Source organism: Rana temporaria, chromosome 10 (genome assembly GCF_905171775.1).
Source record: "Rana temporaria chromosome 10, aRanTem1.1, whole genome shotgun sequence".
Lineage (NCBI taxonomy): Eukaryota > Metazoa > Chordata > Amphibia > Anura > Ranidae > Rana > Rana temporaria.
Window position 1 is genome coordinate 108548996 of NC_053498.1, and position 72089 is coordinate 108621084.

At 45.2% G+C, this 72089-nt stretch overlaps 2 long non-coding RNA genes across 2 annotated transcripts; both read left to right on the forward strand.

Annotated features, from left to right (window-relative positions):
* Nucleotides 1-18344: 18344 nt before the first annotated feature.
* LOC120916090 lies at nucleotides 18345-38416 on the forward strand. Its single transcript, XR_005743953.1, has 3 exons — nucleotides 18345-18458; nucleotides 35157-35213; nucleotides 38313-38416. It is a non-coding gene; the product is annotated as an uncharacterized LOC120916090 (long non-coding RNA).
* Nucleotides 38417-38450: 34 nt separating this feature from the next.
* LOC120915441 lies at nucleotides 38451-56426 on the forward strand. Its single transcript, XR_005743879.1, has 3 exons — nucleotides 38451-38474; nucleotides 44971-45035; nucleotides 56152-56426. It is a non-coding gene; the product is annotated as an uncharacterized LOC120915441 (long non-coding RNA).
* Nucleotides 56427-72089: the final 15663 nt, after the last annotated feature.

Genomic DNA, 72089 nt, shown 5'->3' on the forward strand with positions numbered 1-72089 from the left:
TGGTGCTTCTTCTCATTCGGTCTCGGCATATCTGGATTCCGGAGCCGCTGGCAATTTCATAGACTGGGAAATCGCATCGTCCATGAGACTTACCCTTTTGCCCCTCACCACACCATTGGTGGTCTCGGCGATTGATGGCACTGTTCTCCCGGGGGGTCCTATTCGCTTCCAGACGGTCCCTGTTAAGATGTCAGTAGGCACACTTCACCAGGAGTGGATATCCTTCCTTGTTCTACCTAAGACCTCAGCTCCTATCGTTTTGGGTCTTCCTTGGTTAAGACTCCATTCTCCTCACATTGACTGGACTGCCGGGCAGATCCTGGCTTGGGGTCCCTCCTGTTCCACGTCTTGCCTACCCAAGGTTGCCCCAAAAGAGAAACTTCCTGTTGCCACCATTCCAGAATCTTTTGCTCGTCCCATCACATGTAGTGATGTCCGGAATGTGTCCTGCAATAGTCAGGCTGATGCACTTTTTAGCCAATGTAGCACTCTGGATGAGGAGCCCGTCTGTGAACCTGAGCCGATCATTCACTCCAGTTTACCGTTGACTGTCCCTAAAACGCACAGCCAGGCTAACTTGTCTGCGAGTTCTGCAGTCACTACGCCTTGTGATGCGATTCGGGTAATCGCTACACCTGAATATGCTATTCAATCGGCCTCTGCATCAGCTATGCCAGGTCAGCCCATGCCCAGTGAGCCTCCTACCTTTTCTTGTTCAGGCCCTCCTGCAACCTGTCTAAGGGGCTCAATCCATCCTTTGGATAGATTGCCATCGTCGGCCAAATGGGGTTTTCTACCTTGTTTTCAGGGCTCTCTGCATTCTGCTGGTTTCCCTGCTATCCAGCTTGACTCCTGTGCCCTGTCACCTTCTAACCAACCTGACTTCAGGGTTCCTCTGACCTCTGCCCAGTCTGATGGTCCTGTGCTTAATCCCCAGTTCATCTTTAAGGGTCTGCTTGATCCTCCTCGGATTCCTGTTGACCCTCTCATGCCCTTACTTATTCCTAAAAGGCCTTTGGTCCTCAATAAATCCTCTCCTCCTGTCCCTACTTCGGTTCTGGTCAATGAGGATACTCAAGTTCTGGATTCTCGTCTCCGCAGAGGCGTTCTTCAGTACCTTGTGCTTTGGAGAGGATTTGGTCCTGAGGAGGCGTCTTGGATTTCTGCATCTGAGATCTTTGCGCCCCATTTGTCGAAGAGGTTTCTTCTGGGATTCCCCTTTAGCCCTGGCTCCAGGCTGGGGAGGGGGAGGGGCCTTAAGAGGGAGGGTACTGTCATGAATATGCATCAAGCCTGTCTGCCTACCTGATCTCCATGTGTTCATTAGAGGCAGATCCTGCTCTGGTTCCCCTTTTTATCACTTCCTCTTCCTGTATGGCTCCACCCTAGTCCATCCCAGGAAGCCTATATTAACCGTTGCTCTACAGGTCTGCAGTGCTGTTCAACAGTGTTCCATGCTTAGTTCCTGTCTGCAGTGTATTGCTAGTTCCTGTTTGCAGAGTGCTACGATCATCTTCCGTGTACCGTTTTGGCTTGTCCCCGACTTCCCTGTCTGCCTGTGCCCCTGACTATTTGCATGTTCCACGGTTATCCTTGTCTGCCTGTTGCCCTGACCTCGGCCTGTCCATCACCACTGTTTGGTCTGCTGGCTGCTTCCCCCTTCTCCCTGCGGAGTGTGACTTGAGGAATCTCGGGGATGCGACCTGGACCCAGTAGCGGCCAAGACCATCCTTACCATCAAAGGCTCTGGTGAATACAATACTGGGTCTTAGACTCCGCGCCCTGGGTGATCTTAGGTTCACGCTTCGTCTCCGCTAGCAGCAGTCGGCCATAGGATTCACCACCCTGTGGTGCATCCCTGACCCCTACGGGGTGCACTTGTCACCTGGCCACGGGTGACCTGACAGGCGGGACTTTGTATTAAAGAGACCGCCATGTAAACAGGAGATTCTCCTGTATGTAATCTGCTGGTGCTCATCCTGTCCCCTCCGAGGCTGCAGATGGGCATTGATCAGGCTGCACTGATGTTAATGGCGAGGATGCATTCAGAGGCTGCATTCATGGCACATGTGAGGCTCAAAGTGAAGTGCATGTTATACGCAGATAAATACGGTACATACAAATAAATACGGTACATACAAATAACACACCCGAGCTCTACCTTAGTCCTGATCAACGCTCTGGGATTAGTTGGGGTCAAAAAAGATATCTATCGCCACAAAGGCAAGAGAATTCTTGTTGGACAGTCTATTAGTGCTCAGATGAACACACTTAGACTGAAATTTAATGGTTCAAAGAATATCAGGCAAAATGGTCGGCCCTCACGCACGTTCACTTCATCAAATCTGGCCCTGCCATAAACTTTGAAAAAGTTTGAACACCCCTGCCATACTCATTCACGTAGGGTGGAGGGCCGGGATCTGGTGGCCCCCTTATTAAAGGGGGCTCCCAGATTCCGATAAGCCCCCCGCCCGCAGACCCCGACAACCAACGGCCAGGGTTGTTGGGAAAAGGCCATTGTCCCCATCAACATGGGGACAAGGTGCTTTGGGGTGGGGGGCGCAGTGCCCCCCCTGCCCCAAAGCACCCACCCCCCATTTTGAGGGCATGTGGCTTGGTACGGTCCAGGATGGGGGGGGGCGCTCGCCCGTCCCCACCCCCATTCCTGACCGGCCGGGTGGCATGCTCGGATAAGGGTCTGGTACGAATTTTGGGGGAACCCCCACGCTGTTTTTTCGCCGTAGGTGTTCCCCCTAAAATCCATACCAGACCAAAGGGTGCATAGGTGCGAATCCAGCCTTATAGATTAGTATTGTTAATGCTGGAATACCAACACCATCAGAACATGATATGAAATAAGCAGAGGTGGTAGTACAGCATGATGGGAGGCCAGATTTCTGCAAAAATTCTGCATCAGATTTGAGACAAATGGGACAAATCATCTTAGCAGAGCCATCTTGCTTCACCCAAGACACAGCAGCTGGAGATACACAGTTCTCTGCACACCATCTTACCTGTTGCGTGGCGGCTGGTGCTGCCTGTGATACTAGACTGTCCCCTGGGGTTCCCTTTGCTGCCTAGGTGGGGGTGCAACTCACCACATTATTGCCTGGAACCGCACCTCTTCTATACTCCCTCATGTCCCACACTCTCATATAATCTAGCTGCCCCATCTTGCAGCATGTAGCCCCACAATGGTACTGTAATGAGTTTTTGAACTGTTTCACTCAAAACAAGATGTACTGAAAGTCATATTCTCTACCAAGGGGGGACGCATGCGAGGTGCGATGTGGATCACCATCTTTTAATCAAGTGCTTGATCTAGCGAGGGTTTAACCTATACTGTGAGGTCTATTCACTCTATACAGTTTTAATTTGCATATATCTCCTTACAGTTTACACTAGTGCATGCCGTCCGGAAAGAAGGCGTATTTGCGCCGTGCTCAACAGCACTCTTTGGTCACATATCCATTGCGCAACAAAGAGTTGAAGATGTTGGCTCAAAAGGGCTCTAGTCCATCCCCCACAAAATCCCCTACAATCCCCACTGGCCCTCTACACGTGCCGCCCTCCGTACAAAATGGAGAGACCCCTCCCCAGATTACAAAAGAGGACCTGGACCTCAGCTTAACCAAGATGTATGAGAAACTGGTTAACAAAATACAGTGTGAACTCCAAAAAACAACAACCACACTCACACATGAAATAGCATCCCTAGGGGGTCGTACAGATGTTCTAGAAACCAAACACGATGAGCTATCTCTTGCTCATAACGATCTCAGAAAAGACTTTGAACTTTTAGCTGAAAACTACTCGTATCTACAATCACAAGTAGAAGATTTGGACAACCGGAATCGCAGGAACAACCTAAGGATTCGCGGTATTCCTGAGACGGTTTCCGATCTGATGCCGGCGGTCTCTAAACTGTTTCATAACCTCCTTCCTGAATTGCCTCCATCCGCATTCGCATGCGACAGAATTCATAGAGCCTTGCGTCCAAAACCACCTCCAGACAAACCCTCACGCGACATCATCCTATGCATGAAAGATTTCACCACAAAAGAAAGCATTCTGAGAGCCTCTAGAAATTTGCATAGTATTGAACTGGAAGGCACAAAAATTCAAATTTTCCCGGACATCTCTCAAGCTACCCTGGAGAGGAGGCGAAAATTGAAGGAGATTACTTCTGTATTACAATCAGCTCATATTCGATACCGGTGGGGCTTCCCGTTTAAATTAACAGTACCGCACAATGGCACCACATATACAGTCTTCAATGTTTCTGAAGGTAAAGATCTCCTTGTAAAACTGGGCCTATTGGATCCAAGTGTAGTCGCAAGGCCTCCTTCCACACCTCACCCTTCACCTATCTGGGCCACCCCTGCTACTCGTAGGGATCAAAGAAGGTGGCGTCAACCATTCAGAAATTTGGACGCTTGAAGTTTAAGACTACCCCTCCCTTTTTTTTTTTTTTTTTTTTTTTTTTTTTCTCTCTGCTACTCTACCTACATTATACGCCCAGAAAAGTTGTCAGGTTAACTAAAAATGTAGTAATTTTTTTTTTTTTATTATTATTATTTACTGTTTTTTTGTCTTTAAATTTAACATTATCATTTTTGGTATCTATGCTAATTTTTTTTTCTCAATGTGTTACGGCATGCACTCAATTTCTTGTCTATAGAACCCTCGCTGAGGCTGCTCTGCTCCGCCTCTGCTAGTTTGCTCCCCCTACTCACAATGGACTCCAAACGCATGGTACAGTCTGTGGATAATTTTCTGCTGCTGTTCCTGCTATCTATTGTCTTAATGGAGGATGCTCCATCTGTGAGTAATGGACAGATATGTCCATATCGATGTTATCTTTGGTCAGGTTATGCTTCTCATCCTGACCCCCAAAATATCTTTAAGTTTTCTCATAGTCATATTAAAACTTTAGATTTCTACAATATTTGGAAAAGGTCAAACAAAGATCCTCTTCATCACTTGATATGTGCTGTTATTGCAGCCCTACTGAGGAAAACATTGTTAGGTTTTAAAAGGTTAGCATTTCTAATGTTCTCTTGTTCAGATATAATTATATTCTTAGTTCACGAGGTTGGAAAAGATATTCACATAGAGTATATGCTTGAGTTTATGACATCCCTTATGCTAGTATTCATTGCATTCTATCTTATGAGTCCAATGTTCTTTTTATATAAAAATAATGGGGATCAAGGTAATTTCTCATAATGTCCAAGGCTTTAATTCGCCTAATAAACGCAAAAAGGCATTCCGTCACTATAAACGGTTGGGAGCCGATATTATTTTATTGCAAGAAACCCACTTTGCCACTAATAAACTCCCACAATATTTTGATAGGTCTTATAATCAACATTATTGTACAGACTTTAGTTCCAAGGCTCGTGGTACTGCCATCTTTATAAGGCGTTCACTGGTCATGGAAATTCTAAACATATACAAAGACCCTGATAGCAGATTCCTGATCCTGAAAGGCATCATCAATGGTCGTCAAATAACTATTGCTTCAGTTTATGCCCCTAGCGAGACACAATCTGCTTTTTTTACAACATTTTTTGATATCCTAGACAGATATCACTCCCCCCACCTCATTGTGGGAGGTGACTTTAATGCAGCTGCAAACTCGGTCCTGGATAGGAGCAGAGTGGTCCCCACATCAAAGGCTTTTCCAAAATCTCTCACCCGCTCTTTACACAATCATCAATTAATTGATACATGGAGGGCCCATAACGTTGGTATAAAGGCCTATACTTTTTATTCACACCCACATGACAGCTATGCAAGATTAGATTACATTTTTGTTACCCCGATTCTTTTAGCTAATTCACATAATGCAGACATCCACATATGCCCCTGGTCTGATCACCACATTGTCGCGTTCACTACGTCTCACATAGGTCTGTCTCCTACCCCATATAAATGGAGAATAAATGATTCCCTGTTAACAGACCCCAGTATAACCTTAAAACTGTCTTCACAATTAGAAGATTATTTCACACATAATGAATCTCCCGACACTTCTCTTTCCACTCTGTGGACAGCACATAAGGCAGTCATGAGAGGTCACCTTATTAATACTGCATCAGCTAAAAATAAATCGAAATTAATAGATATCAATAATTTAACTAGGGAATTGGACGGATTATATTATAAACATTTCCAATCCCCATCAACGGATATATATAATCTAATCCAAAGTAAAAGGCGTTCTCTTGATACGCTTTTGGCATCAGACACTGAGAGGACCTTGAGATGGTCCAAAGCAAAATTCCTATTATATAGTAACACTGCATCCACAATGTTTGCTAGAAAGCTTAAACAGTCTACTAACCCTCCACATATATATAAACTACGTAATGCTAATGGTAACCTGGTCTCTCACCCTAAAGAGGTTATAGAGATTTTCTCTGACTTCTATAAAAACCTTTTATCCGCCCCGATTTCGCCACCGAAACAGTCTTCCCGGGATTGGCTAGATGGTCTAATGCTCCCCACCCTATCTACCCAACAAGTAGATAAGCTGAACGCTCCTTGCACCGCAGTGGAAATCTCTGATATCATTAAATCCCTAAAGACTTCAACGGCCCCAGGTCCGGACGGGTATTCTACCCTCTATTACAAAAAATTCTCCCATATCCTGGCCCCACACTTATCCAAACTATTCAATCATATTCTACAAGGTAATACATTTCCAGATGAAATGCTTCTAGCCAATATGTGTTTAATACCCAAGCCCCACAAAGATCATACCTCCCCTCAAAACTACCGCCCAATTTCAGTCATGAACAATGACCTCAAAATTTTCGGCCGTCTGCTTGCTGGTAGAATTGCTACAGTCATTACGTCGTTAATTCATCCTGACCAAACTGGGTTTATTCCGGGCAGGCAGATCACTGATAATGTAAGACTGGTCACTAATTTAATACAAGATGCAAACCTACATACTAACCCATTAGTTATACTTAGCCTTGACATCCACAAGGCCTTCGATAGTGTCAGTTGGTCATACCTCGAACATTTACTCCCCAGATATGGTCTTTGTGATGAATTCATACACGGCTTTAGAGCGTTATATCATAACCCCCAAACCAGAATTAGAATCCCAGGAGAAAATTCCGATTTTTTCGCTTTGGGTAGAGGGACTAGACAAGGATGCCCCCTTTCCCCTCTCCTTTTTGCCCTTGCGATAGAACCCCTTGCATGTGCCATACGTAGTAATGTTAATATTAGGGGATACCCGGGGGGCCCAGGTGACGTCAAGTTGAGTCTATATGCTGATGACGCGATGCTTTTCCTTTCGGACCCCTTGATTTCCCTCCCTAACCTCATCAAAACACTAAACACATTTCATAACCTCTCCGGACTTGGGGTAAATTTATCTAAATGTACTGCTATGCCAATTAATATCCCGTCTTTACTGTTGTCCTCTTTACAGCATAGTTTCTCCTTCACCTGGACTTCACATTCGTTTAAGTATCTGGGCATCCTCCTTACACCTTTGTATAACACTCTGTATCAAACTAATTACCCATCATTGTTCTCAAACATCAAAGTACTTCTGAAGGCATGGTCAGCATATCATATATCCTTCTTGGGTAGATTAACGGCTGTCAAAATGGCAATTTTGCCTAAATTACTCTTTTATTTTAGATCCCTTCCAGTACAGGTCCCTAAATACACACTAGACTCCCTACAGAGGGATATCAATAAATTTATATGGGCCAACAAAAAACCGAGGTTCGGATACTCCCTTATGCATAGATCCCATTTAAATGGAGGTCTGGGCCTTCCCAATCTATGGTATTATTACCTCGCGGCAAGGTTTACGCAACTTGCTCAATGGTTTGCTCCTTCGGGTCAAGTTGCCTGGATACAATTTGAGGAACATTCAATTAAACCTTTCCATCTTCAGGGGTTGTTGTGGTCCAGATCGATCTCCCCTAGAGTGATTTTTCGCTTAAATAAGGTGGTAGCCTACTCATTTCAGTTATGGCATCGCTATAAAGATAAATTTGACTTAATTTCGGCCACTCCCCCACTGGCTTCCTTCTTGGGCGACCCCCGATTCCCACCAGCCTTTAAAAATGATAGTCTATTCAGTAAATGGAGGGCTTGTAATCTCACTACGTTGAAATCCCTTTCCAGGAATGGCAAGTTTCGCCCATTTTCAGAACTACGTGAAGAATTTCAACTCCCAATCTCAGAATTAGCAAATTTCACTCAAATTGAGAGATTCTACAAGGATTTTTTCTCACTTACATTACATACTCCCTACTCTAATTTTGAACGTATCTGTATATCAACACCTAGAGATAGGGGCTTGATCTCCCGCATTTACCGTTCTCTGAGTGAGTTTTCTCGTCCAGAGAAGTCTAATCCAATGCTACATTGGGAGGTCGACCTGGGCTGCACATTCTCTCCACAGGAGTGGACTACTATGTTACATAACCTATTAAAATGTACTCGTTCTACCTCAGCAAGAGAATCTGCTCTAAAAATTCATACCAGATGGTATCTGACCCCTTCCAAAATAAACTCATTTTATCCCACGGTAGCCCCAACTTGCTTTAGGGGTTGCCCTGAACAGGGCACTATTTTACATACCTTCTGGAACTGCAAATTTCTAGACCCCATATGGTCACTTGCAACAGCCAAGATTGAACATATCACTGGTAGAAAAGTAACCCTTAATCCCATGGTGTGTTTATTATTCGCATCTATACCTAATATACCTATTAAACATGTTAGACTGATTCACACACTTTTTAATTCAATTCACTGGATGATTGCTTTTAATTGGCACTCTTCAAATGTCCCATGGTCCCAAGTTTTAAATAGAATGGAACAAATCAAACTCTCAGAGCTAATCCACCATACTCTCTTCGACACAATGCATGTTTTCAAAAAGAAATGGTCCCCCTGGGATATAGCAGTTCCATGAAAATGTTCTACTTATCAGTTGTCCATAATGTAGCTGGTCTGTAATGTTTTACCATTTTCATCTTTACATGTTTCATGTTTTATATATCACATGTCTAGTACAAGCATGTTCAGTTTGATTGTACCTTTTGCTTCTGTAATGACTCTGTATTAATCTCTGACCTTTTGATATAATAAAATCGTTTGTAAACAAAAAAAAATCATCTTAGCAAACATATTTGGCAAGGGGTCAGCAAGATACAATGTAATGTAATGCAGACCTTTCCATCCCTGGTGGTGAACTGTCTAGGTGCTTGATATAAAGTACGTTCAGTGCAGCACACAGAGTCTAAGCACAACAATCTTACTGGGATTAAAACTTGGCATTATCCCACACATTGTAAAAAAGGAACTTGCTCCTATTTTTAGTGTAGGCTGTACACTGTGCTATTTCTGGCCAGATGGCTGTATACTGTAAGTTGTGTCACTTTTTTGATCCCTATACTATCTGCATACATCTTAATTATGTTTAAATTGCATTGAACACTATATAACAGCTTTAGCTGATCCACTAAACTCCATACAATAATGCTGCTATACAATTCAGAGAAATACATACTTTTCAAACACTCTGGTTCATAGACACCTAGGGCCAGATTCTGAAAGGACTTACGACGGCGCAGCCCCATTTACGCCGTCGTAAGTCCTAATTCGACCCGTCGTATCTATGCGCCTGATTCTTAGAATCAGTTACGCATAGATATCCATTAGATCCGACAGGCGTAAGTCTCTTGGGGATGCAATCCACACTACCTGCAGGAATGGACTAATCAACAATGGATGGAGCCAAAACTCACGCCAATGATGCAATAACTGGTAGGGGGACAAGAGAAGAAAAAAGGCCACATCACGTGATTCCATATAAAAATTTACAAAAATGTATTAAAGCTGATAAACTCACATTTAGCAGGAAAATTTCAAGTGCTTAGGTTAAGATATGGCAGCAGTGGAGTTCTCGCGACCGGTTTTGGATGTCTGGATGTCATTGCCTTCTTCTGACTGCAGGTGTTCTGTCAGATTTTCAACCATGGTAGCTGTGGAATGCATGTGCAGCTGACGGAATGTTACTTCTGTTACCTAAATTGATGGGTCGCCAATTCTACCGGAACCTGTTGATTGACTTAGCAAATCACAGTACAGAGCCCTGTGTTTACTAACAACACAGGGCTCTGTACACAGAGCAGTGATGTGGCTGTTTTTTTTTAACAACCATGCCTCTTAGTAAAAGCAGCACACATTACATATTGTTAGGCACACAGTTAACCGTTTGCCTCTAGGTGTTAACCTCTTCCCAGCCAGTGTCATTAGTACAGTGTATAGTATTAACACTGATCACTGTATTAGTGTAACTGGTGATGTCACTGTCAGTAAGTTCCCACCCAATATCAGTTAGTGTCAGATTGGCCGTCGCACTATTAGGCTCTGTTTCGACTACTGCGAGTTGTTGTGCGACGTGACACATGTCACGTCGCATGACAAGTCAAAACCCATGTATTTCAATGGACCCCATTCTAATTGGTGCGACTCAAGTTGCATTGACTCAAAAAAAGGTTTTTACACTACTTTGTTCCAACTTCGGCGCCACATGTTCTCACTGGTCGCATGACATTGTCACAAAAATTGAATTGCAAAGTCGCACTGTAAATCACGCAACTGTAGTGTTGCAATAGTGGAAACCTAGCCTTACAGTCCCACTATAAGTCTCTGATCACCACCATTACCGGTATATAACTTTCACGCAAACCAATCAATATATACTTACTGGGATTTTTTTTTTTTTACCAAAGATATGTAGCGGAATACAATTTGGCCTAAATTTATTACGAAATTTGTTTTTTTTTTATTGGATATGTTTTATAGCAGAAAGTAAAAATTATTGTTTTATTTTCATTCTTTTTTCGTTCATATGATAAAAAAAAAAAAAAACCCAGTGGCGATCAAATACCATCAAAAGAAAGCTCTATTTGTGTGAAAAGAATAACATTTTAATTTGCATACAATGTTGCATGACAAAACAATTGCCAGTTAAAGTAGCGCAGTGCCGAATAGCAAAAAAATGCCTTGGTCATGAAGGTGGGTAAAACCTTCTAGAGCTTAGGTGGTAAAAACATTGTCATAGAAGCACACTTTTGTTTATTTTTTACTATAAAAATTAATATTTTATATAGATAATTAAACAGTTAAATACAAAAAAAAATTATACAATTGCCACTATGGTCTTCCTTTAATGTACAATTTGTTGATCTACTATACTAAACTGGCCACTTTGCTTGTGATCTGCAATGTGTTGTTAAGACTCACCAGGAATTTGCTAGCAAAATCTCTTCTTCCCGGAGCCCATCAGCCATGTCACGCTCACGCCCGGCTCACTTCTTCCAATATACCTACAGAAAGTCAATTGCTGAACTTGTGGCCCAACTGTTGTTGCCATAAACGGCCTGTTGGATTCTTTGTAGGAGTTTACAGCAAAATGAGCATTGTCAATTGACACTGCTACTTATTCTAAAACTATGTGAGGCCTTTCACAGCCACAGTGAGAGAAGGGAGACTTCTGATACCAGATATAACCCAAATGTTTCACAGCTTGTCCTTTCTAGCATGCTTACAGGGATCTGTAAAGCCATTCTCTAGCCATGCAGCTGCAGGTTTGAAATTTGAAGTGTTATGCAATCACCTTTCTTACCTTCACAGGTGTTGAAAAAGAACATTCTTGATGGGAACAACAGATGGGCTCCCACCTGCCGTGTCACTTGTTGAAGGAGAAAGAAAAAGAAGTATGCTCAGGCAAAGTGCTAAGAAAAATGCTGGATGGTGACTGGAAGGTAGGGGTTAAATCTACTAGACTTGACTTCAAATTATAATGCATTGGCTATTCTTTGTGAAAAAAAAAGGCATATCATAAGACCACAGCCGCAAATCGTTTTTAAGGGCCAGAATAACTTTTGAACTTTTTTGTTCACCTATTTAGAGCGGGAGTTCGTCCGAATTTTTTTTTTTAACATTAGATGGATGCTCATTTTGTCAAGGGAAATCGGGTGGTTTTTTTTAAATCGAAGCAGTACTTACCGTTTTAGAGAGCGATCTTCTCCGCCGCTTCCGGGGATGGTCTTCGGGACTGGGCGTTCCTATTTGATTGACAGGCTTCCGACGGTCGCATACATCGCGTCACGAGTAGCCGAAAGAAGCCGAACGTCAGTGCGGCTCTATACGGCGCCTGCGCACCGACGTTCGGCTACTTTCGGAAAATCGTGACGCGATGTATGCGACCGTCGGAAGCCTGTCGGAAGACTGTCAATCAAATAGGAACGCCCAGTCCCGCAGCCCATACCCGGAAGCGGCGGAGAAGATCGCTCTCTAAAACGGTAAGTACTGTTTAGATTTTAAAAAAACTACCCGATTCCCCTTGACAAAATGAGCATCAATCTAAGGTTAAAAATTAACTTTTCGGGTGAACCTCCACTTTAAGGGCCAGAATAACGTTTGAATTTTTTTGTTCACCTATTTAAAGGAGTTGTAAAGGTAAACGTTTTTTTACCTTAATGCATCCTATGCATTAAGGTAAAAAAACATCTGACAGCACCGCCCCCCCCCCCCCCCCGAGCCCCCGTTTTACTTACCTCACCGTTCGAAAGTCCCGGGCGCGTGCTTGTCATCCTGCTCGGTTCCCAGCCTGGCCGTTGATTGGCTAGGCTGGGCGGATTGATAGCAGCGCAGCCATTGGCTGGCGCTGCTGTCAATCACAGCGGATGACGCGGCGCGCCGGGGGGCGGGGCCGAGTGATACAGTCGGCGGCTATGGCCGCTGCTGTATCACGGGAGCGCGCTCGCAAAAGCTTTCCACCATGCGAGGGAGCTCGCATGAACGTGGAAAGCTTTTGCGAGGAGGAGCCGAGACAGCCGCCGAGGGACCCCAGAAGACACAGATCCGGGTCACTCTGTGCAAAACGATCTGCACAGTGGAGATAAGTATAACATGTATGTTATTTAAAAAAAAAAAAAATTGTACCTTTAGTGTTCCTTTAACTAATTTGAAAAAAAATGATAAGCAAACAACCCTTTTCCAAAATTCAAAGAGCCATTTTGGCTAAATGCCAGGACTTTTAAAGAAGGGTATGGAAGGATTGCCTAAAAACACCCCTACTCTCTGCACTCCAGAGACCTGAAGCACCAGCTCCACATTGATGAGACTAAAGGCCCATACACACGATCGGACTTTCCGACAACAACGGTCCGACGGACGTGTTTTATCAGACAATCTGACCGTCTGTATGCTCCATCGGACAATTGTTGTTGGAATTTCCACGCACAAATGGTCGCTGTGCATGCTCTCAAACTTTCCGACAACAAATGTGTTATGTCGGATCATCCGATCTTGTGTACACAAGTCCATCGGGGTAAAATTCAAAGTACAAACATGCATGCTCCGAACCAATGCTATACATCAGACAACAATAGCAGAAGTTGCCCAAAGGGTGGCGGTAAAGAGCTAAAAAAACACGTGGTGAATGTTGGCTTAAAATGTTCTGCCGTGTGTATGCATACCAAGTTCACGGCCAACGCCCCTTCGTACAAAAATCCATGCAAAAGTCAGATGGAAGTCCGATCGTGTGTGTGAGGCTTCATAAGGCCTCGTTTACACTTGTTTTTGGGGGGCAAGGGGCAATAAAAACATACAGCTGAGCTTAAATTTACCACTCTCCAACCGCTCCCCCTTAAACGGGGGGGGGGATACATGTTCTGCAGTCACAATGCTTTGCATTGCGGTGCAAAAATGATCTCAGCCTTCGTGTTCAGTGCAATGCTAACTGTTGCAGCATGCTAATGCAGGGTTTAAGAGCAATTTAAATGCTAGTGTAAACTAGACCCAAATGAACTGAAGCAGTACTTGTTATAGTCAGCTATTCCAGTTAAGCAAAAGTAGGTATATAATACACAATAGGTGTGGCAATCACGTAAAAAAATTTAAGAACTGCTACTGTTGATTTTTTTGTACAATCAGATTCTAAAGTGTATGGAAAACTGTAATATCACAGATTGAGAGCCTGCACCTTTGAAAACAAGTCATTACTGGTAGCTCTCATATTTCTATTCCTACAAGTTTACATCAATGGGACTGCCTGCCCGGGGATATACAGAACACCTGTGCATCCCCTTGCGGGTATAAGGCCCACCATGGACGTATGCTTTAGTTTGCCCCATGTGAATGAGGCCTTAGTCATAGTATTCTGTGTGAATTATAAACCTAATAAATATATATAAAGTTTAACACTTTGTAAACTCTTATTACTTTTTATTACCTTCCCCGTCCAGTTCAGTTTCCCATGCACTAAAACATGGTGGGCCAGATTCACAGAAGAAGTACGCCGGAGTATCTACTGATACTCTGGCGTACTTTCAAATTTGCCGCGTCGTATCTTTAGTTTGAATCCTCAAACCAAGATACGACGGCTTTTGGCTTCGATCCGACAGGCGTACGGCTTTGTGCGCCTTCGGTTCGTAGGTGTAATACTTTGGCGCCCGCTGGGTGGAGTTTGCGTCGTTTTCCGCGTCGGGTCTGCTAATTAGCTTTTTACCGCGATTCACGAAGGTACGCGCGACCGTCGCATTCTCTTACGTCGTCGGCTTTTCCCGGCGTATAGTTAAAGCTGCTATTTCTTGGCCTATCTTTAGACTTGCCATGTTAAAGTATGGCCGTCGTTCCTCGTTTTTTTTTTTTTGCGTAAGTCGTCCGTGAATAGGAAAGGACGTAACTCACGTCGACGTTCAAAAAATCACGTCATTTCGCGCAAAGCACGGTGGGAAATTTCAAAACGGAGCATGCCCAGTCGGTTCGGCGCGGGAACGCGCCTAATTTAAATGATCCACGCCCCATTTGAATTAGGCAGGCTTGCGCCGGAGAGATTTACGCTGCGCCGCCACAAATTTACAGGCAAGTGCTTTGTGAATCAAGCACTTGCCCGTAAAACTTGCGGGATAGAGTAAGGGAGGGTTTCAGTTTATTGTTTACCATCCCTGTCCCATTGCATATATTTCCCTTCACTTCCTGCCCCATAGCCAAACAGGAAGTGAGAGGAAACCTATGCAATTAAGGGAATCCATTGCCCTCCCTCCCCAGGCCCTCTAGTGTCTCCACTTGAAAGTTTCAGGGTCTTAAACAGAAAGGGGTGTGGCATTGACAGGAAGGGGTGGGTCATATTTAAATTAGGGGTGCACGAGTTTAGTCAGGCCTAGGGCAGCACAAAACCAAAATACACTACTGACCAGTCTTAGTCCGTAGGGTTCAATAATAGAGTTGGCCCACCCTTTGCAGCTATAACAGTTTCAATTCTTCTGGGAAGGATGTCCACAAGGTTTAGGAGTGTGTCTATAGAAAAGTTTGACCATTCTTCCAGAAGCGCATTTGTGAGATCAGGCACAGATGTGAACAAGAAGGCCTGGCAGTTTCAGCTCTAATTCATCCCAAAGATGTTCTATTGGGTTGAGGTCAGGACTCTCTGAAGGGCCAGGCCAGTCAAGTTCCTACACCCCAAACTTGCTTATCCGTGTCTTTATGGACCTTGCTTTGTGCAACTGGTGCACAGTCATGTTGGAACAGAAAGGGATCATCCCCAAAATGTTCCCACAAAGTTGGGTGCATGAAATTGTCCAAAATGTCTTGGCATGCTGACGCCTTATGAGTTCCTTTCACTGGAACTAAGGGGCCAAGTCCAACCAAAATTTTACAGGTTACATATTTGGAGTTACAGAGGAGGTCTAGTACTAGAATTATTGCTCTTGCTCTAACATTTGTGGCACATGTAACCTGTGTGTATCTGGCTCTGATACTAGCCAGTGCCTCACCAGCCACTGACCTCACCGCATGTCCCTGAAACCAGGGCCGTCTTTAACTGTTTGCCGACCGCGCACCGCCGTTCTACGTCGGCAAGCTGGCTCTCCTGGGCGAGAGCACGTCATTCTACGTTGGCTCTTTCAGCCGCCACTAGGGGCGGGCGCGCGCGCCCCCCGCTCGCCCCCGACTCCCGTGCGTGTGCCCGGCGGGCGCGATCGCCGCCAGGCACACGCGATCGCTCGTTACAGAGCGGGGACCGGGAGCTGTGTGTGTAAACACACAGCTCCCGGTCCTGTCGGCAGGGGAAATGCTGATCTTCTGTTCATACAATGTATGAACAGAGGATCAGTGTTTCCCCTAGTGAGGCCACCCCCCCCCCACGGTAAGAACACACCCAGGCATACTTAACCCCTTCCCCGCCCCCTAGTGTTAACCCCTTCACTGCCAGTGGCATTTTTATAGTAATCCAATGCATTTTTATAGCACTGATCGCTATAAAAATGCCAATGGTCCCAAAAATGTGTCAGAAGTGTCCGAAGTGTCCGCCATAATGTCGCAATACCGAAAAAAAATCGCTGATCGCCGCCATTACTAGTAAAAAAAAAATATTAATAAAAATGACATAAAAATACGCCTTATTTTGTAAACGCTATAACTTTTGCGCAAACCAATCATAAACGCTTATTGCGATTTTTTTTTTTTACGAAAAATAGGTAGAAGAATACGTATCGGCCTAAACTGAGGAAAAAAAATGTTTTTTTATATATTTTTGGGGGATATTTATTATGGCAAAAAGTAAAAAATATTCATTTTTTTCAAAATTGTCGCTCTATTTTTGTTTATAGCGCAAAAAAATAAAAACCGCAGAGGTGATCAAATACCACCAAAAGAAAGCTCTATTTGTGGGAAAAAAAGGACGCCAATTTTGTTTGGGAGCCACGTCGCACGACCGCGCAATTGTCTGTTAAAGCGACGCAGTCCCGAATCGCAAAAAGTACTCTGGTCTTTGGGCAGCAATATGGTCCGGGGGTGAAGTGGTTAATATGGTTTGGGCCCTGGGCAAACATTTTTTTTTGGGCCCCCCTCCAGCTTATTTTGGGCCTGGCTGGTTCACATGTATGTGTTTTGGCGGCCCTCATTTGTGCAGGCACAGCAGCCCATTGATTTGAATGGGCTGCCATGCCTTCATATATATAAAAAATAAAAGAAATAAAGAAATATATAAAAAAAGTTTTTTTTTATAAAAAAAAAGGGGGGTTGTCATCCGGGGCCCTGGGGAACTACGGGCCCCTGGGGACCTCCAGACCTCAAAAAAATAAAAATAAATTGGCCCTTTAATAAAAAATAAAATAAAAATATATTAAAACATTATATTTTTTTTATTTAAAAATAAATAAAAAAAGGGGGGCCGCCATCTGGGGCCCTGGGGGCCCCTAAAAAAATAATAATTGGCCCTTTAATAAAAAATAAAAATATATTAAAAAAATATATTTTTTTTATTTAAAAATAAATAAAAAAAAGGGGGGTTGCTATCTGGGGGCCTGGGGACCCCTTAAAAAAAATTGGCCCTTTAATAAAAAATAAAAATATATTAAAAAAATATATTTTTTTTTATTTAAAAATAAATAAAACAAGGGGGGTTGCCATCTGGGGCCCTGGGGGCCTCTAAAAAAAAACTGGCCCTTTAATAAAAAAAAATATATTAAAAAAATATATTTTTTATTTAAAAATAAAAAAAGGGGGGTTGCCATCTGGGGCCCTGGGGAGCCCTAAAAAAAATTGGCCCTTTAATAAAAAATAAAAATATATTAAAAAAATATAACTATATTTTTAAAAAATAAATAAAAAAAGGGGGGTTGCCATCTGGGGCCCTGGATATGTGTGAACCGGATCAATTGAGAGCCAGGCACAGTCTCCTGTCATGCGAATTGGATGCGGAGAAACCTGCATTCAATGCACAGTAGCCAGGGGGGGCTGGTACACACCAATTGCGGTGCAAGAATGCGCCTTTTCCCGCACTTAACAGGAACAGGTTACAGTCATGCATGGATAACCATATAATTCCTAATGGCAGCCCCACGCATTTTGTAAATGCGGGTGTTTTTGAGGCCACTAAAAAAGTACTGCAGGAGCATGCGGTTTGGCACAGCGCAGTTTTGAAAGTTGCGCCTGCCATACTTTTTACGCATTCCTGCATATTCGACAACTCCTCGAAATAATTGTGCTGCCAAAAACACGCGGACGCACCCTTTATGGTCAGGAATACAACCCTGAATAGAACGGTTTTGAAAGCAGTTTAGTGTCACTTCAGGATTGTATTACCCAAAGGTTCCAGTTCAGAATCTTTGTTTTATTATTATTATTATTATTAAATAATTGTTATTGGAATTTCCATACTAATAACACCATTTCGGAATCTTCTATCCCCGCTGAATATTATTTCCTTGTTCTGCCTTTTTCATAACAAAGATTGTATAGTTTGATTTTTTTTTTAATTATGTGATTACAAATTGCAAAATCAATGAAGCCCCTGAGTCAGGTGAGCCGCACCTCTATTGTATAATGTGTGTAGATGTGATGCTGTAGCCGGGAGTGATCGCAGAGTCCGGCCAGCACAGACATCACACTGACAGGTATGTGGGAGGTTATATTATTGGCAGCCTCCAGCTCGCATCCCTGACTGTCTGTCTGTCTGCAGCTGGCTCCAGGCTCGGGGGTGGGATGTGCTGATTTTCCACTGGGTATTTGTTAGGTCAGACGCGGCTCGCTCTCTCTCCGGGTTATTTATTACCTCTCTCCCCCGGCGGCAGAGCTGCGGCTCCGGGGCTGCTGCCAACAACCGGCCCTGACGGGGCCCACTGCAGGGGGGATGGGGAGCGACGACGGACTTCCTGGCAGAAGGGAGATCTGACCATGAAGACTTTCCAGAGGTGACCCGACTTGTTCCAGCTCCTAAGAAGGGAAAAGTTTTATATTGTGTGAAGGGATGAACTGGTCTTCTATTATTAACCACTTCAGCCCTGCAAGATTTACCCCCCTTCCTAAACAGGCCATTTTTTTGTGATACGACACTGCGTTATTTTAACCACTTAAGCCCCGGACCAATATGCTGCTAAATGCCCAAAGGCGTTTTTACAGTTCGCCACTGCGCCGCTTTAACTGGCAATTGCGCGGTCGTGCGACGTGGCTCCCAAACAAAATTGGCGTCCTTTTTTCCCCACAAATAGAGCTTTCTTTTGGTGGTATTTGATCACCTCTGCGGTTTTTATTTTTTGCGCCATAAACAAAAATAGAGCGACAATTTTGAAAAAAATTCAATATTTTTTTACTTTTTGCTGTAATAAATATCCCCCAAAAACATATATAACATTTTTTTTTCTCTCAGTTTAGGCCGATACGTATTCTTCTACCTATTTTTGGTAAAAAAAATTGCAATAAGCGTTTATCGATTGGTTTGCGCAAAACTTATAGCGTTTACAAAATAGGGCATCGTTTTTTTTTGTTTTTTTTTACTACTAATGGCGGCGATCAGCGATTTTTTTTTTTTTTTTTTTTTTTTTTTTTTTTTTTTTTTTTTAAATTATTTTTTCGTGACTGCGGTATTATGGCGGACACTTCGGACAATTTTGACACATTTTTGGGACCATTGTAATTTTCACAGCAAAAAATGCCTTTCAATTGCATTGTTTATTGTGAAAATGACAGTTGCAGTTTGGGAGTTAACCACAATGGGCGCTGTAGGAGTTGGGGTTCACCTAGTGTGTGTTTACAACTGTAGGGGGGTGTGGCTGTAGGTCTGACGTCATCGATCGAGTCTCCCTATAAAAGGGATCACTCGATCGATGCGCCGCCATAGTGAAGCACGGGGAAGCCGTGTTTACATACGGCTCTCCCCGTTCTTCAGCTCTGGGGAGCGATCGCGAGGAGGCGGCTAGAAACGAATAGCCGCGCCCTCGTCCCGGATCGCTCCCCGCGGGTATCCGACCGCCGCATGTAGCGGGGGGTGGGGGGTTCCCGATCGGACCCCCGACCCGCGGAAAGGCGGGGACGTACATGTACGCCCATATGCCTGTACGTGCCATTCTGTGGACGTACATATACATGCGGCGGTCGGCAAGTGGTTAAATGACAAAGCTGTACCCAAATAAAATAATGTCCTTTTTTTCTTCACAAATAGGGCTTTCTTTTGGTGGCATTTGATCATCTCTACAGTTGTTATATTTTTTTTGTGTAAAAAAAATAAATAAATGAAAAAAAAAAAAAGGCCAACAATTTTGAAAAAAATAAAAATATATATTTTTTACTTTCTGCTTTAAAACATACCCAATAAAAAAAAAAAAAAAAAAAAAAATCTAATTTCTTCATTAATCTAGGCCTATATGTATTCTGCTACATATTTTTGGTAAAAAAAAATCCCGATAAGCGTATATTGATTGGTTTGCACAAAAGTTATAGGGCCGGATTCACAAAGAGTTACGCCGGCATATCAGTGAATACGCCGACGTAACTCGGAATCTAATCCCGTCGTATGTTTAAGTGTATGCTCAAACGGAGATACACTTAAACCTGCCTAAGATACGAGGGCCTGCGCCGTCGTATCTTGGGGTGCAATATTTACGCTGGCCGCTAGGTGGCGCTTCCATTGAGTTTGGCGTAGAATATGCAAATGAGTAGATACGCCGATTCACGAACGTACGCTTGCCCGTCGCAGTAAAGATACACCGTTTCCGTAAGAGGTATGCCGGCGTAAAGATAAACATGCCCCCTAGGTGGCGTATCCAATGTTAAGTCTGGCCGTCGTTCCCGTGTCGCAAATTTGAAAACTTTACGTCGTTTGTGTAACTCGTCCGTGAATGGGGCTGGACGTCAATTACGTTCACGTCGAAACCAATGACGTCCTTGCAACGTCATTTGGAGCAATGCACACTGGGATATTTTACAGACGGCGCATGCGCAGTTCGTTCGGCGCGGGGACGTGATACACGCCCCCTACCCGCAGAATTTGGATTCCGCCGCGTGATTTACGCTACGCTGCCGCAACTTTACAGGAAAGTGCTTTGTGAATAAAGCACTTGCCTGAAAAACTTGCGGCGGCGTAACGTAAATGACATGCGTTACGCCAGCAGAAAGATCCGCTGATCTTTCTGAATCTGGCCCATAGCGTCTACAAACTATGGGATATTTTTATGGATTTTTTGGATTTGTAATGGCAGCGATCGGCGATTTTTAGCGGGACTGCGACATTGCAGCGATCAAATCTGACACTTTTGGGAACCAGTGACACCAATACAGTGATCAGTGGTAAAAAAAAATGCATTGTTGCTGTACTAATGACACTGACAGGGAAGGGGTTAACATCAGGGGCAATCAAAAGGTTAAATGAGCTCCTAGGGAGTGCTTTCTAACTGTGTGGGGATGCCTTGACTAGGGGAAGACAGAGATCCGTGTTCCTACTTAGCAGGAACAAAAGATCTCAATCTTCCCTTCTCACAAAACAGTGGTCTGCCTTGTTTATATAGGGAGACCGCCGTTCTGCCTCACCTGAACATCGGGTCTGCTAAACCCACTGATTGGCTTCCGGTGTGATTAGACATGCGTGCCGCAGATCCAGTGCACAGAATCATGTACAGGTGCGTGATTTTGCGCAGAAGGGCCACCCTGCCACAGAATATCTGCATGGGGCGGTCCAGAAGTGGTTAAAGCGGGGGTTCACCCTTAGAGGGCACTTTTTCCCCTTAGATTCCTGCTCGTTTTCTCTAGGGGAATCGGCTATTTGTTTTAAAATATGTGCAGTACTTACCCGTTTACGAGATGCATCCTCTCCGTCGCTTCCGGGTATGGGCTGCGGGAATGGGCGTTCCTTCTTGATTGACAGTCTTCCGAGAGGCTTCCGACGGTCGCGTCCATCGCGTCACAATTTTCCGAAAGAAGCCGAACGTCGGTGCGCAGGCGCAGTATAGAGCCGCACCGACGTTCGGCTTCTTTCGGCTACGAGTGACGCGATGGATGCGACCGTCAGAAGCCTGTCAATCAAGAAGGAACGCCCGCTCCCGAAGACCCATACCCGGAAGCGACGGAAGAAGATGCAGCTCGAAAACGGGTAAGTACTGCACATATTTTAATACAAATAGCCGATTCCCCTAGACCGAACGAGCAGGAATCTAAGGGGAGAAATTTTTTTTTTTTATAAATGGGTGAACTCCCGCTTTAATATACAATTGATGGAGATTAGGGACTTGCACACAAAATATAAAAATACAAATGTATTATTCATACATATAAAATCAGCAGCTGATCAGCCACAGGGGTATTCTATATTCAGAGACCATCCTCACATCTACAGGTAACAAGCACACATACCCCTGTGGCTGATCAGCTGCTGATTTTAGATGTATGAATAATACATTTGTATTTTGTGTGTAAGTCCCTAATCTCTGTCAATTGTACATTATTCTATAAATGGGATGTGGCACCCAGCAAGAACAGATTTCTAGAATAATTGTTCTTCCATTACTCACACCTTGGAGCTTTATTCCAATATGTTCCTTATTTTGTTTGAGGATCTACATTTAGGAAGCTAAAGGAGCTCTCTGCATTTCCAGTGAATTTATACAGTCCTCCAGGGACGGCCCATCCATTAGGGGCGCCACCCCTCATCCTCTCCCACCTCTATATGCAGTGGATAGATTTATGCATAGCATGAATCTATCCACGACCGCCCCCCTTTCGGGTCACCGGCATTGAAATTAGAGCGGCCAATTTTTTTTTAAGAACCTGATTAGAGCCATAGGCTTCAAAATAGGGTGGACTCCGGGAGCAGAGCATTGTGTCTAGGGTTGTAACCTGTCCTGGATTCACCTGGACAGTTTGGGTTTTGAATCATGTGTCTGGCTTTCAGACTGCCTGCAACCCGGACACATTATTCAGACTGGACTGCAACTTTAAGTAACTGAGTACCACAACTGCCGAGTGCATAGGCGTGCACACGGGCCAGGTGTGCCTGGGCTCACCCTAATCACCAGGGTTGCCAACTGTCTGGAGGGCAAACTGCAGTTGTCTAAGCAGAGTGGCTGTGACTCTCTCGTACACTGCCCAGAGCCAGTACAGTTCTGTCTCCCACCCCACATGGGCGGGAGAAGAAAGCGGGCTAGATCTGCTCATTCTCTTCCCGCCCCTACCCCTTTTTGTCTGTCTCTGTGAGGGCGGGAAATTTGAAGCCCAGCAGCTAGCAAATACAGTACATGGTGGATAAAAGGTGCCGATGCCTGAGCCTCCATCCTCACGTGAGTGAGCTCACCATCCACTGTCTTTGACTTAAAGCAGAGTTCCACCCATTTAAAAGTCAACAGCTACAAAAAGTGCAGCTGTTGACTTTTAATAATCAGAGACTCACCTGTCCCACGGTCCAGTGTTGCGTGCGCATGAGGCCTCGCTCCTTTCCCTCTCCTCTCTGCGGCACCGGCATTCTAACTGTGGGCACCTGGCTTCACAGCCGGGCACATGCTGCTAATGCGCAAGCCATGCTGTGATTGGCCGGGCAATCTTCTGGGACATGTGCTGTGTCCCAGAAGATTGCAGGGAGGGCGGAAAGGTGATCTTCCTTTCCGGCCCCCGAGCTGGGTACCTGTAAAAACAGGGTACCAGTTCCCCCAGCCCAAAAAAAAATTACATGCCAAATGTGACATTTTAGGGGGCCACCATTTTTGGGTGGAACTCCACTTTAAGTTTCACCCTTCCCTGCCTTCTCTCTCCTACCTGAGTGAGTTCAATAAAGCAAAGGGGACTCGGATGTAAGGGGTACTCTGCATACTCTGATGTAAGTGGGGCTTTGGGCACCCAGATTTAAGGGGGGAATGCTGGGAACTGTGATGTCAGCGGGGGAGGGGGGGGGGGGGCTTTGGTGAGCAGAAATCCCCTACATCCAAAGTTCCTCTCTACAACAGAGTCCAGAACATTTATATAGCACAGTTTCGTACCTCCTAACTTTTTAAGATGGGACGGAGGGACACCTATAAGCAAAAGTATGTAGGCCTAGGACATACACCCTGCCACGCCCCCTTAAGGGCGAATTATATAAAAAAAAAAAATGTATTCATTAAAACCCATAAGTGATTTTTTACTACTACTGTATATATAATAATATATATATGTCTCATATTTAATCCAGGAGTTTAAAAAGAAGATACTACTTCTAATTTTAGGGGATATGACTACCAAATGTTCAGAAGATAAGATAGAGAAAAAACTTTTCACTGCATATTTTGTATTCTATTCTTAACAAAGAAGCGCAGGGGTGCATTTGCAGAGTTCAGGGATGCACTATGTACAGAGTGCAGAGTTCAGGAGTGCAGAGTTCAGGGGTGCCGATGTGCAGAGTTCAAGGGTGTGCGATATACAGAGTGCAGAGTTCAGGGGTGCACAACGTTGCAGAGTTCAGGGGTGCGCGATGTACAGAGTTCAGGGGTGTATGATGTACAGTGTGCAGAGTTCAGGGGTGCACAACGCTGCAGAGTTCAGGGGTGTGCGATGTACAGAGTTCAGGGGTGCACAACGTTGCAGAGTTTAGGGGTGCGCTATGTACAGACATCAGGCGTGCGCAACATTAGGAGTGCTGAGTTCAAGGTGCATTATTTGCAGTGTTCAGGAGTGCGCTATGTACAGAAGTCAGGGTTCAACAGTGCACTACGTACACAGTGCAGAGATCAGAAGTGCGCTACGTACACAGTGCAGAGATCAGAAGTGCGCTACGTACACAGTGCAAAGATCAGGAGCACGCTTTGTACACCGTGCAGGGTTCAGGAGTGTGCTATGTACAGAGTGTAGCATTCAGGTATGCACTACATAGAGCACAGGTTTCTGCACAGATGTCAATGTAAATGGTGGCCCGAAATCGCAAAAAGTAGAATAGTACAGAAACTACTTTTTTAAATCAGTGCAGCGTCGCACCGATTAAGGTGGTGAAATTACCGGCAATTGTGCATGTCAAATCGCATGTCAAGATGCACCAGTGTGAATCAGGGCTCAGGGCTTTTGCACACAGGTGACGGAGCTCATTCAGTGTAATTGCAGCCCAGGTGCAATGTACAGCCCGTCACTGACGTGAATAGTTGTACGCTGCTGCACTCATCTTTATGATCACTGTATAGAGTAATACAGCAGCACACAACTATTCATGTCCGTGACTGGCTGTACACTGCACCTGGGCTGCAATTACACTGAATGGGCTCAGCCACCTGTGTTCAAGAGCAGGGCCGGTACAAGGCAGGGGCGGGAGGGGCGAGTGCCCAGGGCGCTACCATTTTGCACAGGAGGGGGGGCGCAGTTCTGACACACAATCGGCCGCCTGACAAGTACACTTCTGTGTGTCATAGACAGCGCGGGCAGCGGCAGTGGCACTGTACAAACTGTGCCGACTGGCTGCCGAGTGCACCTCTGCTGTCCCGGTCACGAACACAGCTGTGCTATCTGTCCTCCCCCCGTTTGCTCTTCCGGCCGGGTTACAAGCGGCCACACTGACAGGGGAGGAAAACAGCTGTGGGCTGTGTAGTGAGAGCCGACTCATCCTGCTTCTCCCTCTGTCAGGAGCTGCAGGATCGGAGTGGCTGACCTGTGACAGGGAGTGAGGCAGAGGCAGAGCGGTCGTCTGTGCTTCCCCCGTCCCGTCACCCCCCCCCCTCAGACTTCTATAGCACAGCACAGAGTGAAGTGTTCTGGCTGTATGCTACAGATCTGAGAGCGCGCCGCACACACATTCCAGAAAGGTGCAGGCAGTGTCACGGTGAAGATGAGAACTATGAGAAGGAGGGGGAGGAATTTGTGAAAAGTGGTGAGAACTCTTTAAAGGGAGGATTACAATGGTGGCTATGAACGGACATTGGGGGGTGGGGTTGGATACAGAGGGGGCTATGGAAGTGGGGGTATACAGAGGTGGCTATGGAGGAGCGGTATACAGAGGTTGCTATGGAGGAGCGGTATACAGAGGTTGCTATGGAGGGGGGGTATACAGAGGTTGCTGTGGAAGGGGGGTATACAGAGGTTGCTATGGAAGGGGGGTATACAGAGGTTGCTATGGAGGGGGGGTATACAGAGGTTGCTGTGGAAGGGGGGTATACAGAGGTTGCTATGGAAGGGGGGTATACAGAGGTTGCTATGGAAGGGGGGTATACAGAGGTTGCTATGGAAGGGGGGGTATACAGAGGTTGCCGTGGAAGGGGGGGTATACAGAGGTGGCTGTGGAAGGGGGGGTATACAGAGGTTGCTGTGGAAGGGGGGGTATACCGAGGTTGCTGTGGAAGGGGGGTATACAGAGGTTGCTATGGAGGAGGGGTATACAGAGGTTGCTGTGGAAGGGGGGGGTATACAGAGGTTGCTATGGAAGGGGGGGTATACAGAGGTTGCTATGGAAGGGGGGGTATACAGAGGTTGCTATGGAAGGGGGGGTATACAGAGGTGGCTGTGGACAGGGGGCGATACAGAGGTGGCTGTGGACATGGGGTACAGTGGTGGCTGTGGACAGGAGGGGGATACAGAGGTGGCCGTGGACATGGGGTACAGTGGTGGCTGTGGACAGGAGGGGGATACAGAGGTAGACGTGGACAGGGGGGGATACAGAGGTGGCCGTGGACATGGGGTACAGAGGTGGACAGGGGGTAAAGAGGTGGACGTGGACAGGGGGGGGATACAGAGGTGGCAGTGGACGGGGGGTACAGAGGTGGACGTGGACATGGGGTACAGAGGTGGATGTGGACATGGGGTACAGAGGTGGACAGGGGGGGATACAGAGGTGGCAGTGGACGGGGGGTACAGAGGTGGACGTGGACAGGGGGTTACACAGTGTGTGTGTACATTTTTTAGGATGTTGGGGTGAAGAGCAATATTGCATGGGGGCCCCAGGAAAATGGTTGCCCAGGGTCCAAACAAAATTAAAGACAGCCCTGGGCGGGTTGTTAGCAGGCATAAGAGTATCATTATCCTATGCCGGGCATCACTAAATGGAAATTCTGTGTGGGGGATATGTAAAGGGGCAATACTGTGTGTGTGGGGGGGGTCATGTAAAGGGCAAAATACTGTGTGTGGGATGATCATTTAATTTGTATTGTTTTAAGTATATTCTTGTTCTGAAACAACGTTGATTCTTTCTTAAAAACGGGGGGGGGGGGGGGGGCGCAGTTTGCCATATTCGCCCTGGGCACCAAATGGCCTTGTCCCAGCACTGTTCAAGAGCTCTGGTCTGATGGCCTAGATGAAGGAAGGGATGGTTGGATGGAGGGAGGGATAAATGGATGGGTGGGGGGGAGGTATAGATGGATGGAGCAAAGGATGGTTGGAGAGAGGTATGGATGGATGGAGGGAGGGATGGTTAGATGGAACAAGAGATGGATGGTTGGTTGGATGGATGGATGGAGAGAGATGGATGGATAAGGCATGGATAGAGTGATGAATAAATGGAGGGAGGAATGGTTGGACGATGGAGGGAGGGATGGTTGGATGATGGAGGAAGGGATGGTTGGATGATGGAGGGATTGTTGGGTGATGGAGGGAGGGATTGTTGGATGATGGAGGGAGGAATGGTTAGATGGAACAAGAGATGGATGGTTGGTTGGATGGATGGATGGAGAGAGATGGATGGATAAGGCATGGATAGAGTGATGAATAAATGGAGGGAGGAATGGTTGGATGATGGAGGGATGGATGAAGGAGGAAAGGATGGAGGGATGTTTGGATAGAGGGAGAGAAGGATAGAAAGATGAAAGGATGGATGGAAGGAAGGAGGAATGGAAAGGGGGATGGAGGGAGGGATAGAACACAGACATCCTGTCCTGGTGCTGTTCTTCTAACTTTCTGTATCACACACTTTGAAATGAGCCTCTGCTCTCTCATGTTTCTTTAAGCTCACTGCAGAGGCGGAGAGAAGAACCGTCTGCCTCTTGTTATCCATCCTCCATAGAAGGCTGTGTTCTCTCCACTCCTGTCGCCCTCCTATCGATCTGCCAGCACCACCTCCTGATACAGCTTAGCTTATAAGTCAAATCAGGCGGGCTGAGGAAGGGGGCAGGTACAATGCTGAAGAAGCAGCAGAAAGGCTGTATATCAATCTGCCTCTGAAATCAGGCTGCCGGGTCTACCTAAAGATTATCGGCTTATGCGGATGGAGCAGCTGTATCCCTCTAGACAACGCTGTATCCTGGCCTAGGCCAACAAGGCCCAGGCATAGGGCAGCACTTTGTAGAGGGATAGCACGGAAAGAGTCCCCGCCGGCTTGCGCTACACTGTTAGTGTAGCACCAGTCTTAAGGGGTGGACTCAGCAGAGATGCAAGTTAGTCTAGCGCCCACATAAAGTAGCCGCACTGCTTCCAGTATGCGGGCGGTTGGCATTTCGCAACTGTGGGGGGGGCGGTGCTTCTAACTTTGACTGTCCTATCATCCTGGACCACAAACCTTCCTCACTGCGCTATATGTTTTCTGTTGCACCATTGGCATGGTTATATCTTCTTAGTCCTCTCCATATACTTATCAGACATTTGTACTTAAAATAGAACTATAGTCAACACTTTTTTAAAATTTTGGATGGAGTAAGGGAAGGTTATAGCCCCGGTCAGTTTCTTTTTTTACCATCCCTCTCCCATCGGGCGCTCAGAACTAGTAACCCCACTTGAAATTTTTAGGGCGGGTCTTAAACAGCAAGGGGTGTGGCCTCGACAGGAAGGGGTGGGTCATATTTAAATAAGGGGGTGCACGAGTTTGGTCAGGCCTAGGGCAGCACAAAACTTAGGCCCCGTACACACGACCAAACATGTATGCTGAAACTGGTCCGCGGGCCAGTTTCAGCATACATGTTCGGTCGTGTGTAGGCGCGAGCGGGCCGAATTCCAGCAAACATTTGCCCGCCGGGCCTTTTCCCAGCGGGCAAATATTCCTGGACGTGTTTTAAAACCGTCCGCTGGAATCCTGCCCGCTCGGACATGTACGGTCGTCAGTACAGACCTACCGTACATGTCCGAGCGCCCGCCGTCCCTCGCATGCGTGGAAGCCTTTAAATGGCAGGCCCGCCCACGTCGCCGCGACGACGCGGACACGCCCCGCGTAGTGTTTACGCGCGGACTTCTGTACGATGGTTAGTACAACCATCGTACAGAAGCCCTCTGGCAGGCATGTACGGTGAAAACGGTCCGACGGACCGGTTTCACCGTACATGTTTGCTCGTGAGTACCCGGCCTTAAATACACTACTGCCTCCAGAGGAAAAAAAGAGTCCCAAGCCTTCTGACATCAATAGAGGATGTGCTGGTACAAAAAAAAATTGTGACATATGCATCTGAATTTTGGAGGTGCTATGAGGGTGCTTAAAGGGGTTGTAAAGGATTTTTTTTACCTTAGTGGAGTCCTTCTTCACTTACCTCATCATTCACTTTTGCTTTTAAATTTCCTTATTTCTTCTGAGAAATCCTCACTTCCTGTTTTTCTGTCTGTAACTCACCACCGTAATGCGAGACTTTCTCCCTGGTGTGGAGAAAGCCTCTTGAGGGGGAGGGGGAGAGCAGGAGTGTTAGGACGCCCACTAACACACAGCTCCTTTCTCTATCTGCAAAGTAGAGAGTGTCCTGACTTGCCTGCTCGCCCCCTCCCCCCTCAAGAGGCTTTCTCCACACCAGAAGAAATAGCTGCAGATCATAGGCGTGCGCACAAGGTGTGCCTGGGCACACCCTAATCACACTGTGCTGCTTGGCTGCAGAAGAAGGGACTGGGGAATCTCTGTCTTAAAAGTGAGATATTAGAGGGCAGTTTAGACCTCTGATATCTCACCCCCAATGGAGCTTCCAAGAAATTGTATGTGTGTGTGTGTGTGTGTAGTCCACTGCTCTACTGAGCTATATATACTGTATATACACACACACACGCGTGTGTTTGAGCTTTGGGTGCACACCCTAATGCCATGGCCTGCGCACACCTATGCTGCAGATACACAGCTACAACGTATGTAGGAAGATTTGTTTAGTCTGTGTATCATCTAATGCTGGTCACGGAACTGGGTACCACTAAAGCCCATCTCTGGACACCATCATTTTCAAAATGTAGAGATTTTAGTAAGTGTTTAACTCTGCATTGCAGTCTCATTTCTTCAAAATGTGTAAAAATATTTATTTTGCTTCCATTTTACATCTGGCACTCCACCAACGTGGATATATGTGTGATATACACCAGCACTGGTGTCTCCACACCTATCAACACTCATCCATTTACAAAATGGATGGCCACAGTGTCACCACAGGCTACGTTTTGTGAATGACCATAGGTGGGGGCGGAGATACGATACCAGCGCTCGAGTCTATCATACGTGCATCTCTGATGTTGGCAAGAAAGTACAGTAGGAGCTTACCTTACTTGACAGCAAAGGTAAACACTTACTCATAAAAAAAAAATGAAGGCGATAGTGTCTGGAGGTGCTTTAATGTGAAATGTTAGTGAATGGGTTTGGATATACAATTTCTTTCACTAAAATAACAAACATGTTACAGTGGGTATAGAACCCCCCCCCCCCCCATTTAAAATAATCACGTGCAGCAACAATGTTGCTTTGCAGCCTGAAACGAAGACAGACACCATTTTTGTTTCTTTCCAGCTGTATTTACTCAGTGCAACTTCTAACATCCAAGTGAAAGATATATAACGCCCAACATTTTTTAAAACAAGATCACTGAGTTGGAAAAAGGATCACCCCCTTGTGTCAGTATTTTGTTGAACCAGCTTTTGCTTTAATTACAGCCTTTAGTCTGTTGGGGTATATCTCTAGACTTTGCAATATTTGCTCATTCTTTGCAGAACTGCTCAGGTTAAGTTAAATTTGATAGTGCCAGTTTGTGGACTATAGACTTCAATTAATTCCACAGATTTTCAGTGGGGTTTAAGTCTGGATTGCGTGCTTTGGGTCATTGTCATGTTCTTCAAATTAACAACCTTTTGGCAGAGGGCAGCAGATTTTACTCAAGATTTCCTCTTCTCTGTGTGCAAGCATAAGAAGCCACTTCCTTTGGTGGCACACACAGGGCCGGCCCTAGGTGTTCAGGCGCCCTGTGCGAGATAATCCTGTGGCGCCCCCCCCCCCCAATGGCCCCTGTAAATTAAAGTATAGGGTGGTATTGGGACGGCTGGGGCGATATAGGGCAGGTTGGGGTAAAATAAGGCAGGTTGGGGTGATATAGGGCAGGCTGGGGTGGTATAGAGCAGGGTGTGGTGGCATAGGGCAGGTTGCGGTAGCATAGGGCAGGTTGCGGTGGCATAGGGCAGGTTGCGGTGGCATAGGGCAGGTTGCGGTGGTATAGGGCAGGCTGGGGTGGTATAGGGCAGGCTGGGGTGGTATAGGGCAGGCTGTGGTGGTAAAGGGCAGGTTGCGGTAGTATGGGGGAAGGCTGGGTTGGTATAGGGCAGGCTGAGGTGGTTTAGGGCAGGTTGCGGTGGTATAGGGCAGGTTGGGGTGATATAGGGCAGACTGATGTGGCATAGGGCAGGCTGAGGTAGCATAGTCCACCTCTGTGGCGCCTGGGTGAACTGCACCTCATCTAGGATCGGCCCTGATGTGACTCACATTCTGTGAGCTGTGTGTGCCGTACTCTGTTGCCCATGGCGCCCTGTGCAGCCGCACGGCTCGCACACCCCAAAAGCCGGCCCTGGGCACACATGCAGGCTTTCTCCAATGTTGGGCTGTGTATTTATAGACACACACAGCATGACTTGCCCCTGACCCATCCTGACATTATTTGATTGACAGCAGCAGTAGCCAAAGGCTACCATTGCTATCAGTTTGCCCTGTGAGTCCAGGGAGAAAAAGCAGCGCTGCTGCAAACGGACACAGTGATGGATAGATACAGGATTTAGGTAAGTATTTATGGAGGAAGGCGTACAGCTACTGAAAGGTTTTTACCTTTCAGTAAAAAAGTGCAAGAACAAAGGTGTAGGTATACCACCTATGTGCACAAGCTCTTATCTCACTGTAAGTGGGAAATTCTGTCACAGGTGAAAGAATTATCAGGCAGGCTTTTTTTTGGTATTTATTTATTTGAATACCCACATCTCTTTAGGAGCTTTAGCTATTTAGGGAGCTTTAGAAGAATATTGACCTAACACTGTAGGTATGGTAAGAAAAATATAAACCAAATGCTAATAGAAGCCTTATTTAACCACTTCAGCCAGGGAAGAATTTACCCCCTTCCTGACCAGAGCACTTTTTGCGATTCGGCACTGCGTTGGTTTAACTGACAGTTTGCGACGTTGCACCCAAACAAAATAGACACCCTTTTTTCCCCACAAATAGAGCTTTCTTTTGGTGGTATTTGATCACCTCTGCGGTTTTTATTTTGTGCGCTATAAACAAAAAAGACAGACAATTTTGAAAAAAGCTATATTTTTTACTTTTTGTTATAATAATAAATATCCCCAAAAAATATATAAAAAAAATAATTTCTTTCTCAGTTTAGGCCGATATGTATTTTTCTACATATTTTTGGTAAAAAAATCGCAATAAGCGTATATTGATTGTTTTGCGCAAAAGTTATAGCGTCTACAAAATAGGGGATAGATTTATGGCATTTTTTTATAATTTTTTTTTTTTTTTTACAAGCAATGGCGACAATCTGCGTTTTTTTTTTTTTTTTTTTTATTGTGACTGCGTCTTTATGGTGGACACCTCGGAAACTTTTGACTATTTTGGCACTATTGTCATTTATAAAGCGATCAGTGCTTAAAAAAATGCACTGATTACTGTGTAAATGACACAGGGGTTAAACACTAGGGGGCTATTAAGGGGTTAAAGGGGTTGTAAAGCTTTGTGTTTTTTCACTTTAATGCATCCTATGATACAGATTCAACATAGAATATCAGTGATAATCTCAGTCTCTGAAGTCCTATTCTGCAGAACATTATGCCGCGTACATCGGATTTTCCGTCGGGGAAAAAATCGGATGGTTTTTCCGAGGAAATTCCGCTCAAGCTTGGCTTGCATACACAGGGTCACACAAAAGTTCTCTGAAGCATGCAATGAATTGTTTCGAAGCATGCGTCGGAAATTTTGCGCGTCGGAATTGCTACAGACAATAGGAATTTTTTCCGTCGGAAAATTTGAGAACCAGCTCTCAATCTTTTGTTGGCGGAAATTCCGACAGCAAAAGTCCAGTGGAGCATACCCACGATCGGAATTTCCGTTCAAAAGCTCACATCGGACTTTTGCTGTTGGAATTTCCGATCGTGTGTACGGGGCATTAGCGTTTGCATTGGAGAACTGAACTGCAGCATGGCATACTGGCCTATAATACCATTTTTTCCACTTTGCCTGCAGTAGTAGCATTCTGATATGTGTGCTGCTGCTGGAAACTCTTGAGTGTGCTATTAATGTGTCCTGTAAATAATAGAGACGTGTCCTCAACTGTTTGTTTTGGTCACTTTTTAAAGCACTGTAGATGGATAGATACAAATAAGCTTTCTTAAATGAGAGAAAGTTAATTTTGTTGATAGGTTCAAGTTAAGGCAAATTGTTCCCAAGACCAGAGTATAGAAGTTGTAGAGCGGGGGGATCTAAGTTGTTGCGGGGGAAAGGTTCCGTCCGAGTTGTTGAGCGGGGGGGTGGTCCGACGATCGTGGGTGAGCGGGGGGGGGGGGGGGTTGCCGTGGATGGATGTGGTGAAGTTCTTGCCACTCACTACTGCACAGCCTGTCAGTTCTCGCATGTCAACCCCTTTGCGGGAGGATGCAGTCTGTGCGTGAAGTTCCCGCAGAATCCGGGCGGGTTGGGAGGTATGTCTCAGTGACTACCAATCATTTTTAAGCAGATTAGGCATGATGGCAATTGTAGTTCCTGAACAACTGGAGGGCCATAGTTTGAAGACCCATAATTTAAAAGATTATCCATCATCCCAACTTTAGGAAATGATATAAAATTGTTAAAGCCACTGTTAATTTTCTCTTATCCCTATTTTCACATTAGCTGAAATTATCATGCCTCCTTTCCTGTTGGAACTATTATTTCTTCTCTATTGGCCAATGTTACACACAGTTATCGATCAGCCAACAGACAAATGTTTACTATTGGCTGATGTTTACACAGAGTCCCACAGCTACTACCTAGGGATTGCTAAAAAGCTGGGACAGATAAAATGGCAAGAGAAACAACATGCTTTACTTTAGGAACAGTTTTGTGTTATTTAATAATATAGCTTAAAAAGCAACGTGTTAGGTAACGCATAACAACCAATGATTTAGAATGCCACTTTTAGCTACTAAAAACCTTTAACCTATATTGACCAATCATCTTAGGGTTTACTGCAGACATATTAGTGAACACATTTGAACAAGTAGACTCTAGATGGACTTTTTAGGCACCACAACAAACAGTCATCTAAAAATAAGTAGTTTATACAAAAAAATCTAAAAATTACAAATGGAGTGCCGTAAAAATTTTCAGCACCATATGCTAGTAAAACTACCACATAGACATCACCATAACCATTTATAGGCCAAACTGTAACAATGCAGTTTTGTATAAATAAACTACTTATTTTTAGATGACTGTGTGTTGTGGCGCCTAAAAAAATCCATCTAGAGTATACTTGTCAAATTTTTCTATAATTTAGGATGTGGCACCCTCTTACTATATCTGTATCTACAGTATCCCCCTGTGGGGATGCCCTCTTTTCATCTTGAATATTAGTGAACACAGTAATTGGTTACCCTAGATCAGGGTCCCTAAACTTTCGAAAAAGGGTCAGTTTACTATCCTTAAAACTTTAGAGGGGTTGGACTGTGGCCAGGAGGAGTAGAAAATGTCCTGGTCTCAGCAGCAGTAAATACTGCCCAATGTTTGTTATTAGAGGGAGGAATAGTGCCCCATCATTGGTGTCAGTGGCAGGAATAGTGCCCCATCATTGGTGTCAGTGGCAGGAATAGTGCCCCATTATTGGTGTCAGTGGGAGGAATAGTGCCCCATAGTCAGGGTCAGTGGCAGGAACTCTGCCCCCTGCTGCTGAAAGTGAGAAATAGTGCCCCATCCTTGTTGTCAGTGTGAGGAATAGTGCCCCATCATAGGTGTCAGTGGGAGACATAGTACCCGGTCATTGATGTCAGTGGGAGTAATAGTGCTCCATAGTCAGTGGCAGTGGCAGGAACTCTGCCCCACTGCTGCTGAAAGTGTGGGGCATAATACCCCAAGACCCGATAAAAACAATTAAAGGGCTCCATTTGATCCCAGACCACAGTTTAGAGACCACTGCCCTAGATAATAGCATTTTGTCCATTGCTGTTTGCTTTATTGAATGATCACCTCTGCTTTGTGTTCTGTGTTTTAGATCTGCTGCTGAGGGTGGAGAAGTGACAGTCCTTAGGATATGAATCAATAATAATAGGTAACAAATCAATATCTCCACATGAATTTCTGATAAAGGATTCCTTTCTGTTGCCTCCAGTATTCTGATATGACATCCATTTTTAGTTTGAAACTCTGAACTATCTGTTTATCTATTATCTATATATCTTTTTTTTAACAGAGAAATCTATATATCTTTAAATATAAAGAAACAGTCCTATTACAGAAAAAGCACACATATATACATATAGGCCCAGATTCTCAAAGGACTTACGATGGCGTAGTGCCATGTACGCCGTTGTAAGTCCGAATGAGAGCCGTCGTATCTATGCGGCTGATTCTTAGAATCAGTTACGCATAAATTCGGCTAAGATACGAGCGGCGTAAGTCTCTTATGCCGTCGTATCATAGTTGCATATTTACGCTGGCCGCTAGGTGGCGCTTCCGTAGATTTCCGCGTCAAATATGCTAATGAGCTAGATACACCGATTCACGAACGTGCGTGCGCCCGGCGTAGCAAGATACGTTGTTTACGTAAGACATACGCCGGCGTAAAGTTACCCCTCATAAAGCAGGGGTAAGTCATGTTAGGTATGGACGTCGGAAACGTACGAACAGCGTTGTTTTACTTCGTTTGCGTAAGTCGTCCGTGAATGGGGCTGGACGTAATTTACGTTCACGTCGAAAGCATTGACTATTTGGGGCGTAATTTTGAGCATGCGCACTGGGATACGTTCACGGACGGCGCATGCACCGTTCGTTAAAAACGTCAATCACGTCGGGTCACTGTACATTAACATAAAACACGCCCACACTAGCCTACTTTGAATTACGCGGGCTTACGCCGGCACAGTTACACTAAGCCGCCGTAACTTTGGCCGCAAGTTCTTTGAGAATACGGGACCTGCCTCACTAAGTTACAGCGGCGTAGTGTATCTGAGATACGCTACTCCCGCCTATAGCTAGGCGCTTTTTTGAGAATCGGGCCCATTATGTGCACTCAAACAACAATTGGGAATTAAAGAAAGTAAACATGTAAAAAAAAATGTTTTTATTGATTTATTATTTTTAGTAATGCAACTGTATCTGACAATTACACTATTAAATATATGGTACTGTAGATGACCACTATTGTCTAAAGTTGGCAGTGTTCATCTGCAGTCTACAGATTAAAATGTTTATGTGATTACTATATCAGACCTGACAAAGTGATCATATGATCCGATCATCAGTGGGGAACCCAGGTGTCACTGACAGCAGGGATTAAGAGCTGGCAGCCACGCAATGTATCTGCCAGTGGTCCTCAGAGGTGAGGACCTTTTCTTCTTGATCTTATTCCTGGAATGGGGCATCCTGCTGGGGAATATTCAAGTAGAACTAAAGCCAAAACTTTTTTTTCATTTTGGATAGAGTGTAAAGTAATTAGAAAACATGTCAGTTTTTTTTTTTTTTGGCATCTGTGACCCTGATAGGGAGATCCGCTCTCTCAATTTGTCCTGGTGACCATTATCACTAAGAATACATACCTCCCAACTTTTTGAGAAGGAAACAAGGGACACCTATTAGCAAAAGTATGCAGGCATAGGACACGTCTCCTGCCATGCCCCCTTAAATGTGAACGATGCAAAAAAATATTAGTGTAACCCACAAGTGCTTTTTTTTTAACCACTACTATTCCTTTATACTGGTTTTTGAAATTTGCAAATACAGCAATTTACAAATCGGATGAAAGGTTTAGCACTGGGAAACACTTTTTGAAAGATAAAAAGTGCATTTTATATACAACTATATAGATCAGACCAAAATGAGGGACAAATGAGGGGGGAAGAGGGACACAGGGACTTCGGTCTAAATCAGGGACAGTCCCTTCGAAATCAGGGACAGTTGAGCGCTATGAGAATAAGAATACCACATTTTGAGCAATGATCAGAACAGAAATAGAGAAGAAATCTTTCAATGGGGACACAAGTTCTAGCAGCAACCAGGGATTTTAATCACTTGGGGGAGTTCCTCTACCCATTATGGCTATGGAACATAAAGTAAAGGAACATTTCCCCATTAAGACACAGATGTAAAGCAAAAAAAATGGCAGAGGCTATAGCCAGCACTTTTTTCCAGGCAAAATTCTAACTTTTGTCTCTTGTAAACACAGAAACCCAAATTCTTAATTTACAAGTAACAGCACACCGCTCTTGGGGGAGTGCCCAGAACCCTCTTTGCCCTACAGATCCCTATGACGGCAGAGGAGGGCACAGGGATGTACACAGCTGCACTGGTCTGTCAGGCAGCAACTGCTCCCAAAGCCTGTGCCTGTAGACTGCACTCTCCTCCTAAGATAAGTTGTAACTACTCTTCAGCAGCAGTGTCTCTCTTTCATATTCTCAAGGAGAGAGATTAAGGGCTGGGAGAAGAACTCTGTACAAGGTGAGGAGGGGTAGTCGTGGAAGTTAGGTCTTTTTTGGTATGATAATATTTTGGTAGTACAGGACCTGTTTTACTTTTTCTACAGTTTGGAGTTTAGGTAGCTGGCAGGATGACACATCCTCATGGGGTGTGTTCCTGACACTCCGGGCTCACAAGATGTGGGTTAAATGTGGGTGCAAATGTGGAATGCTGACCATCATTCAGTGTCAGGCCCCGTATACACGTCCGAGAAACTCGACGAGCAAAACACATCGTTTTGCTCGTCGAGTTCCTTGTGAAGCCGCCGAGGATCTCGGCGAGCCAAGTTTCCTCATTGACTAACGAGGAAATGGAGAACATGTTCTCTATTTGGCCCAACGAGATCCTCGTCGGTTTCCTCGGCCAAAAGTGTACACACGACCGGGTTTCTCGGCAGAATACGGCTCCGATCGAGTTTCTGGCTGAATTCTGCCGAGAAACTCTGTCGTGTGTACGGGGCCTAACAGTCTAAAATGTCCATTCAATAAGTCAGTTGTCAATTGTATGATAGTAATGAGTTGCATGTTAAGCAAGTTGTTCGGAGTGGGCGAGTTGTGTAACCTTACCGCTTACGGTCATTCCCATCCCTTTTGTCAGGATTCCTGCTGTCCCTGTATTGACTTATTTATTAGAACTTTAAATCTTCCTTTTACTAGAGTCTTTGCCAGAGGACATTTAAATCTTTCTGTTCTCTCAGAACAGGATCTCCCAAAGGAACAGAGGTTTTTATCCACAGTGCGGCCCCGGCACATAGAACCGCGTGTGAAAGACACGGAGCTGGAGCTGCAGGCCATGACAATTTAATTTTAATTTTAATTTTCAGACATACAGACATACATTTCCAGAGCTGATTGTACAGGTGAGAGTGTGATTATTTTCCAGCACCATAATAACTGCACATAACCAACACAATTTCTTCATTTTGACTTTTATTGATTTCATTTTTGATCCCCAATTTTTTTTCCAGTAATTGCAAACTAAAATTGGCTTTTATAGATGATGCTGTGATATGGTCTTTTTTTTCTAGGGTACATTTTAAATCAGTAGATGTTGTTTTAGATCTAAGTTGCCTTTAGATCTATGAAGGCAATTGGCTATACAGCCATAGTCCATTTTCCCACCAGTGTTTGTAAAAAATAATTATATCATAAACAGAAACATCTAGCTCAGCTGAATGTTACTGTTTATGTTGTGTAGGCTGAAATGCGTAAGTGCTATTGCTCTGAAGATGTTAGACACTGAATAATGTTGAAATACTGTAGGATATTGTTGCTTGCTTTTATTCTGTGTGTGAAGAATCTGTCTGCATACTGTGGAGAGGTACTGCCCTGTACCAGATCATCTACTGCAGAGTTCAGCAGTTTATATTTATCTAACATTAGAGTTTGGAAAAAAGTAATGCTCCTGGACTCTGATAGGCGATTTATTTGAAACAAAATGAACAAAGGATAAAATCCAAAGCTGTATAACATCCAAAAGATGGTAGAAAGTGGACAATGGGGACAAAAAAGCTAACACGTTTCACATCATGAATAGATGCTTAGACATGGCTATGACTATGCATCTATCCATGATGTGAAACATGTTAGCTTTTTTGTCCCCTATGTCCACTTTCTACCATTGATTGCAGTGTTGCATGAACTTTTGGATGTTATACAGCTTTGGATTTTATCCTTTGTTCATTTTGTTTCAAATAAATCGCCCATCAGAGTGTGGCAGTCCAGGAGCATTTCTTTTTTCCACGGATCAGCGCAGAGTCTGCACCTGTCAGTACTTCAGGGCGGGAGCACAGCATAGGTCGCAGGGCTTGGAGCGGTACTCTTTTCCATTGTTTAACATTAGAGTTTACTGTTAAATGCAATGGAGGGGCAAGGAGAAGAACAAAAGGATGACCGAACAATAGCAATCAGGGCATGTTTTCTAACCTGCCTTTCTGATGTTCCTCCAAAGGATAGTCAGTGGGTTCACACAAAGCAGCTGGATATGATGAGTGTTATCTCATGTCTAGGGGAAGTTTGAGGCTTTCATATTATAAAGGTGACTTGTAGGTCTGAAAACGGCTGTACTGAGAAGGCACACAAGGAGGATCTTGTTTATTATGTGGCCTAGGGTTTCTTCCTCACTGGCTTTACCCATGAGCTGGCTTTGTCAACTGTAGTGACTAGGATCATTAAAGGAGTTCTCCAAGCTAAAACTTTTAACCCCCGCTGTGCCCGGGCTGTAAAACTATACAAAATAAACTTTCACTTACCTGCCTACGATCCCCCGTTGTTCCGATATCGCCGTCCCATTCTCCGGTCCACTTCCTGCGGGTCGGTGACTCACAGTGCGCTCAGCCTATCAGCGGCCGCAGCAATGTCCCGTCGCGGCCGCTGATAGGCTGAGCGCACTGTGAGTCACCGACCCGCAGGAAGTGGAACAGACCGGGACCGGAGAACGGGACGGCGATATCGGAACAACTGGGGATCGTAGGCAGGTAAGTGAAAGTTTATTTTGTATAGTTTTACAGCCCGGGCACAGCGGGGTTAAAAGTTTTAGCTTGGAGAACTCCTTTAAGTCTTTTTTCAAATAAAAGCTGTCCACGTAAAGAACAAAGCGAATACTTACCTTTCCCGATGCCCACACCACTAAACATCACACAAACTTCCAGAAGTGTCTTTACAAATACGTTGTTTGTTTGGAAGTTTTTAGTGTGGGGACAGATTAATTTTGAACCGCTTTGAACCGCATCATTCCATGTTCACATGTTTATAGTGCAAGAATGTCTCTTCCTGGTCACTCAGATGTTGAGTAATCATAGTGGTAAATGCAGCAATGTGGCTGCTAATGTTGCTTAAAAAAATGAAATGCCGTTATCCATTAATGTTAATATTTGTCTCTCATTGGGTACCCATGGACATTAGATGACAGTTGCTAAATCTAGTAATTTTTATGTCTGTGGCCAGCCCTTAAATCTGTTGGCCAGCCACTGTGTGAAGGACTATCCATCAGCCATAGTTAGGGGAGTCCTAAAAACTGTCAAAGGTTTTCTGATGAGCCACCATATATGCAATGTTGCTCTACCCCTTCTCCATTGGAAGTATTTCTGACCTGAGCATAGAAACGAATGAAAAACATAGAAGCATAGAAAGGTACTAAATAGTTTCTGTTGCAAGTGCACAATAATTTGGCTACAATGACCTGAGCATACAAATTAATAGAGTGCTCTGCTGCGAGCTTGCCCAGAATGTGGTCAGGTTGAGCATGTACAATCGACCTCCCTTTAAAGTCTTTGGCTTTTGCTGAAGTCAGTACCCAGATCATTTCAAGCCTGTGCCTTCTCTGTATATATAGTGCTTTTAAAGAGGACTTGACTTATGGATAGCCTGCCTTCAGGTCGCAGTGGAGTTTCTCAATAAAGTACAAATGGTTTTTAATAAGGAACTGAAGTAATATATCTTTGCTATATCCTTTCTAAGCATTTTCCTTTGTGCATTGGCAGCTTAATGGTGGGAACAACATTTTACCATATAGGGGGAACTGTCAAGTGTTACATTTGCGATTGGCAAGCACAGCTTACCATACAAAAAAAATATATTTTACATTCAGCATGTGGTACCTTTACATTAAAGCGGAACTTCACTCTCTCAATCAACATTAACTATTTTTAATCATTATGCTGCTAGCATTAGCAAATAGATAGGAAAGTATATCATATGTTTTACTTTTTTTTTACATTTCTTTTACTTCCTGGTTTCCAGGCCTAGGCAAATGTTTATACATCCCAAAAGTGGCCTGTCTGCATGTCTGGGCTAAGGGCTGATGGACTCCAAGAAGTATATGATACATGAATCATCTGCCCTTACTAAAGATGGCCATGGCTAGAAATGCTAGAGGCTGTTTTTTAAAGTTATTATAGCAAAATAAAGCATGGAGATATGAATGGATGGATTATTGAAAATTAAAAATGAATTAAATAGCGTTTTTGGTTTGTGGTACTCAGATGCAGTGTAGTTCAGCTTCAGGAAAATATGTTTTATCTGTCTAGTTCATTCCTCGCCCACCTTCTTTCATACCTAAAGTACTGAAGAGACTGAGAGTGCAGTCCAGTGTTTTAAAGGGTTCATCAAAGACTCTAAATTGACTGTCAGTGGTTCTGTACAGTTTAGTTAAATTATGTTTGCCATAGCATTTACACATGATGGTAGAATTGCACAGCTGACATTTTTGGTACAATTTATGGACTGAATTTGAACACTTACTCCTAATAGTAAATCTGTAGCCAAACGATTAGTGTATCTTAAAGCGGACCTTCAGGAATTTTTTTATCTTTCCATCTATTAAATCTTCTGCCCTTGTAGTTTTCATAATTTTTTTTTTTCTGCCAGTAAATACCTTATACAGCCAACTTCCTGTTTCTTGTCTGGAAAAAAGCATAACCTTATGAGATTATTCACAGCTTTCTCTCTCACTCTCATGAGAATTTGCCAGGAAAGGAGGGGAATGAGCCATTAGAGGCCCAATGAGAGATGCAGAGCTGGAGGTGTGTGTCTGTGCAAATCCAGGAAGTGAACAGGCAGCAGCTTCAACTGCCCACAGTTAAAATGGTTGCAGCCAGACTCAGTGAAGGGAGATTTCTGCAGCATATTTGGCAAGTACAGAATCACAGTACATATAAAATAATATGCAAATTGGTTGGAGGGAAGTTTCAGAATGGCAAAGATTATTATAATGATGAAGTATGTCACATAAAGTGCTTCAATCAACAAAGTGTCCAGTGCAAAATAAATAAACAAATAAATAAAGTGCTTTGTGCTAAGTTGTTCCTAATACTCATGCAGTAATTGTCCACATACTGTAAAGTTCTCTTAGTGTTTTTTAATTCACCTCTGTACCTCTACCATCACTCCAGAAAACTCACCAAATTGTCATGATTCTTCTTAACCAATGGGTCATATAGCGTTTTGTCCCCTTGGGGACAACTAGGGCCAATGTCACAGATTGATCCACACATATCCACACCAGGTATTGCAAAGTTCCACAGGAAAAGAAACACTCATATAGTATAAAACCTTTAATAAAAATCAAGCAATTAAAATCGTAAAACCTTTTTAAAAAATTAAGCAATTAAAACTACATACAGTGCCTTGAAAAAGTATTCATACCCCATGACATTTTCCACATTTTGTTATGTTACAACTAAAAATGTAAATGTATTTTATTAGGATTTTATGTGATAGGCCAACACAAAAACACAGTGGCATATAATTGTGAAATGGAAGGAAAATGATAAATGGTTTAGAATTATTAAGTAGCCGAGTGGCCCATGGTAACTATGGAGGAGCTGCAGAGATCCACAGCTCAGGTGGGAGAATCTATCCACAGGACAACTATTAGTCGTGCACTCCACAAATCTGGCCTTTATGGAAGAGTGGCAAGAATAAAGACATTGGTGAAAGAAAATCATGAGAAGTCCTGTTTGTAGTTTGCGAGAAGGCATGTGAAGGACATATCAAACATGTGGAAGAAGGTGCTCTGGTCACATGGGACCAAAATTGAACTTTTTGGCCTAAAAGCTAAACGCTATGTGTGACGGAAAACACTACACATCACCCTAAACACACCATCCCCATCGTGAAACATGGTGGTGACAGCATCATGTTGTGAGATGTTTTCTTTAGCAGGGACAGGGAAGCTGATCAGAGTTGATGGGAAGATGGAGCCAAATACAGGGCAATCTTAGAAGAAAACCTGTTAGTCTGCAAAAGACTTGAGACTGGTGCAGAGGTTCACCTTCTAGCAGGACAATGACCCTAAACATACAGCCAGAGAAACAATGGAATGGTTTAGATCAAAGCATATTCATGTGTTAGAATGGTCCAGTCAAAGTCCAGACCTAAATCCAATTAAGAATCTGTGGCAAGACTTGAAAATTGCTGCTCACAGACGCTCTCCATCCAATCTGACAGAGCTTGAGCTCTTTTGCAAGGAAGAATTGGCAAACATTATACTCTGTAGATGTGTAAAGCTGGTAGAGACATCCCCAAAAAGACTTGCAGCTGTAATTGCAGCGAAAGGCGGGTCTACAAACGCCACACTTTTCAGATATTTATTTGTGAAAACAAAAAACGAAACCATTTATCATTTTTCTTCCACTTCACAATTGTATGTGACACTTTGTGTTGGTCTATCACATAAAATCTATTTACATTTTTGATTATAACATGACAAAATGTGGAAACTTTCAAGGGGTATCAATATTTTTTTAAGGCACTGTAAATGGACTCACATTATACAGTGTATTTTGCAATGCACCAGTAGCATAAGCCTATATTCATCTGGAGGCTGACTCCACCAGCATCGATGCAAGCTCAGCTCTCTCTCCCGGAACTTGCGAGTGTACCGAATTACTTCCAGGTGTACACAGCTCCGCCCTGACACATTTTGTCAATCTGATGTCTTCAGGAGGCGCCACCTGAAGCCACCATATCAATAAATCGCTTTCTGTAGTTCCACTGACGTGTTTCATCTATATCAGGGGTGCCCAACCTTTTGAAGAGTGAGGGCCACTTAAGCAACTTGGTAACCAGTCGCGGGCCACAATGAGCAGAGCAGGCGGATGACAGGTCACGGCTACTCTATAGGTCCTTCCGATCTGCCCAGATGGAAGGATACAAATTCCCTTTTGTTTTTTGGATTGGAGGTAGGCGGGCATAAACGGACATCTGTCACTCTGTAGAGGTGAATTAAGGGTCCCATTTGGTCGGGCTAACCTTTTGAAAAGGGCCCAAGACTGCTTTCACACTGATGTGCTGCGGTTTACCCACACCGCGGGTGCAGCGTAGTGCACCTGTATCTAACCTGCGGGTTAGCTGAACTTTGCCATAGACTCCGCCTGTGGTAAAAGCCGGCGCTGTATAGGAAGCATCGGTTTATAGGGCTCTGCTCCGCAGCCGCTTTCTTCCTCTACCACCAGCTTCATTCACAACACTGATGTTGCAGTATGGCATGTCGGCAACCTGCGATCTGGGCTTGCCAACCCGCCATTCCAGAGTAGGAGGTCACGGGCCACATCAGAGGGCTCCACAGGCCACATGTGGCCCCCCGGGCCACTGGTTGGCTACCCCTGATCTATATGATGTCTTCAGGAGGCGCCTATAGATTCCATTGTAAGCCCATGTTGACAACACAGGGGGGAAAATTGGGAGACAGGGACAGAGCAGTGTTACCCTTTAACAGGAAGAGCCAAAACAAGACCAGATATTATTATTTTAAAAGATCAGCAGATTTAAAATGAGTATAAATGACTTTTGAAATAACATGAAGATCTTACATTTTATATGATCATTTTTTGATTGGGTTCACATATTTTGAAGGTCTGATGTCCTGGTACAGAACCTGAAAATCCACCAGTGCTAACCACATGCAAACTAACATACCGGTACGTTTCCTTCGCAAATTCAGTTTTGATCTGTCTTAACTTGGATCTCTCATCTTCTGGAGACTTGCTGCGTATGACTATTTGTATTATTTTAGATTATCATCGTTCCAAACCTCACCATGAATATTTCCTTAAAATCTTTATCTCCTGGATGGGGTTTTCGTTCTGGCATATAATGTATAAGCCATGTATGTATATTTTACTGTGCCTGTAATGTATTATATAATAGGACATGTTTTAATGAAAGAAGAAGAGAAGCCGATATACAAATACAAAGTCAGGAAGGGATTCATAGTGTGAATATTCTCTCCACAGCCCTCGCTTCTATTAATAGGCTATGCAGCGCACTAGCAAGAGAATGTCCGAAGGGCACACCATGTCCTGCCTCAAGAGCTCAGGAGATGCATTTCATGGCAGGAAACTCTTGAGGCATAGCAAAGAAAGCCTTGTGTGTCCAACTGTGCAGTCAGGCTTCCGCAGAACAGATGGAGCTACTGTACAGCAGGCAGGGGAAAAGTGCACTTACAATGAGTGTACAGGAAAGGCAGCTTGTGTATGTGAGTTTAGAGGCTTATAGGAACTTTAAAGGCTGAACAAAGGTGTTATCGGGGTGTCATTGTTCTTCTCAGATGTATAAAATGGAACTCTAATTATTTATTTTCTTTTTAGTTTGGATAGCGTTGGAAGGGGTTAGAATCGTTTTCAAATTTGTTTGTGTCTGTGGTCCTTTACTTTTTGTCATAGTCACTAGGGGCCAGATTCACAAAGGATTTACGACGGCGTATCTCCAGATACGCCGTCGTAAGTCCGAATGTGAGGCATCGTATCTCGGCGCCTGATTCAAATACGCCAGAATTTGTCCAAGATACGACTGACTCAAGTCTCTTACGCCGTTGTATCTTGGGTGCATATTTACGCTGGCCGATAGGGTCGCTTCCGTAGTTTTATGCATAGAATATGCAAATGAGCTACATATGCTGATTCAGAAACGTACTTGCGCCCGTCGGATTTAGCTACGCCGTTTACGTAAGGCGTCGGTCCGGCATAACTTTACCCCTCATAATGCAGGGGTAAGTCATGTTAAGGTATGGACGGTGATTTCCCCTAATTCCTCCAACATTGCGTCAACTGAGTTAGAGAATGGATCATCATACAGTTTGCTATAAAAGAGATGAAATTCCCTCAGTATACCTTTGGGGTCTGTAACCTGACAACCAGTGGAAGTCTGAATTCTATGGATTACTATTTGGAGCGTGGGTTCTGCCACCAGGTTGGCCAGTAGTTTGCCATTCTTGTCCCCTCATTCGAAAAGCTTGGCAACAAACTTCCGTGCATCAGATTGCACCGGTGAGGTGTAGTGGAGCTTCAAATCTCTTCTCGCTTGGGCTAGAGTAGAATCATTTTCAGGTGTTGGATGCCCTGTGAAAAGTTCCAGTGCCGTCTCTTCACACTGTTCCAATTGAGTGGTATGTGACACCAAGCCGGCTCTCACTGCCTTGATAGAGGAGACATATTCCCCCTGGTCATGAGCCTTACCCACCTCCCAGACCACATCAAGGAAAGATGACCCCTCATTAAGCATCCAGTATTCTGTGAGTTTGGGCTCTACTAACTCCTGTATTTGAGGATAGTCTATCCAATGGGATGCTAGCCTCCAGCATCCCGGTTCAAGGGAGGTACCAAGAGTCAAGCCCAGCTCCAACAGTGAGTGGTCTGAAAGACTTGCCGGGAGATAGGAGACCGCCCCAACCTGAGACAGAGCAGAAGCAGACCCAAAAAATAAGTCTATGCGAGACCCCGATCTATGCGATGCTGAGATATGTGAATAAGTCCAATCCTCCGGATGCTTCCACCGCCAAATATCCTGAAGATCAAAAGTGTTTGCCCAAATGGCCAAATCAGGGGGGGGCATATCCAAGGGGGTTATTAGTGTCCTTGGTATTATCTAGGATGGTGTTAAAGTCCCCTCCAACTATAATATTGTGGATCTGGAGGGGTCAAACGGAGAAGGGATATACACATTGACTATCGCCCAGCATTGTGCATACATTTCAATAATTAAGACGAGGTATCTTCCCCCCCGGATCAATAAAAACATGTTCTACCAAGCAAGGCAATGACATGCTCAGCAGAATAGTTACTGTCCTCGCATAGGAGTATGTGGTATGAAACCCTTGTTTTACCCATGCCCTCTTGAGCACTAGGATTTTGCTGCCCATTAGGTGCGTTTCTTGAAGAAACAAAATGTGAGGTTTATGAGACTGCAGAAATTTAAACAGCATCAATCTTTTCACCCTGTCATTCATTCCTCTAATATTCCAAGATATCAACTTTAAATCTATACCCATTTAGAATAGAAAAGCTTAATGACCGTAGGAACATAGAAGACCCATTAGTGTCCTGTCCATAGGCAAGTTGCAGAGGCAGTCCAGATGATGTAGCCGTCCAAGGATTCTGAAGAGGAAAGAGGTGAACAGGAGGAAAGAACAAAATGAAGACAACATAATCCAGCAAGAGAAACAGTGTGGAACCTGAGCAGGTGTGGTAACCATCTAAAAGTACATGTAACGCCCTACCGGCTACCGCCTGACATAACCACAACTGTCGCCAAGGCAATTTCTTACCCTAAACTTGATAGTAGAGGTTGCCTTCTGGAGGCTCAAAGTTCCTGGGATAACCCCAGCTCGTGTTCAACTTATAAAAATAGCCGAGAGTGAGGGGACATGTATCCCATCACAGCAAGGAGGACCAGACAATCTGGAGCAGTTGTATAGTTCTTCCAGATAGTGTAATTTCTCCAGGTAGATGGAGAGCACCAGGTCCTCCACTCCTTTGAAAACAAACAAACCGTGGGGGGGTCAAGTGTGGATCACGTGTAGAGGTACACTTGAGATAACTCCGGCGTTTACAGAGAGTTTAGTAGTATAGAACAAACAAGGATGTGGAAGATCCATGCATTAAATGGATTAGCGAGAAGAATCTTTCAGTGTAAGGTGGTCAGCCAGTCTTCATCACCCCAGATGATGTGTTTTTAACACGAAACGTTGGGCCATCTCCACTGCTGCCTCAAACTTATTTACCTTGCGTTTTTAAATCAGGATACATGTGAGTGTACTTGACTTTTAATTTTGATTAAACTACATAGTTTTTTATTGGATTACGCTATGTGGCTATTTTTCTTCCCTTACTTCTTTTGAATACCCGGCTCACTACGGAGCTCTATGGATCAAAGGCTTTCCATGTGTATTGGTATATCTGAATTGACAACTGAACCTGGATTCTGGATATCTGTACTGCCTAATTCCATGTACTAGATTTAGTACTACAAGCGTATTTTGACTTGCAGTGACATATGTCAGCTCAAGTCCACCAACTCTGGTAAGCCTTCACTCATCCTCATAGGTGGTGGCGATTATTTACACTTTTGAATATATAATTTTGGAACATCATCAAGATTTCCCATCTGTATTCACGTGGTGATTTGTTTATATGGACTTTACTACTTATCGGACTTTTTCTATTTATTTATTTCATTATTTATTTCCATTCAGGAATTTACACATGATTGTATTACCATTATATATTCCTTGCAGGATTGTTAATGGTTTTGTTACTCACATTTGACCATAGCGCTACACATTTTTTCTTCCACTTCTTGTTTTGCTGATTTGTCTACATTAGCTGTGTTAGCAGCTGGTCACACTTTTTTAAGCAGCGCAGTATTTCCACAAATTGTTTTCACAGTCTTCAGTATCCGCTGATTTGTCGAAGAGGCAGATCGCTCTGACATGCTGGGCTCGTAAGCGGTTAGGGTTAAAGCATGCTATATTTAATGTGCTTATATATGAGACTTCTCTGGACATCTTTAAAGGTTTTTCTCTTCCTCTGCAAATCAGCTGAAAAGTCAGAGAAAAGAAGAACATAGATGTTTGAGTGTGGGATGTTTGTGGGCTTCAGAGAGAATCTTATCCCTGTCCCGATAGTTAAGGAAACGGACCAGAAAAGGCCTGGGATGATTCCCTGGGATGGCACGGCCCGTGGGCACCCAATGGGCCCTTTCAACCACGTAAGTAGGGGGAACATTCGTAAAGCCCAGGAGATTTTTAAAGAACTCCTCCACGAATACAACAGGGTGATCCCCTTCTTCTCCCTCAGGCAGACCCAGGACTCTGATATTTTTCAGCGTCGTCTGATTTTGCGACAAGGGACTGTACTGTGCACTGCAGCTCAGCAATGGAGGTGGCCGTAAGATCTTCAGTGGATGATACTCTGGACTTGGTTTCAGTCATTCTCCCCTTATTTTGTCAAGGTTGTTCCGTATGAGATTATACTCCTCAGTGAGGTGGTCGATGCGCACCAGCAGCAAGGTCCTTTTCTGCTTGATCGCAGCAAGGATCATGGCCGTACTGTCTTGACAGTGGTGCTGACCTCTCTGCCATTGGAGCCTCACTAGGATCCAATTTCCAAGTCGGCCAGCAAGGCCTGAAGCCACGCGACCAGTATGGAATCTGTTTTGCGGGAAAGAGGGCGGTGGTAGCCAGAGCGGTGTGTTGGTCTAAGCGAATTTGGAGTTCCCCTTCACTTTTTGAAGGAGGAGGACATATGATAAGTCCCCAAGAAGGACCACTATAGAGGATATTCATCCGTGTCCAGATGAGCATCCAGGAGGCAGCTAGGGGCGACCCAAGCTGGCTGCAGATGTTAAACCACAAGAGATCACAAGCCGGGCAGGCACACAAGCAGATGCAGGTTAATGAGGATGTGAGGCTGGGAGTACAAAGGTGGAAGAGGCCCAGAGCAGTGGAACAGAGGCAGAGAGATAGCAGAAGCCTCTAGGCCCCAGGATACCACAGCCGGCTCATACAGGCAGTCTCTGCAGGGCAGCACACCAGGCCGTGACAGGGTTGTGGAGAGATGACAGGGTGGGTGGAGACAGAAGATCCGCGCTCCAGAACGCGGCCGGACCTGCCACGGCTCACTCCTGTGGGATAGAGGCTCAGGAAATGGCAGTGATTTCCCCAACAGCCAGACAGGCCTCCGGACTGTGCCAGGTAGGTGGATGGGCAGGCAGGTGAGGATGGATGAAAGTCCCTTACCTCCAGGCCGGCCAGGATCGGTTCTTCCCAGAAAGTCACAGGCCGGCTGGATTATGACGGTCGCGGGTGTACAGGAGAGTTGGCGACCTCGGGCAGACAGGGAGGAACAGGCTGGCGGGGTATCGGCTTGTTTTAGATAGGCAGATGCACGGATGGCAACAGATTTGTTTCAGGATACTCTGAGCTCCTTACAAACATGTCCACCACCGCTCACATCAGAACATGCCATTTCATCTCTATTTTGAATTTCAGAAGTAAATGCCACAAGCTCACAATGTGCCCCATCATAATAACATGTTAAAACAATGTTACATCATAGTATCAATCGATTTTTTAAAAGCCAAGTAAACCATTGAAAAAGAAGGCTTTTACCCCCAGGTTTATCAATGTTCTTAAAAAAAAAAACGCCATGGCCAAGGCCAGATTTCCAAAGCCTGGGACTTTCCTTGGAAGTCAGATAAAATGTTAGCTGGTTTAGGGAGTTTGTGCAAAAACGCCCTAAAATAGAAAAATAGAAGAGATTATGCCAGAAATGCAAGCCATTGGTTATGATTAAAACAGGTATAGTATATAGAGAGCAATTTTACAGTTTACTTGTATTTTTACCCTACCATTGTAGGAGAAAGGGGGGGGGGGTTCTCATTCTGTTGCAGACAGTAAGAAAACCACTTGAAAATAAAATACATGATTTAGCATTGGCTTTTGTTGCTAGTTGCAGTGTTCCTGTAAATTAAATTGATAGTGTTCCTCTATGACATTGCGCGTAAGAAAGGACAGGGAGGAGTAGGCATGCCAGTTTAAATGTTCAATAATTAGGTGGCCGACTTGTGCAAGAATGTCCAGGAAGAGTGCGTTTGACTGTCCTCAATGGAACACTGTGCCAACCAGGGCCGGTACAAGGCAGGGGCGGGAGGGGCGAGTGCCCAGGGCGCTACCATTTTGCACAGGAGGGGGGGCGCAGTTCTGACACACAATCGGCCGCCTGACAAGTACACTTCTGTGTGTCATAGACAGCGCGGGCAGCGGCAGTGGCACTGTACAAACTGTGCCGACTGGCTGCCGAGTGCACCTCTGCTGTCCCGGTCACGAACACAGCTGTGCTATCTGTCCTCCCCCCGTTTGCTCTTCCGGCCGGGTTACAAGCGGCCACACTGACAGGGGAGGAAAACAGCTGTGGGCTGTGTAGTGAGAGCCGACTCATCCTGCTTCTCCCTCTGTCAGGAGCTGCAGGATCGGAGTGGCTGACCTGTGACAGGGAGTGAGGCAGAGGCAGAGCGGTCGTCTGTGCTTCCCCCGTCCCGTCACCCCCCCCCTCAGACTTCTATAGCACAGCACAGAGTGAAGTGTTCTGGCTGTATGCTACAGATCTGAGAGCGCGCCGCACACACATTCCAGAAAGGTGCAGGCAGTGTCACGGTGAAGATGAGAACTATGAGAAGGAGGGGGAGGAATTTGTGAAAAGTGGTGAGAACTCTTTAAAGGGAGGATTACAATGGTGGCTATGAACGGACATTGGGGGGTGGGGTTGGATACAGAGGGGGCTATGGAAGTGGGGGTATACAGAGGTGGCTATGGAGGAGCGGTATACAGAGGTTGCTATGGAGGAGCGGTATACAGAGGTTGCTATGGAGGGGGGGTATACAGAGGTTGCTGTGGAAGGGGGGTATACAGAGGTTGCTATGGAAGGGGGGTATACAGAGGTTGCTATGGAGGGGGGGTATACAGAGGTTGCTGTGGAAGGGGGGTATACAGAGGTTGCTATGGAAGGGGGGTATACAGAGGTTGCTATGGAAGGGGGGTATACAGAGGTTGCTATGGAAGGGGGGGTATACAGAGGTTGCCGTGGAAGGGGGGGTATACAGAGGTGGCTGTGGAAGGGGGGGTATACAGAGGTTGCTGTGGAAGGGGGGGTATACCGAGGTTGCTGTGGAAGGGGGGTATACAGAGGTTGCTATGGAGGAGGGGTATACAGAGGTTGCTGTGGAAGGGGGGGGTATACAGAGGTTGCTATGGAAGGGGGGGTATACAGAGGTTGCCGTGGAAGGGGGGGTATACAGAGGTTGCTATGGAAGGGGGGGTATACAGAGGTGGCTGTGGACAGGGGGCGATACAGAGGTGGCTGTGGACATGGGGTACAGTGGTGGCTGTGGACAGGAGGGGGATACAGAGGTGGCCGTGGACATGGGGTACAGTGGTGGCTGTGGACAGGAGGGGGATACAGAGGTAGACGTGGACAGGGGGGGATACAGAGGTGGCCGTGGACATGGGGTACAGAGGTGGACAGGGGGTAAAGAGGTGGACGTGGACAGGGGGGGGATACAGAGGTGGCAGTGGACGGGGGGTACAGAGGTGGACGTGGACATGGGGTACAGAGGTGGATGTGGACATGGGGTACAGAGGTGGACAGGGGGGGATACAGAGGTGGCAGTGGACGGGGGGTACAGAGGTGGACGTGGACAGGGGGTTACACAGTGTGTGTGTACATTTTTTAGGATGTTGGGGTGAAGAGCAATATTGCATGGGGGCCCCAGGAAAATGGTTGCCCAGGGTCCAAACAAAATTAAAGACAGCCCTGGGCGGGTTGTTAGCAGGCATAAGAGTATCATTATCCTATGCCGGGCATCACTAAATGGAAATTCTGTGTGGGGGATATGTAAAGGGGCAATACTGTGTGTGTGGGGGGGGTCATGTAAAGGGCAAAATACTGTGTGTGGGATGATCATTTAATTTGTATTGTTTTAAGTATATTCTTGTTCTGAAACAACGTTGATTCTTTCTTAAAAACGGGGGGGGGGGGGGGGGGGCGCAGTTTGCCATATTCGCCCTGGGCACCAAATGGCCTTGTCCCAGCACTGGTGCCAACTCACTGCCTGCCGCCACCTGGGTCTTAACAATATTAAAGCCACACATGCCCTTAGTCTGCCTTTTTCAAAATTGTTCAATAATGCTTGCATTCACTTTTCTTATTAATTCAATGACTAAGAAATTACTGCATCAAAATGAAGGTCACTTGGGTAACAATTCAATTAATGCACGCCAAAGCTCTGGATTTGCCTGACGCCAAGAAATGTCCACCATAAACAAGTTGATCCAGCAGCAAAAGTGCACATAAGATTTTATTGTTACAGGTAGTACATAGTATAAGGCACTTCATTGTGACATTGTGGCAGAATATGAACCCTTTCTCAAGCACAGAGTGTGTAGCTAAACTTAGACTAAGGTGATTTCACGTCAGAATAAAGCCTAACACTCTGAGACCCTTTCCCTTAGGAAACCGCTATCAGAGATCTCATCTACATTGCCACTACAGGTGAGAACTGGTATTACAGCTGGTATTTCAGATCTATAAAGAACAGTTAGGTTATGAAATTATGTGCATTACACATACCTTTGTTCCCTCAAACTACAGAGTCTCAGGTGCAAAGCTTGCTCTTAGTGCCCTATGCTGCAGTCAGTTAGTTGAGGTTCCATATGAGCCAGTATTCTACGATCCAGCTCATCCCCCAAACATCACATTGGCAATAGACTTTTATGGGGCTATTAGTTTGACTACTCGCAAAGCAGTGTGCTAGCGGCAGAGGTTTGCATACTGTTGATCTCAAGTATCTCAGTAGTAGGGAAACAGGGGTAAAGCCTGGTACACACAATGAGAATATCGGATAAATGATCGTCCATTTTTTATTTATTTTTTTGCATGCTAGTCTCATATCGAAAACAAATAGGTTACTAGAGTTCCAAAAAGTCCCGTACGACAGAATACAACTTCCTGTGATGATGTAATGTATTGTTTTGTTTCTGAGTCTTTTTATGGCTGAATACTGTACTGATTAAACAAAAATGTCAGAGCTTTTAAAGCATCACCTGTGGATGATTTTGGGTACTAAAAATTGTCCCTGTTTCACTGGCTCATGCAATTTAAGGCTTGCCATGTTGGGTATCGATTTACTCAGTTCAACCTCATCTTTTGTACAGTATTATTTACCCCAAATAAAGAGTTATATAATGTGTGTGTGTGTGTGTATGTGTGTGTGTATAATATATATATATATATGTGTATGAGGCGGGTCGGTCTCTGTTGCTGCGGTCTGGCCCGTAAAAAAAATGGCCGCTGGGCTGTTACGGCTCCGTCCTCTGCCTATGGCAAGTGCACTGCACGAGCCAACGACTGTCATTGCCATAGTGTCCCTCCTGAGTCCTTCTGACTCGATCGGCTATTCAAAAATGGCGCCGGGTGGTGCAATTACGTAACTACGCATGCGCCGCCCGGCCGAGCGGATACAAGCTTTCCCGAGCCCGGCTCGGGAAAGCTCGTATCCGCTCGGCCAAGCGGCACATTCGGCAGTTATGTAATGGCGCCACCCGGCACCATTTTTGAATAGCCGATTGAGTCAGGAGGGACACTATGGCAGTGACAGTCGTTGGCTCGTGCAGTGCACTCGCCATAGGCAGAGGACAGAGCCTTGACAGCCCAGTCCAGCCCAGCACAGCCCAGTACAGCCCTGAGCCCAGCACAGCACAGCCCAGCACAGCCATGTCCAGACAAGTCCAGCACAGCACAGCACAACCCAGCTTTAAGGTAATAAAGAAGCTGGTGGGGGCAGTAGGTGATGGTGGAAGAAGGTTATGCTGGCACTGTGGCAGGAGGTGGGTGAGGTGATGGTGGCAGAAGGTAATGCTGGCAGGAGGTGGTGGGGCAGGAGGTGATGGTGGCAAGAGCCAATTGTGGCAGGAGGTGTGGGTGGTGGGTGCAGGAGGTGGTGGTGAGAGCAGGAGGTGATTCGGGCAAGAGCTGGCAGGAGGTGGTGGTGGTGGGAGCAGGAGGTGATGGCGGCAATCTAGTATGTAGCAACACATGTATCACATCAGTGGTTTGGATTTTCATAACTTCCTAAAACATTAATAAAGTCGTCATCTGTCATTTTGTTTCTATTGTTTTTTCATAAAAGTTTTTTTTCATAAAAAATGTATTGCTCTTTACTACCATTAAAAATGTAATGCTCTTTATCAACATTAAAAATGTAATGCCCTTTACATGTGTTTAATTATCCTTATAACCATTGTGGATGTTTATATAAGGGGGGGGCGGAAAAAAAATTCTGCCCCGGGCGCCCATAACTCTGGGGGGGGGGGTCTGTACTAATGGAGGGGGGTTCTTTGTCCTGGGGGGGTCTGTACTAATGGAGGGAGGTTCTTTGTCCCGGGGGGGTCTGTACTAATGGAGGGGGTGCCATGTCCTGGGGATCTGTACTAATGGAGGAGGTGCTATGTCCTGGGGGGGTCTGTACTAATTTAGGGGGGTGCTATGTCCTGGGCGGTCTGTACTAATGGAGGGGGGTGCTATGTCCTGGGGGGGTCTGTACTAATGGAGGGGGTGCTATGTCCTGGAGGGGTCTTTACTAATGGAAGGGGGTTCTTTGTCCTGGGGGGGGGCTGTACTAATGGAGAGGGGTGCTTTGTCTTGGGGGAGGTCTATACTTGGAAGGGGGTCTGTACTGATCGAGGGTGGTCTATACTTGAGCCGCCCGAGCTGGTGCGGTAATGGGGGGAGGTGGTGGGTGTTGGCTTGCGATGGGGGGATTACTAATAGAGGAGGGTGCTTTGTCCTGGGGGATCTGTACTAATGGAGGGGGGTGCTATGTCCTGGGGGGTCTGTACTAATGGAAGGGGGTGCTATGTCCTGGGGGTCTTTGCTAATGGAGAGAGGTTCTTAATCCTGGAGGGGGTCTGTTATAATGGAGGGAGGTTCTTTGTCCTGGGGGGGTCTGTACTAATGGAGGGGGGTGCTATGTCCTGGGGGACTGTACTAATGGAGGGGGGTGCTATGTCCTGGGGGTTCTGTACTAATTGAGGGGGATGCTATGTCCTGGGGGGTCTGTACTAATGGAGGGGGGTGCTATGTCCTGGGGGGGTCTGTAATCCATAGTATTACAGCAACAGCATAAAAAGGGGCTGTCCTGAAAGCCTATTGAAAAACAAGTTGCCGCTAAGTCTAACTTGCATTTTTCCAAAATGTCTTTCAGGACAGCACCCAAGAGGATAATCGAGACTTACCACATTTAGGGTGGGACAACAGCCTGTAAGACTTTCCTTCCGAAAAGCCTGGTACCCAGCCGTCATGAGGTCTAACCTATAATGACAGGAAAAAGGTCGTCAGACTTCTCCATGTAGCTGCCTTACAAATTTGGCCTGTAAGGGAATAGGCATCTGAGATAGCTATTCTCAACCATCTGGCAATGGTTCCTCTGGAAGCTTGTCTTCCTTTTTTATTACCAGCAAATAAAATAAATAATGCGTCTGAACGTCTAAAGTGTTTAGTAGCTTCTAGGTAACTTAAGAATGCTCTTTTAACATCTAGGGTATGGAATTCTTCTTCCTTCTTACCCGACGAATTAGAACAAAATGTAGGAAGTATCATCTCCTGGGTTCGATTTTGAACTTAAGCAACCTTAGGTAAAAAATTGGGATCTGTCTTCAGAACAATTCTGTCTGGAAAAATGGAAAAAATGGCTCCCTGATCGATAAGGCTTGCAGCTCACTGATTCTTCAAGCTGTTGTAATAGCCACTAAAAAAACTGTTTTCAAAAGGAACTCATTTCAGGGAGGTTAACATAATGGGTTCAAAAGGTTCCCCCGGTCAGTGCCTGTAGAACCACTGATAAGTCCCATGACGGACAGCTTTTGATCACCATCGGCCTAGACCAGGTGAGGGCTTTAAGGAATCTGATCACTAGGGGTTCTGAGGAAATCGATTTTTCCAAAAATACCCCCAGTTCGGCCACCTGAACTTTTAGGGTACTGACCAATAGGCCCTTGTCCGCTCCTTCTTGCAGGAATTCCAGGATAGAAGAAATCTGTTTTAATGATCTGCCGGATGCTGTGCACCAAGAGTTAAAAACTTTCCAGATTTTGTAATATTGCTCTGGTAACCCTCTTTCTGCTAGATAGGAGGGTAGTAACCAACCTATCCGAGAAACCTTTTCTCCTTAAGAGCTGCTCCTCAGAAGCCAAGCTGTGAGTTTTAGCTTTGCTACTTCCTGGTGAAGCAGGGGACCTTGTAACAGCAGGTCTTGACTCAACGGAAAGTGCCAATACGGTTCAAGTTGCATCTGTAGAAGGGATGAAAACCATGGCCTTTTGGGCCAGAAGGGAGTGATGAGGATTACCGTTGTATCCTCCTTCCGGATTTTTGTTATGTCCTGACGGATAAGCTGAAATGGGGGGAAGGCGTAACAGAGGTAAAAAAAACTTCCAACTGTGTGCCAGAGCATCTACCCCCAGTGATGACTTGTTCCTGTTCAGGGAGAAGAAGCGAGACAATTGTGTATTTTCCTGAGTCGCAAAAATATCCACTCTTGGCCGCCCCCATTTCTTCACTATCAAATGGAAGACATCTGAATTGCCAAATCTGCATAGAGTATGGAGCATTTCCCAGATTAGAATGCTTCCTGCTTCTGGTGCCCCCCTGTCCGTTTATGTAGGCCACCGCCATGGCGTTGTCTGACAGGATCTGTGTATGCTGTCCCTGGAATTCTTCTGCAGGTCAGTAAGGCCATCTCTATCGCCTTTAGTTCCCTTCAGTGACGATGTCTATCTGAGACAAAACGGACGTTGGGAGGCTTTATCTATGTAAGTGCACAGCTTTGGTATTAAAATTGTGCAATACTGTGTTACACTATTGAGTGTTTTTGCTTTTTGGATATATGGTTGAGAACCCCCCCCCCCCCCGAGTGTTTTGGATTGTATCCAGTCGTTATATCTCTCCTGACTGCTGGAATGTGGCTGATACCTACAACAATCCTACAGGCTGGCTTTCTAGCTTGCCTTTGGTAAGCCGCAAATTCATGTGGTGGTGGATCACGATTGTATTGTGGTGAGATTCCTCACCGGCAAACCTAAGTGTGTGACCCATTTCACTCTTGGATCACTTTAAGGACTTTTAGATTTCTTTTTTATTATATGTTTGAGCATTTTTTACATATATTAATATGGTGTTAAGATCACGTGTTTGTTTCATTCAAACTGCAGTCTTTGCACATTTATAATTAATTTTTAGTGCAGCTTTCTTATTTTTATTTTAGTTCCCTCCAGTTTGAGGATCTCAGTGCTTCTCTTGAGGACCACGATCCCTGAGCCCACCGACCGCTCATGTGAGCCCCCCCAACCCCAGGAGCTGACATCTGTTGTTAATCTTACCTGGGTTGGAAAGGACCATAACAGGCCTGCAGAAAACCTTGTCTGGTTCTTCCACCACCAGAGACTCCTTTTTTAACGTGGTGGGGATCTTCACTAGTGAATCCAATAAATCTTGCTAATGATTCCAGGTTTTTAACAAAAAACTTTGCAGAGGTCTGAATTGGAGCTTTGCCCACTGAACTGTCGGTATGGAAGAAGTCAGGGTTCCTAGCGCTGACATGACCTTTCTCATGGACAGAAGCTGACTGGACTGTAATGCCGCGTACACACAATCTTCCTTTTGTTTTTCCGGGTTGTAAAAAACAAAGTTTTTTAAAAATGTAATTTAAAACGATCGTGTGTGGGCTTCAGAGCATTTTTCGAGTTCTGAAAAACGGACAAAAATTTTTTTGTTTGATCGTGGGTGTGGGCTTTAACGACGTGAAAAATCCATGCATGCTCAGAAGCAAGTTATGAGATGGGAGCGCTCATTCTGGTAAAACTACCGTTCGTAATGGAGTAAGCACATTCATCACGCTGTAACAGACAGAAAAGCGTGAATCGTCTTTTACTAACACAAAATCAGCTAAAGCAGTCCAAAGGGTGGCGTCATCCGAATGGAACTTCCTCTTTATGGTGCCGTTTAACTTTCCTGTGTCCAGCAAACCACCACCACCTTTTTCTAAAAATAAAAAAACCTGTAGCTAGGCAGACATGCTAACCCACTAGCCACTGCACCAACGTTCCCAGGGAGATGAAAATGGGGGAAGGAAGGGGGGAAAGGGTGAGTAACCCCCACAGGAGAAACCTGTCCGCTGCATCGCTCTCCATAACTGTGTGCAGACGCGTGGTGAAGAAATGCTGGAGGAAACACACAAAACAGATGGAAGCAACCAGGTGCAGTCCTGAAAAACATTTTGGAAATACCTGTTAATCTGCCAGAAATCAAATTAGCTCTCCACTTCCTGTGCACTCTCCCCTTGCTACACTAAAATTTTGATAAGTGTTATCAGCCCTGCCCAAGTCACCTCTGTGAACTACAATACGTCTCCCCCATAAGTTGCAGAGATGAGGAGAGGTGGGTGTATTCTGTAGGCCAAATCAGGAACTACAGTGACTACAGTGTTTCTCCACAGATACAGTACAGGGAGTGACAATGTGACCCGAAAACAGTAAGTTACATAGTTAGTAAGGTTGAAAAAAGACACAAGTCCATCCAGTTCAACCATAGAAAAATAAATAAAATAAAAAATATCGTACAATCCCATATACCCAATTCTATACCCACAGTTGATCCAGAGGAAGGCAAAAAACCCCAGCAGAGCATAATCCAATTTGTTACAGCAGGGGAAAAAATTCCTTCCTGATCCCCCCTCACCCGAGAGGCAATCGGATTTTCCCCGGATCAACTTTACCTATAAATATTAGTACATTTAGGAAAGTATCCAGGCCTTTCTTAAAGCAATCTACGGAGCTGGCCAGAACCACCTCTGGAGGGAGTCTGTTCCACATTTTCACAGCTCTTACTATGAAGAAACCTTTCCGTATTTGGAGATTAAATCTTTTTTCCTCTAGACATAAAGAGTGCCCCCTTGTCCTTTGTGTTGACCGTAAAGTGAATAACTCAACACCAAGTTCACTATATGGACAGTTTTGACAGGAGTATACCTTTGAGGCATGGCAATAACCCAACATGCCCTGCAATTCTTTCTTAAGAAGCAGTAAAGATGCATTTTACATAGATGTATCTTTTTTTTTTATGTTTTTCCACTTTTGCTTGTAGGGATGTGCTATAGATTTATCATTAATAGGTGATATTGGCATGTTGCAGGCCACATTGTCGTTGTATAAGTACAAGAGATCCCCGTGAGCATGTCAGGGAAGTATTCCATATTTGCGGTGTCCAGGCGTCCAGCACTGACCCCATTTCTGATCAGCACTGCAAAAGTGCCCCGCAGAACGCTGTAGGCTCTCTCTCGTTAGCTGGTCTTTAGAGCCTCATCATTGTGCAGGTGGAATATGTGATTTATCAGCGTTGAGGCTGGAAGAGTAAGGGGGGGGGGGAATGTAATTCGATTTAGAGCCTGGTGGCTGATTCTGTTTGCCCAGAAGAAAAGTCATAAAATCTACAGCAAGACAGGTCTCCTAAAGAGCAGCGAGCGCGTGTCAGCGAGGAAAGAGGCGCTAGCACAATGCAGAGTGCTGTGGCTGACGGCTGCCTTGTCAAACTATCTGCAGTAATGAAGCAGTCTGGCCTGGGGCTACTTTCCCTCCCACCATGGAGCACTGAGACTACAGCCACTTCACGCTGTCACACAGAAGAACTACACCTGGCAGGGAACAAAAGTAGAGGAGGGGGGAAGAGTCAAGAGGGTGGGTTATTGGGTCACCGCAGCTCTTTTCGCTTTATTTAAAAAAATAGATTTTGGCCTTAACCCATTTTGTAACTAGTACGTCCAGGCTGTTAATAAAGATGCTTTCTTGGATTTCTCCTTCACAAATTAAGTTTAATACATTTTTTGCACTACATTTATACGTCTTCTGCTTAATTTGGACAATAGAGAAACAAATGGACAAAGCTGAATCATTTTGAAAAACAAATATTCAAAGACATAATGGGGTTGATTTCTTAAAACTGGAGAGTGCAGAATCTGGTGCAGCTGTGCATGGTAGCCAATTAGCTTCTAACTTCAGCTTGTTCAATTGAGCTTTGATTAAAATAAAACAGGAAACTGGTTTCTATGCAGAGCTACACCAGATGACCAAAACTCTACAGTTTTAGTAAATCAACCCCAATGAGCTTTAAGTATTAGGCCTCGTACACACCAGCGGATCTGTCCGCTGAAAGCGGTCCGTTTTCAGCGGACATGTCCGCTGCCGGATTTCTGTCTGATGGTTGTACACACCATCAGACAGAAATCCGCGCGGACACGATACGCGGTGACGTGGCCACGCCGTCGCTGCGACGGTGACGTGCGCGGCCCTGGAAGGTCAATGCTTCCACGCATGCGTCGAATAACTTCGACGCATGCGAGGGCTTTCGGCCGATCGGACTTGTCCGGTGAGTCTGTACAGACGACCGAACATGTCCGACGGACAGGCTTCCAGCGGACATGTTTCTTAGCATGCTAAGAAACATTTGTCCGCTGGAAACTGTCCGATCCACCGGACAATTGTCCGGTCGGCCGTACACACGACCGAACATGTCTGCTGAAACTGGTCCGTCGGACCAGTTTCAGCGGACATGTTCGGTCGTGTGTACGGGGCCTTAGGCTAGGTTCACGCATATGCAAACTGGATGCGTTTTGAACCGAATACAATTCTCATAACATGTGATGGAATATTGCTTTCTATTGTGCCTGTTCACATATGTCTGGTGCAGCCAGAGTGCTGATTCAGTGTCCTGTCAGTTTTCTGAGCAGTGCGGTCTGGCTCAGGTGCAAATTCAGGCCCATTGACTTCTATGAGAATGCTTCTGAATCGCACATGTCATTCAGTTGTCAACAGGATAAAATCCTGACCTGATACTGATCTGAAACTCTGAACAACTACTTTCTCAATTAGCTGTGAAAACAGAGATTCAATTCGCACTGCACATGTGTGAACCCAACCTTTAAGTCATACAGGATAGAAAGATATAGGCTGCAATTATGAAAGACAAAAAGCTGTTCTTGTTGCCCGTAACAGCCAACTTGATTTTTTTCGTTCATTCTTTCCCAATATACTGGGAACATAAGAATGATATTCTCGCATGCTAGCGAGACAGTTTTTCTTCTATTGTTTCAAATTGTATTTGTCTTGGGGTCTGCGTGTATGGGCATTTGGTTGCCAAAGAAATGTTTTTTTCCCTATACAAATCAATGAAAATGCAAAAACAGCCCAGGAGCCTCCAAGCAGCTAACAAGAAGGTCAGGAAGAACTCGTAAGCAGCTCAAATGCAAACTGAATGCTTCTCAAGGTATCGTGCTTTGAATTGTTTTGTTTCATTCCCATAGCAGAAATGTTTAAAAAAAGGAAATGTTGGATGAGGGTAATGGCAATCCTCTGTCATAAGAAATCTGAAGCAGGTATAAAAAAAGAGTATAGCAACCGCGGAGCTGTTTCTTGAAGTGAACAATTAGGTTTCAGATTTTAAATTACATAAGATAGTTAATGTGGGCAATGTCTATTCTAGCTTTGCCATTCAGGCCAAAAGGAATCTGTGAGGGCATGATTAAGGAAGATGCCAATGCTAACTTGGTTCGAGCAAGCTGCAGGTCTATCATTGTGTTCCTGGCTTCAGTACTGTACATACCGTAGTTGGTCACTGACAAGAGATAAGCATCCAGTGTCTGACCTCCTGTCCTTCACAGCCATTCCAGGTCAGCGACTCACTAATGAAACAAGGTTAGAAATGAAACTCCAGCTTAAGAGTCTGATTTATTAAAGGTCAATAAATGAAGTACTATGCAAATGTTTTCTTCACGTGAAAATACTTGCTAAACGTTTGAATTATTCATATTAACTATATGTATTTTTTGATGCAAATGTATGCAAAAATTAGTTATACTGCATGAAAATCTACCTATAATTTTATAGGAAAACCTACCTACAAATATATCATCTATACTGTAATTGCCACATAAGCTGTTTTTAACATAATGTCCTCAATAAAATCACCCTTTAATTTAGAGCTGATATGAACATCTCAAACTGCCACAAGGTTAACATATTAGGCCCCTTTCACAAGGGGCGGATCAGTAATGATCCGCGTCTGTATGTTCAGCGTGGATCGCTCCGTTGATCCCTGCTGAGCCGGCGGATGACAGGGCGGTCCCCGCACACTGTCAAAAAAAAGTGGACATACGGTCCGCAGGTGTGAAAGGGGCCTAACTTATTTGCAACCATGGCATTTTGGGGGCGTTCTGTACAATCCTTTTACATGGGTATCTGAAATCTGCACAGAGATGGAATTAAAATGTCAAACAGCCCATGCAATAGGAGTTTGATTTGACTAAAAAAGCCTGTCTTAAGATGGTTATGGAGGCTGCCATTGCTTACCATTACTTTTTCGAGAATTCTAGCTGCCTGGCTGTCATGCTGTGCATTGATTACAAAGCTTGCCAATTAACTGATCCAGAACAAGTCGAGAGAGATTAGGAACCCTGACACATTTTTAGCAATCATCTATATAGCATGCTTGTGTTCTAGGCCTGTGACTCAAAGAGCTTTGAAACAATTCGCAGGCAGGGATTAGGTGTGTAAAAAAATGAAGTCACAAATGGGCAGCCCTATATTTTTCTCATGACAGAGACACTATAAAGGGATCCTGGGCTGTTTCTAATACAATGCTGAGACTGCTTAGGTAGCTATGACAAAGGCAGAACCTATTGCTTAGCCATCAGTTTGAGAATGGGCATCAGAAGTGGCTTCAAACCAGAGAAAGGTAAAAACCTTCAAATGCTTGTAATATAGATTGTTTTGTATATTTTACTTGGAGGATCGTTTTCACAGCCAAATGGAATTTCCCTTAAAGCAAATACTGCTTTCCTGACGCATTCATGGCAGCACACAATGGGTTGTGACTCCGCCCCCACAACCTGACAGGATTGGTTACCTATAAATTTGAAGAGGGAACACCCCGCACCATTCTCTTTTTTATCCTCACCTGACAAGACTGGACGTTACAAGAAGATTTGCCTCTTACCGCAATCGCCCCAGCAGGTTCAGGCCTCTCCTGTTGGAAGTCCCTCCTGTACAGTCTCTAATAGAGCTATATGGTGGGAACCCCGCTCTGGTGGTCTCAGGGGTCTGTTCAATGTCTTTTCCTGGCTATCTTACAAGCTTTAAATAAGCTTAATGTGGCATGGCTCCCCCCTTTTTTCCTTTTACTATATTCATGGCTTCCCCAGAGTCTGCTGCTGCTGCCTGGTTATTGGTCTTATTAGGCTCTTCTGTTCCTTGGCCCCTGCAATGATTTACCTGGGTTGCTGGCTTTGCTGGGCTTTGCTGTCCCTCTCACCGCCACCGCTGCATCTCCCGGCCGTTCTGCGCATGCGCGCAGCAGGCTGATGACGTCGGCGGTTCCTTTCGCCCTCACCCAAGATGGCGGCGGTCGGCGCGGGACGCTACTGCGCATGCGCGGACGCGTCATTAGCGCCGCGACTACGGCGCCAATTTTAAAAACAGAGAAATCTGTTTTTTCCTTCTCTAGGCTGCTGCTCTGCCTGAAAAACTTCAGGAAAGCTATCCAGGTACCTGGGGGCTTCTCTCCTTTCAGGCCCTTCTGCTCCTTTCTCATTCCCCTAAAGCTAACATCTTCCTTTCTCCTTTCAGACACCTGCTGCTGTCCCTGCATCCTTTCATGGAGTCCACTGCCCTAGCAGACCACCACCAGCAAACAAGGTAAGGAGGCCGTCCAAGTTGGTAAGTAGTGAAGAGACAAAAGAGTGCCGGCCACTAACACTGCATTGTTTTTGCAGTCCCATCAGGCCTAGAGATGCAAGTCCACGGCAAAGAAGGAGGTCCAGCCGTGCATCCAGCAAACGCTCACGCAGAAGTCGGTCAAGGTCACCCTCTCGCCATTATCGGAGGCATAGCCGGTCACATCGCAGCCGCTCCCGTCGAAGCCGGTCTCACCGCAGACGGTCTCCGTCAGTCCACCGCGAGCATTTTCAGACCCGTCCTGCAGCAAATGCTTGCTGGGTGTGCGGTGCTGCTGCATTGCCAGGAAAATTAGCCTGTCGCTCCTGTTTTGCCGAGGCAACCAGAGAGAAGGAAGCTGACGCCAGAATGGCCACGGATATCTTAAGAGAGTCGGTACGGGAATCATTCATGGAGACCACGGCCATGCCTACTGACCCTATTCCGGGTCCTTCATCTGCGCATGGCTCGTATGCCCAACTAGCAGAGACCCACTCTGACTTCGGAGAACGCGAGCCAACATCAGGATTTGATTTCAGCTTAGTGGAGCCCTTTGCCCGCTCTGTTAAGGAGGCTATCGGCTGGGAGGAAGCCATAGAAGAGCCCCAAAAACTTGGGAAATACTTCCCTGAATTAAGAAAAGATCCTGAGCTATTTCCATTCATTGAGGAACTGGAGGATCTCATTAGGGACGAATGGGAAAAGCCGGACAAGCGGCCCAGCCTGTCCAATAAGCTGGCAAAGCTGTACCCTCTAAAGGAGTCCAAGGTCACCTCCTTCATTAATGCTCCTATTGTGGACTCATCCCTCATGCGACTCGCTAGGCATGTCACCTTGCCGATAGAGGATGCGGTCACCTTCCGTGATGTCCTCGATCGTAAGATCGACTTGGAACTGAAAAAAGCCTACTCCTCGGCAGGGGGGGCCTGCAGGCCAGCCATCACCACAGCGGCCGTGGCTAAGGCCATTTCTGCATGGGCGGCCAATGCGGAAAAAGCCCTCCGAGAAGGGACTGACCAGAATGAAGTGCTCTCCTCCCTACAAGAAATCAGGCTAGCAGGTGACTTCATGGCAGGAGCCTCAGTGGACATTATTCGCTCCGCCGCTAGATCTATGTTGGCCTCAGTAATGGCCCGCAGGGCCTTATGGCTGAAGCCCTGGGTCGCTGACTCTGCTTCCAAGTCTAATTGGTGTAAAATACCCTATGACGGCACGAATCTGTTTGGTGCGAAACTGGACTCAGCAATTTCTAAAGTCACTGGAGGAAAGTCTGGACTTATTCCCTCCGACAGAAAGCCCAAGCCTCAGAAGGGCCCTGCCTTCAGGCGCAATCTGCCGGACAGGTACAGGGATACTAGATCCTACCGCTGGGGGCAGAACCCGGGCAAGGATTTCAGAAGGGATTGGAGGTCGACTCGTCCTTCCTTTGCGAGGGTCCAGAAATCCAAGGCCTTCACCGCCGGAGACCAGCAGAAGTCCTTTTGAAAGCTCGCCTGCCCACCCAGCTCAGGTGGGCGCCAGGCTCAGGAGTTTTGCACGAATTTGGGCAGAGCACATAAGAGACCCGTGGACACTCTCCACGATCAGATATGGCCACAAGTGGAATTTTATGTCATTCCCAGGAAGTTTCTTTCGTCCTACCAAGGTTCCTTCTTCCCCGGACAAGAGGAAACTGCTCCTGCAGTACGTCTCGGAGTTAATTCAGAAGGAGGCAGTCATAGAGGTTCCTCCGCACCTAAGGGGCAGGGGATTTTATTCCCCTCTATTCTTGGTGCGAAAGAAGTCGGGGGATCTTCGGCCCGTTCTGGACCTCAAACGGCTCAACGCAAGCATCAGAATAGAGGCCTTCAAGATGGAGAGCCTCCAGTCCATCCTTCTGGCAGTAAATCTGGGAGACTGGATGCTGTCCATAGATTTGTCGGACGCCTATCTCCATGTGCCAATCCATCCAGCCTTCCAGAAATTTCTCCGTTTCTCCATCAACGGGTGCCACTTCCAGTTCCGATGTCTACCATTTGGTATCTCCTCGGCACCCAGAACATTCACGAAGGTTCTCCTTCCCCTCATTGCACTCCTCAGGGAAAAGGGGCTACGGGTGCACCACTACTTAGACGACATTCTCCTATTGGCAGAAGATCGGGAGACTCTGCTCCTCCAGCGGGAGACCCTAATATCTACCCTCCAGAACTTTGGCTGGTTGATCAACTGGCGGAAGAGCAGCCTGCAACCTTCACAGGTCATGGTATTCCTGGGAGCAGAGCTGGATACCAAGCGGAACAGGGTACAGCTCCCGTCAGAGAAGGTGGTACCTTTGGTACAGAAAGTACAAAACCTAATGTCGTCCAGACGTCCGTCAGCCAGAACCTGCCTGAGCATGCTGGGCTCCATGGCATCAACCATACCCATGGTGCAGTGGTCCCAGTGGCACATGAGAACGTTGCAGAACGCATTCCTCAGACAGTGGAACGGGACCTCAATGTCACAGTCCATCCATATTCCCGACTGGGTGAAGCACTCACTTTGGTGGTGGACTCACCACCCCAACCTCAGAAGATTCAGGCCTATAGTCCCTCCAAGTCCGGAAATAGTGACTACGGACGCCAGTCAGAGAGGTTGGGGGGCTCATTATCAGGACCATGCGGTCCAGGGTCGTTGGCACTTTCCAGCCCAGGGTGTAGTCTCCAACGTATTGGAGCTACGAGCAGCCTTCCAAGCCCTCTTGGCCTTCGCACCTCTACTACGAGGGAAGAGTGTCCTCCTCCGAATAGACAACAAGGTCGCGGTGGCCTATATTCGAAGACAGGGGGGTACCCGGAGTCGCACGCTGTCGGAAGAAGTTCGTCCCATAGTGGAGTGGGCTCAGATACACCTTCTGGATCTGAATGCAGTATATGTCCCGGCAGCGCAGAATGTGCTAGCCGACTATCTGAGTCGGGAATCGCTCTCGAACAACGAGTGGTCTCTGAACCACCGGGCATTCTCCCTCCTAACGAAGGCATGGGGCATCCCAGAGGTCGACTTGGCAGCAACACCAGCGAATGCCAAATGCCCGAGATTCCTCTCCAGAGCTCCCTTTCGGTCAGCCGAGGGGACGGACTGCCTAGTACACCCGTGGGACTTCAACCTGGGGTACATCTTTCCCCCAACTCCTCTAATAGCGAGGTTCCTAGCCAGGCTCCGGAGATCCTCAGTCACAGTAATCATGGTGGTGCCATTCTGGCCGAGGAGGCCGTGGTTCACGACCCTCTTGCAGCTCAACACCCGGCCTCCAATCCACCTGCCGTTCTCAGCAGATCTCCTATATCAAGGCCAGTTCCTCCATCCGGCCCCGGACAGACTGCACCTAACAGCATGGAGGTTGAGAGGATTAGGCTGAGAGAACAAGGTTGCTCCCAAGAGGTGATAACGACACTGATGCAAGCCAGGAAAAATTCCACAAATACCACCTACACTAGGGTTTGGGAAAGATTCTTCCTGATGGCACAATTAAAAGGCTGGGATCCTGTCTCTCCAGCTCCATCCCAAATTCTGGAGTTCCTGCAGTCGGGCGTTGATAAGGGACTTAATTCAAGTACCCTCAAGGTACAGATATCCGCCCTGTCCGCCAAAACAGGCACTAGATGGGCTACTCACCCTCTGGTTATTCAGTTCATGAGAGCTTGTCTGAAGATCAGACCCCCCAGAAGACCATCCTTTCCTACATGGGACCTTTCGGTGGTTCTAGAAGCTCTCTCCTTACCACCCTTTTTTCCGTTTGACTCCATTTCCCTGTGGGACTTGACTCTGAAATTATCCTTCCTCATCGCTATTTCTTCAGCCAGAAGGGTGTCAGAGATCCAGGCTCTGATGGTCAAGGAGCCCTACTTAGTCTTCTTATCCGACAGAGTGGTACTAAGGCCTTCAGATCGTTTCCTACCAAAGGTTGCTTCGGCCTTCCACTACAACCAGGATATCGTCCTTCCACACCTTACGGACGAGAACGGCGAACCCCACGCCTTGGACATTAAGACCACTATATCCAGCTACCTTTCGGCTACCACTCACCTTCGAAAGACAGAGGCTCTCCTGATCATTCCACACGGAGCCAGACGCGGCCAAGCAGCTACTTCTCGTACCATCGCCTCCTGGCTAGTCAAAACTATCGAGAAGGCCTACTCCGTTCAACAACTTACAGTTCCAGAGGGCATCAGAGCGCACTCGACCAGGGCAGTGGCAACATCCTGGGCAGCATATTGTGGTGTCTCATCAGAATCCGTCTGCAGGGCAGCAACCTGGTCTTCCAGGCATACGTTTATATCCCACTATAGAGTGGACGCTGCTCTTTTGTCTACAGCCGACTTTGGTAGATCCATCATCAGGGCCAATTCTTCCGCTCACTAGGAAATAAATACTATTGCATTAAACCCTCCCGACTGGCGAGTTATTTCCCATTGTGTGCTGCCATGAATGCGTCAGGAAAACGGAAAATTGTATACTCACCTTTCCGTAATTTTCCTTTCCTGACGCATCTTCATGGCAGCACACAGATCCCACCCTGCTGTTTAATGATGATATATACAGAGAATGGTGCGGGGTGTTCCCTCTTCAAATTTATAGGTAACCAATCCTGTCAGGTTGTGGGGGCGGAGTCACAACCCATTGTGTGCTGCCATGAAGATGCGTCAGGAAAGGAAAATTACGGAAAGGTGAGTATACAATTTTCCGTTTTTTGTGCTGTCCATAGTGCTGAAGGCAATGGTCAGATTTATTCATTGATACTCTTTTTTGTTTATTTATTTACTACTCCTATTTTTTCTTTTTTGCAACAATAAAAAGTGTATTCATTTAATTCAGTTGTTTTTCCATGCTTAGATCTTCAAACCTGGCTAGATAAACAAATGGGAGCTACAGACTTATCTTGTCTTTCCAGTGTGAAACACCACTAACTTTCCACCACTTTCCTAATGAATGAAAAGGGGATTGACCTCTGCAGTCGTTAACATCCACTGATAGCTTTCAATTACTGCTTCCATATTAAAATATAAAAATTAGTGTGGGCCTATTCTTCATATTTCTACATTTAAAAAACGCATGTTTCCTTCTGAAATAACAGTTCAGAGCTAAGTAGCATCTGCTTTTACATTACTACAGCAATAAAAGGACTGGGAATTTGTAAGGGTACATTTACATTCTCACCTTTGCATTGCAAAAGTATCACAAAGGCACAGCTGAGAAAGGTGAAATCCATCCAAAAATGTCCTGCCCCATCACAAAATAAAACAACTCACTTTTCTCAACATTGTGGGATATTATAGGAGACATATCCCTATTTTTTCTAGCAAGACTACAGCTTTAACAGACTTTGTAAAAGGAACATTTTCCATTGTCATCCACTGGGGTATTGAGACAGAGCAGTTCTACAAACTAAATCAGGCTTTGTGCTTGGAACCAGTTCTTATAGCCCTGGATTTTCAGAAACTGTTCCTGGTGCAAACAGCTTCTAAATTGGACCAACTGATTGTGGGAGAAGAGCACCCTGTTGAGTACTTGACCTGGAAGTTCATTTCAGCTGGAAAAATACTATTTAACTGTGGAAAGAGAGTTTCCTGCCATAAAATGAGCACTCCGGTAATACCTATTGGGCCAACCCTTCAAATTGGTGTCTGATCATGCAACCCCTTACCTCGTTGGCATAGAAAAAATAAGTTCAAAAAGTGAACATCCCCTTTAAAGAACTATCTTGTAAACACAGCAACTGTGCTAAAGTAAAAGAAAAAAAATACTATTTTGTATTCCTAAGTTCTATGCAATCCACTGCAGAGAAAGCACACACATGTTTATACATGATCAGTAACAGGACAGTAGGAGTGTACTTTCCTAAATCCACCTTTTGTACCATTTGTCTCATTTTCTTGTCACACAAATCACATTTAGACTTCCAAGACAGGTTTGAGTCTGATTACTCCCTAGGAAAAGCATTTTTGGACTTTTTTCTGTGTGGGAAGCAGCAAAGAGGGTGTTCTTGCTGCACCAGCAGATGTGTTCCAGGATCGCTAAGTTACAGACAAAAGGGAATCAGGTGGACAGGTGTACAACAGCAATGTCTGGATTAAAACCTGAATTACTCAGCATTCGAGCCATATTATCACAGGTCATAACTATGCCTGGAATGGCACTTTTAGTAAAAAATAAGTAATATTTCAGCATGATGTATAAAGGCCAAAGTATGATAAAAGTATTTTTTGTCCATGTTGTTTGTATCTGTATGGTTATTAGTGAATACTACTAATTTCTATGTTAAATGATAAACCCAACATTATGTTTATAGGTCTTTACAGGAAACATTTACTAGTATTACGCTGCATAGTTTATCAGATTGAATATGTCATGCCAAAATAATCTTATTAGTTTAATTGAGGAAGTAAGTAGGAGTATAGATCAAGGCATTATACTGGATATAATCTATTTACATCCTACAAAGACCTTTGATATGGTGCCACACACAAGATTTTGCACAAATTAAGGAAATCAATTTCATAGTCAACATTTACACCTGAATTACGGATACATTAATATCCTTAAGCCATATACTGTACTGTATGTAATCCATATAGAAATGTTGCTTAATATCACATATATATGTACACATTGCAATGTAGAGTAATTTTACCTGTTAGCTACAATAGCTTACAAAAAAGGACAGATTGACACGTGATGAATTTTAACTGTCAGCCTCTAAATTTTCTTTGAACTTTACAGAATTATCTGTGGGGAGGATTATGAACTGGCGCTTACTGGCTGATGTCACATGGCAATGAAAGGATCGCTAACAGACCACTTACCTTTTCCTAAGGAGTCAATTCCTCACTAGCCAGACCCTCAATGCTCACTCACTAACAAGTGAGATTCTGCAGTTTTCCAGACTAGTGAAGGAATGACTCCATTAGGGAAAGTGCTTCCTTTGTCAAGGTGATTCTGCTACTGGTGATGTGTTTCTCCTGTAACTAGGCCTGAGTGTAGGTGTTAATAATTGCTCCTACACCTGTACCAAGTGTATGCTTTATCTGTACATTGTTGTGCATCAGGAGCAAGGTCACAGTGAAAATGTGCATAGATTGGGGAGGGTCATTGCAATCTAAAACTAAGCACAATTATGAAATGTCACTCGAACTTTTAATGTACAAAGTTGAATGTCACTGTTACTGCCTTAATGCAATAGTACAGGCATACTTATATAGATAATATGACATATGTCTAACTATAACTCACCTAGAGCAGAAGCATTCACGTAAATGTGCGGATCTACACCGACTCAATATTTTGAGATTCTTAAAAAAAATCAGTAGTGACACAATATGGAGGCTGGCATTGATGACATGTCCTATGGGTGCTTTGCATGTATATT